The sequence below is a fragment of the Cupressus sempervirens genome, chromosome 5 (genome assembly GCF_028749045.1).
Source record: "Cupressus sempervirens isolate cs-2001-9-10 chromosome 5, ASM2874904v1, whole genome shotgun sequence".
NCBI lineage: Eukaryota > Viridiplantae > Streptophyta > Pinopsida > Cupressales > Cupressaceae > Cupressus > Cupressus sempervirens.
This window is the reverse complement of record NC_143122.1, coordinates 694935788-695007876: the sequence shown is the minus strand read 5'-3', so window position 1 is coordinate 695007876 and position 72089 is coordinate 694935788. Positions and strand designations below refer to the sequence as shown.

Genomic DNA, 72089 nt, shown 5'->3' with positions numbered 1-72089 from the left:
CCTGGGTCTTCTTTCCTGGTTGGGTTCCTGTTCAGGTCCTGTTTGTTGGTTGCTACTTCTGGTTCCTATGTTTGGTCCTATTTTTTGGCTTTTATTTTTTAAACTATATTGATGGTTCCAGGTCCTTGTAAAACTTGGGTACTTTATTTGGACATTGTTAGTGGTTTCAGGTCCCTATAAAACCTAATTTTGGTACTGCTTCTAGTAGGTTTAAGGACTCTTTCCTAATGGATGGCTTGTTCTTTCCTTTTTTGAGGATGTGAAAGGGTTTTGGGGACCCTTCAAAACCTATTTTTACCATAATCTAAAACAAAATAAATGCCACTACTATTTTATTCAAAAGAAACCAATAAATATGATATGCATCGCTAATCAATTTGTAATGTTAAAATATTAAGGTATGTTGGAATTGAATAGAAAATAAACTAAAGTAACATGAAACCACCACAATGTTATTTATTTCATCTATTCAGGGAAGAGTAAAAATAACTTCACAATATCACTCAATATTCTCGGCCTTCTTCCCATAGAAAAGAATAAAATCATACCTCCAATCATTGATTTTGGAGAGAATATACAAACAATGACAAATAATTACAAACTATTTTTGGCAATTGCTAGACCCGTAAAGGTTTTATTTAATCCTTTACTAAAGTGATAAAAAAATATTAAAATATGCCCTAAAATTTAAGAATAACAATACATTAAAACATCCCCCAAAAATAATATGTAAACATTATTCCTATGCCCAGCATCTGTAGGTACTGGATTGTAACATACTCTTGGGGGTAAATTTTGTCTCAAGTCCTCTTGGAGACCAACTATTGTAGATCCCCACCTTGCCTTAGAATTTCCATTTCTAGTAACCAAGTGGCTTAAGAATCTGGAAGGCCCTTCCACTTGACCAAGTGCTCTATGTGAAATTTTTGTCGTGTCCTCATGGCCTCTTTGCTATTGACGGTGTGCTCCATCTGTAGCTTCTCTTTAGAAGGAAATTCTTGAATCCAATCATTTGATTCATGTGTGGATTTAGTGGTACCAATATCATCATTAGACCCTTTATACAATGTGAGATATGAGATAATAAAGATAAGTGAAATAGCTACATCTAGAGGCAATGCCACTTTGTAAGCATTTTATCTGTATTTTTCTAGAATTTCACATAGTCCAATCTTCTTCTTCATCAACTTCATATGGCTACCTTGAGGTAACTGATACTATTTTAGGTGTACCATAACCAAATTCACAACTTGGAACTGGACATTTCTTCTTTTCAAATCTTCTTTAGCCTTCACCTTAAGGCTATTTTGCTATCATGTTTTCTTGACATGTTCATGCACTTCCATCATTGCTTCAGCAAAATCTTCCACATGTCCACTCCTTTTCTCCTAACCATCCATATTCCTAAGTTCAAAAACTCTCCTTGGATGTCTCCCATAAACAACTTCAAAAGGACTCATGCCTATACTATGATTCACTGAGTCATTGTATGCAAACTCTACTTGAGGTATGATGGCATCCCAACTATCTCCATGTTCCCATGTCAAACATCTCAAAAGGTTTCCCAACAATCTATTAACCACCTCACCATTTGAGGATGATAGGCTAAACTAAAAGACAAATTCATGCCCAACTTCTTCCATAGGGTCCTCCAAAAGTGACCCACAAACTTGTTGCCCCTGTCAAATATAATGCTTAATGACAAACCATGAATACAAACTATTTCTTTAAAATAGTCCTACAATATAACTAGCATTATTAGTGGTTTTACATGGAATAAAATGAGCCATTTTACTGAATCTATTGATCAACAACCACAAATATGTTGTCATAACCTATCTTTGTCCTTAGTAATCCCATTACAAAATCCATACTCAAACACTTCCAAGGTCTGTTCGATATGGGTAAAGGTTGATAAAGTCCAGCATTTGTTGACACTCCCTTTGCCCTTTGACATACAAGACAACCTTCCACAAAATTCATGATGTATGTTTGCATCTTGGGCCAATAATAAAATCTTTGCACTAACTCCAATGTCTTTTTGAGTCCAAAATGACCATTGAGACCTTTGCAATGTTTCTCTTTAATGACATTGTCTTGCATAGAGCATTTGGGAATACATAGTTGGCTTCCCTTAAACAATAGTCCACATCTTGTACAATGAATTCAGAAAAATTAGAATGAAAACAATCTTCTAACCATTGAAATCTCCATCTTCTACATATATTCCCTTCAACGTGTCTACACCCATGCTTTGGAGTTATACTTCTTACACTGTTAGCACTCTCCTACTAAGTGCATCAACCACCATATTGGCTTGTCTATTCTTATGCTTTATTGTGAAGGTATAAGCCTACAAACTCTCAACCCATTTCATGTGCCTATGGTTGAGTTTTTCCTATTCATTCAAGAAACTAAGAGCATAGTTGTCAGTATACACAATAAACTCCTTAGGCAACAAATAGTGCTTCCATTTTTTCAATGCCTAGACCATGGCATACAATTATAGACCATAAGAAGAATATTGCTTCTTTGCTTCATTCACCTTCTCACACAAAAATGCAATAGGTCTACCTTCTTGACTAATAACAACCCCTATTGCAAAGCCACTAGCATCACATTTTATTGTAAAAACTTTATTAAAATCTGGTAAAACAAGAATATGATACTTGGCTACCTTTTTCTTGAGTTCCTCAAAACTCATATGTGCTACACTATTCCATTCAAACTTCATTTTACCTCCTCTTTTGATGTTGTTTAAAATGAATGCACAAATGTTGCTGAAGTTCCTTGACGAGGAGTAACTAGAAGAAGAAAGTTTGTAATAGCCTTGCTATGAGATGGAAAGAAGAATATACAGGAGAAATCTATAGCAATGTTATGAGATGAATGACAAAAACTTTAAATGTGAACAATAGCCTACAATTTGAATCCATTCATTCACGACAAGCAAATAGAGATGTTGCCTTACCAAACACATGTTTCTTCAACTTATAGCTTGTTCCTAAAAATAACCGTGGAGAAAATACTATACATTCCTCCTATCCTCTCTCCACCACACTTAGGCCACTTCACATGGTGTTCATGTTAAGAAGCAAGAGGCATTTCTACCCAAATTGACTCCTAGAGGTTTTTTGTGTGAGTCTAGCTTCATGTAACAATGACTTCTACACACAAAATAAATGCCAGTACTATTTTATTCAAAATAAATCAATAAATATGATATGTATCTCTTATCAATTTGTAGTGTTAAAATATTGAGGCACATTGGAACTAAATAGAAAATAAACTAAAGTAATAGAAAACTACCACAATGTTATTTATTTCATCTATTTGGGATAGAGTACAAATAACTTCACAATATCACTCAATATTCTCCACCTTCTTCCCACAGAAAAGAAAAAAATCATACCTCCAGCCATCGATTTTGGAGACAATATATAAACAATGAAAAATAGTTCAAAATTATTTTTGGGAACCACCAGACCTATAAAGGTTTTATTTGATCCTTTACTAAAGTGATAACAAAATATTAAAAATTTTCCCTAAAATTTAATAATAACAAAACATTAAAACATTATTCCTATGCCCAACACCTATAGTTGCTCCTACAACATTTAAACATAGATTGTAAGGGCATCTAATAAAATCTTGACTATGATCCATTAGGAAATCCCTACAAAATACTCTTGTATACAAAAACAAACTTGATCTAAAAAAAGAGAGTAAGAACTAAAGTTTCCCACGATTTTCACTTTGCTAGAATGAAATAGAACTATTGCAAAAATAAATACTTAGGTTTTCACATCATAGTTGAATATGTTGTGCAAGATGTAAAAAATGGTCTAAGGTAGGGTGTTTATTATTTACTCTGAAATCTCAACTTGGTTAATGTAGCCATTCGCTAGTAACCTCTTTTTGATACTGAAGCTTCACTTTCAGACAAAAAGTTTACTTCAGCCACCTCATTTGTAGTGCACCTAATGCTCCCCATGCATAGACATTCTTCCAAAATTTAGTGGCATTATTCTCCAAACATCGCCATGATTCCCTATCTGAAAATAGCAATTGAAGATTTCTCTATAAAATTTTAGGATTTCATCAACATTCTATATGATTTTCAGGCCAAGCAAAGAGGAAACTAGAAAACATTATAGAATTTTGTTTTCACCCATTGAAAATTGTGGCTTCTCATATTAGTTCAAGAGGAAAAATGTTCACAAAGATGAAGTGCTTTTCAATTGTTGCATGCATGTAGCAAATTTCTAGAGAGGCATCTGTCCTACCCTATTACATGTCCAAAAGTTATGAATGTCCTACATGAAAATGACACTCAATAATTTGGACAACACTATGTAAACCTCAACAATAGACAAATGTCTCCATATTACCAAGCCTTATTTTCCACCAAATATGGAAGGGACTAATAAGAATAGAAAGAGATAATAAGAATAGAAAGAGCCAAATGGAGAAAAAATATATATAAGGAAATATAGAATATGAGGGAGAGGAAGAGACATAGATAGACCGAGAGAATGAGATAGAAAGAGATAATAACAATAGAAAGAGCCAAAGGGAGAAAAAATATGTAACGAAATATAGAAGACTAGGAAGAGGGAGAGACACATTGAGAGACATAGAGAATGAGATAGAGCTAATAAAAATAAGAAAGTGATCTATAGAGATATTCTTGAGATGTCTTTTAGAGTAAGGTTAAGATGAGATTAGTAATTCAATGTTGCATTAACAATCCAATAGTTTAGAGTTTAGAGTAAAACACTAATTAGGTAGTGAAAATTTGAATGAAGTGCATCTAGAATTGAATAAATGAGACATTAACTCAAATTTTAGAAATAAAAATAATGTTAAAGAAACATAACTAAACTATTTGATGTGTTAAATTAATAATTACAATGAAATCAAATTATAAATTTAAAATAAAATAAAATCTATTAAAAATATGAAAAAAGTCTTCTTAATTTTCTTAAAATTCAAAATTTAAAAGAAATAAGAATTTTTTTTCTATTTGATTATTAATTATTACATGACCTTCTAAAACTTATTATAGAATTAAATTTAAAACCATTTATAGTAATCCATCTTTTAATTGTATAGAAATAGTTTTTTAATTTTTTATATTGCATAAAAAAATTGATTAAAATAATTATATATTTTATTTTATTTTCATCAAAATATTTAAAATAAAAAATAAATCATATAAAAATTTAATTTTTAAATTTATCTAAATAAAAACTAAAAAATAAATATTATTTGATATTGTTGAAAAATAGAAACATAGAACATACAAATACAAATGTCATTATTAAAGTTATATTAAAATGATTAAAATTTATTATCATTATGCCTTTGGAAAACTATAATTATATATTAATATAAAAAATTAGACAATTTTTTCTCCTATATTGAACTTATATAATTGAGCACATTAGATGTTAGACTATTTTTTTAGTAATTATATGTTAATTAAAAAATTATATGAGTTTTCCTCCTCTATTGAACTTATATAATTAAGCACATAAGATGTTAGACTAGTTTTTTCAGTAATTATATGTTAATAAAAAAAAATGGATGAGTTTCTCTCGTCTATTGAACTTATGTAATTGAGCACATTAGATGTTAACCAAAAGTAATGGTTATCATTTCTTAAAAATAACAAGAGTTGCAATGGTGCAATTGAAGTCCCACCTAATGGAATAAGAGAAAAGGCTATCTTGAATGTAAGAGTAGGGTATTATTGAAATGTTTGTCAAATTTCATGAGATATTATAACAAAGAATTCATAAATGTATCTCCCCAAAGATATTATTAGTGTTGGACATAATATTTTGAAATTCTTATTATAGATTCTAGATGTAGCTTTGTGTTGCCTCTCTAACTCTCTTAAAGATAATTTAACGCATGAAAATATAAATGAAGGGCTACACAAGTATTTTTTGAGGCTATAGGATAAATGCTAAATGATAATGGTTATGATAAATTTTCAGCAAAATATTTTTCTAAAGATAAAAGATAACAACCTTATTATTGTACTTGCCATAGGCAATGCACTATTGCATTCAGTTCAACTCAATTAATCAATAGTTTTGCACTCATCGATCAATCATAGATAAACAAGGGTTTCTTAATTACATATTTCTAAAGTTTCCATAAAAAATTATTAATTAGAAATATTATATAAATGACTTATTTGAATTATGATTGGCTCAATCAATTTGGTCTTATAAGACCCCTTTTTTCGGAGCCATACTCCATAATCATCTTTTCCGGCAAGATTTTAGGATTATAATCTTAAGATCAAATTTAAATATTTTACAAACTATTTATCTAATTTTTTCATCAATGTTTCAATTAATATGTGCTTTATTTTAATTAAGATATTTAATTCTTCTCAATGACACAAATTATATTATATTTTGAAATTTTATTTCTCTATTTCAACTTTGCCATTTAATGAATGTAATCTATTTCTTAAATTCATTTATAAATATTTTCTTATTTTACCAAAAACATCACAACTCAATTCAAATTAAATTTATAATAAAATATTATTTTAAAATTTGTTGTTTTATAATCCATTTTATAATATTAAAATTATATATTATATAATGAAAAAAATATGATTATTTCTCTTTTTTTTAAATCTATGATTAATTATTATAATATTCAATAGTTATTTCTATTACAATTATTTTACGGCAAGTACATGCCACTATGTGGCACTTGTTAATGTCTAGATGATGCTATGTAAATCCAAACTCAATGAGTTGGACTACTAAATAATAGCACAAGGTTAACAACTAGATCTCAATGTACAATTTTACATGGGTCCTAAGTTTATCATATATATAGAAGATGCTATTAAACATAGCCAGGGAAAAATAACTTGCCACACAAACTCTATATAGAACACCAACGTACACTCCAGACCATGTTGATTGTGTGATTTTTTTGTAAGATTTTGAAAATAAAAAAAGCTATCAAAAATCTAGTATACCATGGATCTATTCAATGCCAACTACATAACAACATTCAAGATACTCAAGTTGCCAATCTCTATTTTTTTCATTGTTCAAGTAATGAGTACTTATTATATAACATTATTTAAAAAAAGTAGGGCAAAAGTGACCCCAAAATTATACTATACTATGTTTAAAACAATACATCTACACAAGAAAGCATTCTCTATGTTCAAAAAGATTTCCACAAAAATACAAGGATTAAATATCATCACATAGAACATCATCCATGTTTGGACCTTAGAAAATAGAAGTACTCTAAGAGGTTGAACAATCACCAATAAAAAATACTCTACAAGCCCCAAAAAATAAATTAAACAACTAATTTTGCAATCGTATGATAAGGTTCACATGTTTGACTAGTTGCCTTTACTTCAGATGGAATAATAATTGATACATGATTTCAAGAAAACTTGTGAAAACCTTTTTGGTTCAAGAATGCATCTAACACTCATGTGATACTACCATGACATGTGTTACAAAATGACTTAGATTCACAACTCCACAATACTGAGTAGATTACTGCCACTCCACATCCTCTTCTCATCTCGGAAAAAGATATATTATAACTAAAAAAAATGAGATGTATATAACAGATAGTAGAAAAATTCTCTCAAACATAATTTTGAAACCAAGATGAAGAAAAAAAGATTTCCTCATAATCTGTGTCCTAAAAGGTCTTTCAAAAAAATTAATAAAAATTTATGATAGAAAACTTTCAACTAGTATTAAAAAACAAAATGAATGTTAATAAAGATATTTATTCCGCTAAAGAAATCTGTATTGCAGATTTTAAAAAAAAATTATTTTTTCATATGCGATTTCCCCAAACTAGGATGAATAGTTCATGTGTCTCTCTATGCTTATACATCTCTATTGTAGAAATAATTTGTAAAAATAAAAGATAGATTTGTCATTACAACTTTGTAAGAGCATATTTTATATATTTGAATTCTTATTTTAGTTTGATTGTAAAAAATGCATAGAATACTCAAGGCTTCATTTATTGTGGCCATGAACTTGGAGCTAGATGTGTCTAGAGGGCACAACTATCTGGTTCAGATTCCCTTTCATTATGTTCACACACTTTGGTTTTTCCTTGAGTGAAGATATTTTGATTAAAAGACTCAAAATATGACACATCACAATCTTGCCTCAGTCCTTAAAAAGATGTTAGGTTAAATTTATATATATATATATTTTAAAGTATCATAGAAACTTTGCAATCATGCCTCATCTTGAGTCTTTTTACTATATATTTCTATGATGCCTCCTGCTCTAGCTGACAAAATTTTTCAAATGACATCTTAATGATTCATCATTCCTTGCTGTGAATTTGATATATTAGATTTTTTGACATTTCTTTTATTGTCTTTAAAACATACTTTGATTTGTTGGGTGATTCTAGTGTCATCCATACTAATCCCATTCATAACCACAATGGTTTCTAGGTTAACCATGAATGGAAATTTGATAATAGAAACCTCACTCTCATCTCATGATGCCACAAGTATTTGAGATTTCAGCCAGGATAAATTGTTCACTATTGGGGCACTAAAGGTACCAAATTAATTTTAAACCCAAAATAATAAAGTAAAATTGAAGAAGGATAGACAAAGACACCAGTCTCAACCCAAGACTTTTTTCCTAAAGATGTCTCGATGATTGAACTCTTTCTTTCTCCCGACTGATAATTTCTATCACTTTATTCAGAATCATACTGATAATGAAATAATAACTCCATTTGTAGTATTAATAATGATAGATAGAAATATAGAAATTTAGATAAGAAATCAGAAGAATGAGGAGAGCAAGGGTCTATAGTCAAGCTAGATTGTCCCCACTTTATAAGCAAGGTAAGATCCAAAGAGTTTGATATGGGCATGAGAGTTCTTTAATCACTCAAAGTAAGAGCTTAAAGGGTAGGGTGAAGATTGATTTGTGCACCTAATATTTCTATCATAAGTTTTAAAAATAACAATCCTTCCCTTTCCATCAGCTTCAATGGCTTATTGCACTCTACCATCTCCCCTGTATGAGAAGGAATTATAAGCATTAAAATTAAATATTAGAGGATATACCAAATTTCATGAATATGGTTAATAATCCAATGTTCAAATCAAAGAAATCCATGAAAGAAATGGATACACAAATGTAAAATATTAGGGTTACCATCAAACCACTATGTCCTTGTCTATCACAATAGGTATTAAGAAAAGCACTCCATAAATTTTTCTTGATAATCATTTGAAATAGGTCAACTAATGAAGTAGGAATACTAGATATTAAAAAGTAGTATGGATGCAAAATGTTAGACATGTGAACTATCCTAAGGATCCTAGTTGTCAAATGATGCCACTATGTGTCAAATGGTTCCTACAGTGTGTACTATTCTATAGATCTCCAAATGTTCCTAAATAAAATTTCCTATTTTTATCAACATAAAAATAAAAAGACCACTAGAAAAATCAATATATCAAAAAATAAGAATTAAATAACATTACATAAATAGAAGAAGATGACTATACAGACAGTTTCAAAAAAATGATTTAATAGATAAGAATGCCATGAAAACTTTAGCCTCCACCTATTTATAGGTGTGACAAATAATAATAATAATAATTACTTTTTATAATTGTCACATTATATTAAAATAGAACTTTTAGAGACATTGTTATAATTTAAAATGTGTATGACTGAACATTAACTGAAAACCAAGAAAATAGATCATGATAGTTGGAAAATCATGGAACACCTTGAAGATAGATTTTGTTGCTACTTAGATCAACTTTATTTCCACTCAGTTTGACATGATGGTAGACAAATATATAAACATAAAGATCAACAAGAGCTAGAATCCCCCCTAATGAACAAATAGATTGTGAAGTCTGTAAATGTTTACAATATTTTAATTAAAATTAAGTTTGGAAAAATTAGAAATAATTAATTTTTTAATAAAATTATAGATTACAAGAAGTGCATAAGTTTTTATTTTAGAAAAATAATATATATATACTTGCTTATGCTCACTTTTCAATTAATGTGATCATTTTAGATTTTTAGTATAGAAGAATGAAAAATCCTAATGTAAAAATATTAGTTTCCACCTATATCAAATAATCTTAACAAAATTTTTGTATGCATGAAATTAAGTTCCATCACTATTATTCCCCCACAAAGATCAAATTATAATGTTGATTCTAAAAATGTAAGCTAATTCTTTTTGTATTAATAAAATGAATAATATAAACACACAACTATTAAAATTAAGACGATTAATTCATTACCATTAAATCATTTTTAAAAAAAATGAACAAAGGACTTCTAAAATATCAATCTCACTCAATTGTAAAAACAACAAAAAAAAAATTGAATAAAAAATTGCCAATCATTTTTGTTTCATTCATTTCCATATAAATAGTGCCCTAAAAAGAAAACATTCCAACTGAATATAACAAATGTATTTAATCCTCTACTAAAAAAAAAAGGATGTTGACCATAGGGCCTTCATAAAATCATAAATTATATTAGTGTAATGAGTTCCTAATCCAAAGCTAGTCTTCCACATCCTTGAGTCCCCACAATATTGTAGAAAGCTCAAATGCAACTAACATACATAGATTTACAGAGAAAATGAACTTTTTGAAATAGGGTTTTGATAGAGATTATAGTTACAAATGCTCTAGTAGTAAACATAGACTTAACTCTTGTTCAAGAGTAACTGACATTGATCTTACATTATAATCTCTAGTTAAAAGAGTGATAGTGCATGCAATAATATGTCCTTTCTTATCTCTCTCTTTCTTTTGTCCATCCCTTGTTCTTTCTCTTTATTAGAGACTGCCATGATAACTTCAATTTTAGCCACTTTATAGAGACACATGTGAATTTTTTTGGCATGACATTTAGTTTAAAAATAACTACCTAAAATTGTTGAGTGGTTCCTACACAAAACTTAGTAGGTTCCTTCTAATTTTCAATATCAAAAATAGAAAAATATGCAAGTATAATATATAATAGAATAAATGTTATAAAAGAAATCCTGTTGAAGAGTAAAATTGAAAATTATATTGTTGTATTTGACAAATCTAGCGTTCTTTATTTGAACCTTGCCTTGGATGTCTAGAAGCATTCACAAATTTGACAATCTAGCTGAAACTGTTAATAAAAAACTATGCACACACATTTTCTGAATGACAGAGCCAGATATTTGGAGGCAACATATTTAATTGATTTGAACTATAATTTTTTCTTTTCTTTCAACATTCCATAGTTTTTCATAGAAAAGCAACAATCATTTAATGACACTTTGATCTTTACTTCTTAGTAACATCTTTATTCAAATTTTATAGATTAAATGGAAATTAATTTATCTATTTGTAATCTTACAATTTTCTTAATCTTAATTATCTACTTATCTGTAACCTTTGAAAATTTTGATATATCCTTCATAACAAAAACACTAATCTTGGGTGCAGAATCAATTTGTTTGGAAATTTCAGTGGCATTCTTGGGAAAGTAAATTGCATTGGTTTTTAAAATCTGCCTCTTTTAACCCTGATCTTTTTTTTTTGATAAAAATATATTAACTTAACTCTAACTTGTTCCACTTAATCTACTTCTCATCTCAGAGGCTTTATATAGTAACAAGAAAAAAAATAGCAGACGCAATTTGACCACTTGCCCATTGAACAATTTGAAAAATGGCACTTGCTCAACTTTAAAATCACCTGCTCTCAATTTTCAGTCAATGTTTTGATAGGAAATTAAAAATACTCCCAAGAAAAATAAGTCTATCCAATGAGAAAAATAAAATTAAAAATTAAAAATTTCATTTAATAGAGAAATTAACTTAGACCATAGAATTAACAAATAATTTTTCCATTTGTACACTTTCCCAAGTATGAACTATTGATAGAAAAGAGACTTGAAAACTATAGTCTTCTCCTATAGATAGGTGGGACTAATAAAAGTATGTGCTAAGAATGTATGTTAACTACTAGGTAAACATATACATTGAGTACAAGAAGAAGGGAGGAATACTAACATCTATCTAACTCCTTGCCACAAATGGTGAGTTGCATGAGTTTACATTTTCTAGCCACAAATGGTGGGTTGCACGAGTTTACATTTTCTAGTCACTTTAAAGTAAGCCACTTGTAACATAGAGCAATGGGACATTTGAATGTATGCTATGTGTACTTTACTTTTCTATTATTTTAGCTTTGGGCTATGTACATACATCAGCTATGGGTTGGTTTGTTTCAAAAGATAGTATAGTTGTGGTTTGTTTCAAAAGAAAGTGTCATTCTTACAAGGAAAAGAATATAACTATATCAACATGGGCTACAGTCTGGAAAATAACTCCCTTGTGATCATACTTATTTAATCCACCAATTTCAAATGGAACCAAGAACAAGTCTTGGGTAGTTTTGATGGAATAGAATTGGTTCTGTGTTGAGGTTATTTGAAAGAGAATAGATATATAATCAGTATATTCAAAGAGAAAATGTGCAAGCTAAGCTAATAGGCATTTGAAGCTAAAAGGAAGCATTCACAACTTACTAGTTTTGGCTGTTGATTCAGTCTCTCTCTCTTGCTTGTTAACAATTAGGCATGTTCTCAGAATAAATAATAAATCAATATTTTGAATGAAAATCTGAAGATATTTGAATTGACTGGTTGTAATAAGGAAGAAAAAGAGTAAATAGTGGCAATTGAAAGTGGACTGTATATGTTATCTAACTCAATCTTGCACTGGTTATTTACAGCTTGGCCTCTATTGCACACATCATCTTTTCTGGATTTTTTTTTTTTTTTTCAAAAACATCATTGTGACAACAATGCTAGTACTTGGTGGTTTTTTTGTTGTAAATTCTTTGATTGTTGTAAGTATTTATGTCACTAGCTTTATGATTCATTCTGATGTCATTTTTTGCACCCTTATTGAAGGCTACTTTTTGAACATGCATTCTATGTTCTTGCACCATGCACCACTCACTGCTCATGCATTCAATGTGCATCAGTCTTAATTTAGTTTATTTTATTTATTTCATGCTTAATAAAACTACATATTGTAGTTAGCTTTGTAGTCATCATTTTTAATTAGTTTGCATAGTATGCAAAACTATTATTTTTATGCAATCTCTTTGCATATTTTTGTTTAGGATTTTTTATTGTAGTTTTTACTATCTTGATTGATGAGAAGTCAAGGTTAAGTGTTTTAGTTTTTATTTATATAATGTACTCTTTAATTTCTCATTTTAGTTGTTCATTGTTTATGCAATGTATTTTTATTTCTTTGATTATGAGTATAGCATTAGAGATTTTAGTTTTAGATCTTCAATTGGTATCAGAGCAGGTTGTATAATGTTGTTCTCTTGCAGGCAGAGCAATGGTTTTCTTCAAGATCTTTCAAAATGGAAAATGGTGACAACTTTCCATTCTAGCTTTTGTTATTTTCTGTGGACCACTATGAATATTGGAGTATCAAAATGAAGACCCCACTTTTATCTCAAGATCTTCGGGAATTAGTGTAAGGAGGATACATTGAGCTTGTAGACTGAAATGCTTTAAATTCTTTGAAATGGGCTCAATGGAATCAGTTGAAAGAAGAAAAGAAGAAGGACAATTGATCTCTTTTCCTCATTCAAATTGCATTGGTTATGTCTATTTCCCCCATATAGCTGGTATGACAAAGTCAAAGGATGCATGGGAAGCCCTTCGAACAACATACAAAGGATCTGACAAGATAAGATTGGTGATACTTCAAACCCTTCAAAGAGATTTAAAAAATTTAAGGATGAGAGACACTAAGTTCACTCATGACTTTATTACAAGGGATCAAACTATTATCAATCATCTTAAAACTCAAGGGGAAACTATCATAGAGAAAAATGTTGTAGAGAAGATTCTAAGATCTCTTCCTCCAAAGTTTGGCCCAGTGGTCATAGCTATTGAATAGAGAAAAGATGCATCTAACTTCTAAATTAAAGAGTTGATAGTTTCTTTTTAATCACATGAAGATCACATGCAACATTCAATGGAGAATCTAGTCCAAGCCTTCCATTCTATAGTCAAAATTGAAGAAAAACCTGTCGCCTACTTTTCAATCAAAAAAAACTCAAGGGTAGTCTTCTACATCAAGAGGACATGGTAGAGGAAGAGGAAGAGGAAGAGGAAGGAGTATGGATGATTGAAGCATCCAGTGTAGATATTGTGAAAGGTATGGACACTATGAATTTGAATGCAGAAAGAAAAAATATGATTTGAATAAGTCAAGAGCTGAGTATACTGAAGACTCAAAGATGGAAAGTATTCCATGTTCTTTACATGCAATTTTGAAAAAGAATCTTAGAAGGATGTATGGTTTCTTGATAGTGGGTGCTCAAATCATATGATAGATAGATCTGATCTCTTTGTCAAATTAGATGAATCTGTGAGAAGTTAAGTAAAATTTGGTGATGATAAAAAGGTTGATGTTATGGGAAAAAGGTACCCTTGCAATTAAAATTAAGCAAGGAGAAATTACTTATATTCATGATACCTTGCATGTGCCCAAGTTACAACATAATCTTTTGAGTATTGGGTAACTTGTGGCAAAAAAAATTAAAGTTATTTTTTAGGATAACTGTTGCAAATTTTTTGATAAATCAACTAACCACCATCTTGTATCAAATATTTGTATGATGGAGAATAGATTGTTTCATCTCACTTTGGTTTCCACTAATATGCATGCTCTTAAGGAAACTACATATGATTTGTGGTTATGGCATGAAAGATATGGTCATTTGCATTTTCAAGGCTTAAGTTTGCTTGATAAAAAGGACATGGTGAGAGGACTTCATGCCATTCAAGAAAAAGAAGAAGTCTCTTGAGGGTGTTCTCTTGGTAGGCAACATCAATAAAGTTTTCTGGTGAACAAGTCATGGAAGGCAAAATCTTCTCTAGTTATTATGTATTCTAATATTTGTGTTGTTATGAAAGAGAAATCCTTGGGTATAAATATCTATTTTTTGACCTTTATTGATGATTTCTCATGCCACACATGGGTTTATTTTATTAAGAAGAAATCAAAAGCATTGGGATACTTCAAACATTCTATAGTTGTGGAAGAAAACAAAAGTAGGTATTACATTAAAACATTCACAAAAAATAGAGGGGGAGAAATTCATCTCCAAAAAGTGTGCTGATTTTTATGACATGCATGGCATTCAAAAATATCTTACAATAGCCTTTACCCCCCAAAAAATTGGTATAGTATAAAAAAAGAACCATACCATTATGGAGATGGCACAAAGTATGTTAAAGTCTAAGAACCTTCCAAATTCTTTTTGGGGAGTTGCAGTGGCAACCACATTTTAAATTTTGAATCAAAGCCCAACAAAAGTGCTTTAGGATATCACTCCAAAGGAATCCTGGGGTAGACACAAACCATTAGTAGCTCACTTTCATTTATTTGGTTGCCCTACATATGTTCATGTTCTTGTTCAAAAGACGAAAAAGTTGGATGCCAAATCCCAACTTTGTATCTTTGTAGGATAATATGATTCCACCAAAGGATATAAATTTTATGAACTTGATAGAATGTAATGGATAATTAGTTGATATGTGGTTTTCGATGAAGGGGGAGTATGGAAATGGACAAAAGAAGTTCAACAATCTACACCATTGATCATGGGTAATGAAGAAGTTCAAGTCCCTCCTCTCCCCATAAGCTCAAGTGGAAGCTCAAGCCCAAGTCCACCAAGTTCACCAAGTTCATCTTCAGGTGAAAGTTCATACTCACAATCCATTCAAAGTTCCTCACAAAAGGTATGAAGTTTAAATGAAATATATCAAAGGAGTTCTACTATGGATCCATTTGTTAATTTTATATTGTTAATTTTGTAATAATTTTCCTTAGGGAAAAATAATGCCAAGATCAATAAGCACAAGACAAAGCACAATATGGACCAAATGATGTATGATCAAAATATCGATATGAAAATGAATAATGTTTGATTTTCTCAAATGATTCATTGTACATACACACTAGAAGTGCTTGATTATAAAGGCCTCTAGGATGCTTCTAGAATGTCTAAGAATGAGCTAGGAGATAAGCATGACAACTAAGCACACGTCCACCAGAAGTGGATTATCCTCCATTGTGCATGAATGTATGTGCAACAATGAGAGGATAAGTATGACAAGGTCTATCTTGTGTAGAGATGTTGTAGACAAAATGTGCTTGAATTAGATGCTAAATCTTGTGTTGTAGACACCATGTGCATAAAATAGTTGCTAACTCCTATGTTGTCAACAAGAGAACTCGTATGAGTACATGTACTCCTAGGTGTCTAACTAATAAAATAATATATTAACCTAAGTAAACTTAAGAAAAGTACAATAAAGAAAGATGCATGTATGAATAGATTAATCAAGTCCCCCATTATGACATACATCATGCATATACAATAGAATATCCCTCAATGAAATCCCCCCTTAGTGAAGGATCTTTAGATAATGAATGCTTAAAGACAAAAGAGAATCCAATTCCTACAAACAACATTTCTCCCTTTAGGAAGAAGATACACCAAGTATATTTGCAAGTATATTTTTCACCGTGGGTAGGAAGATGGAAGAGAGATCCATATGTAGTATCCTATGGATGCTGCCTCTAAAATCTGATCATAGGTTGACAAGTCCTTGATGAGTGTAGATGCCAAAATACAATATGGTGAATGTCCAAAAAAAGGTGGCAAATAAGGTAACATGTGCATGTATGAAAGTGAATCAACCTCCAAAGATGATGAAGCATCTTGATAGGAAGATATGGGAAGATAAGCAATGTCGCCTCCCTTCAATGATGAATGCACACCCATGAAAGAAGCTCCTTGATGATTGAAGAAGTTGCACCACAAAATTTGAGTGATGTTCCTCTTTGTTGAAAGAAATGGTGTCATAGGTGTAGTAGAGAATGCTCTCCAACTAGTAGAAGAATCTGTCTGAGGAAACTAAAATACAATCTCTAAAGACTGATATGTCTCCTCTGAAGTAAAGGCGTCCTTCTCCAACTGGTATAAAGAAGCCACAATCAAGTCAGTCTTGAAAGAAAGATCAAGTGGTTGAGGGTCAAAGTGTTCCCTCACAAAAGTGAAGAAGTCTCCTCAACAAAGAGAAGACAGATGTCATCAATGATGTCTCCCACATCTTCAATGTAAGACTCCACAAACAACACTACAATGTCTAGAAGGAAGTCATCCCATGAAGATGAAATTGGAAGACATGGTGTTTCATGTTGCACTGAATCATGAGCATTTGTGGCTGAAACTAGATCAGTAGAAGAAATAGGAGCATTAGGAGGTAGGATCTCAACTAGAGTTGAAGTTACCATAACTAGAGTGACTAGTGGTAGAATGTCCTTTAGAAATGGAGGAACTATTGGATCTCCATATGCTTTCCAAAGTGTCATCCAAATGTCATAAGGATCATTATGCTTGTCAATGACATCAAAACAATAAGCATTGACATTGAAATAAATGACTGACATAATTATTTTGATAGGTATCCAATCATCAAAGGGTAGTTCTTTGGAACATAGAAAAGGAAATACTTCCTTATGCTCTCTTCTTAGATGATCAATTATCAAGGCACTCCATTTTTGATAGTTCCTTTTTGTGAACCTCAGTCTAACACCAAATTGACGTGTGAAACAAAACTCCATGAGATCAATAAATATTTACACCCCCCAAAATGCAAAAATAATCAATGAACAGCCCCTAATGTATGATTTGGCACTTTATACCTAGTGTGATTATGATAGGCCACTTGCCAATTTAGGGCATTAGTGGACTTCTAATTTTTCTGATTAAAATAAAAAATATGAAGTTATATCAAACTCAACAAGATAAGACACAAGACCTCTCAAGGATCTAATTAATTACAAGTGCCAATAGGTGAAAATGAGACCAAAATCTAAAAGTACTATTTCTAATCAAAATTTCTCCAAACTGATACTAGATCTAGAAAGTAGACAAAAAATAATGCACTTTCAAAAAAATGGAACCTAATTATGTGTCCAGATGAGCCCATACTAAGCATTTGACGTAACAAAAATTGGGATTTGTAATTTCCAAAAAATTCAAGAACAAAGATCTCAGACATCTTGTACCAATCTATAGATCACAAAATTCTACCCCAAAACAAAAAAAAGTTGCTCAAAAAAAGGAGTCCATATGAGGGAGATATCGTTGTTTGAAAATCACCTCTATAATTATTTTTCCTGAATTGTCATCATCGCACCTCTAAAAATCAAATGACTCTAGATTTTTCCTCAGATGTTTGATTTGGATGAAACAAAATCTGATTTGGGATTTTTTTGACTTTCTGAATGTGATGCCAATATTTGATTTGCACAAGCAAGCTCCAACCTTCACCTACAAAAAAACTCTCCTACTCGCTGATGGCCAAATTTTTTTTGGAAAATAATGTAAATTGAAAAAAAATTGTAGAGATGCAAATAAAAAATGGTAATTTAAAAATTATTTGCATAGATCTGATGAGATCATACCAATTTCACAAATTGGGCCTTTGGGTGTTAGTTTACAAAAAGATTTTTCCTCAAATTTGACCATGGCCTAGGGTAGGAAAATTTATTGTCAATTTTTACCAAATTGACTCTCTGGATGCAATGGTGAGGTTTATTTTGGCTCTAGATGCTCCCAATAGCTACAAATACTTTAGGTTTGAATCAAGATCCTCCAAGAGGTGAACCAAGAATGGTCTCCAATGGCTATGAAATGACACCTCCTTAGCTCTAATACCATGTAAGAATTTGGTATAGCTTTGATACCATGTAAGAATTTTTCTTAGGGCAAAATAAAGCCAAGATCAAGAAGCACAAGACAAAGCACAATATGGATCAAATGATGTATGATCAAAATATCAATATGAAAATGAATGATGTCTGATTTTCTTAGATGATTCATTGTACATATACACTAGGAGTGACTGAATATAAAGGCCTCTAGGATGCTTCTAGAATGTCTAGGAATGAGCTAGGAGATAAGTATGACAACTAAGCACACATCCACTAGAAGTGGATTATCCTCCATTATGCATGAATGTATGTACAACAAAGAGAGGATAAGTATGACAAGGTGTATCTCATATAGAGATTTTGTAGACAACATGTGCTTAAATTAGATGCTAACTCCTATGTTGTAGACATGATGTGCATAAAAGAGTTGCTAACTCTTGTGTTGTCAACAAGACAACTCATATGAGTACACATACTCCTAGGTACCTAACTAATAAAATAATGCATTAACCTAAGTAAACTTAAGTAAAGTGTAAATAGTAATTAATTATTTACACTAGCAAATTTCCATTCAAGTTGAACCTTCATGCTATTAAGAATAATGATACATGGGAATTAGTTCCACTTCCAAAAGACAAACAAGTGATTGGTGTCAAATGGATTTATAAGGTGAAATATCATGTTGATGTTTATGTGAAAATAAACAAAGCAAGACTAATTGCCAAGGGATTCACACAAACACTAGGAGTAGATTATTCAAAGACTTTTTCTCTAGTTGCTAGGTTTGATATCTAGTTAGAATTATATTATCTATTGCTGCTCAAAATAAGTAGCCTATCTATCAAATGGATGTAAAATCAGATTTCCTAAATGACTATATTGATGAAGAGGTTTATGTGGATCAGCCTATTGGCTATGAAATTTTAGGAAAAAAACACTTGGTTTACAAGCTGAGTAAACACACTCTATGGGTTGAAGCAAGCACCATGTTCTTGGTATGCATGAATTGATAGTTATTTATTGATGAAAAGATTAATTTGAAGTCCTTCACAGCCAACCTTTTATATCCAAAATGTTGGTAACAACATTCTAATTGTTTGCCTTTATGTTGATGATCTCATTTTTATAGGTAATAGCCCATCTCTAATGGAGAGATTCCAAGAAAAAATAAAACAAGTATTTGAGATGTCAAATTTGGGACTTATGCATTTTTTCTTGGGGTAGAGGTGTAGCAACAACCTAATGGTATTTCCTTTTCTCAAATCAAGTATGCTTCTAATTTATTAAAGAAGTTTAGAATGATGGCATGCATGACAGTTTATACCCCTGTAGCCCTTGGTGAAAAGTTAACCAAGGATGATTCAAGTCCTTATGTTGATCCTACATTATACAAAAGTTTGGTTGGGAGTCTTATGTACTTTACTACGATGAGACCTGATATTATGTATGTTGTGAGCCTCATCTCTTGGTTCATGCAAGTTTGAAATGAGTCTCATTGGAAAGCTACAAAAAGAATCTTAAGGTATGTGAGTGGTAGACACAATTTTGGTATTCATTATTCTCCCAATGATAATTTTGAGCTAGTTGGTTACATAGATTCTAATTGGGCCAGTTCAATGGAAGATTAAAAAATGACCTCTAGTTGTGTTTTCTCACTTGGTTTTGGGGTTGTTTCATGGAGTAGTAAGAAGCAGACAACCATGGCTCTCTATTTAGCAGAAGCAAAGTATATTGCAGCAGTAATAGCCAATTTTCAAGCAATATGGATTCAAAGAATTGTGGAAGATTTGCATTTGGTTCAAGAAAACCCTACAACTAGTTTTTGTGATAACAATAGTTGCATTGAAATGGCCAAGAATCTAGTGTTTCATGCTAGATCGAAGTACATTGAAATCTGCCATTGCTTTATTCAAGATTTGGTTTAGAATGGTACGGTGGAGTTATAGTTTTGCCCAACTTCTGAGAAAGTTGCTGATATCTTAACCAAAGCTCTCACTACATCCAGTTTTACTACCTTGATAAATCAACTCGGTTTCATTCCCATTGTTCATGCAGGGGGAGATTGAAGCATGCGTTCTATGTTCTTGTGGCATGCATCACTTACCACTCAAGAATGCAATCAATACATTCATGCACTTACAGCTCACTGCTCATGCATTCACAATGTGAAGCATGTGCATCAGTCTTAGTTTAGTTTATTTTATATATTTCATGCTTAATAAAATTTCATGTTGCAATTAGCTTCATAGGAATCATTTTTAATTAGTTTTCATAGTATGCAAAACTATAATTTTCATGCAATCTCTTTGCATGTTTTTGTTTAGGGGTTTTTATTGTAGTGTTTATTATCTTCCTTGAATAGAAGTCAAGGTTAACTATTTTAGTTTTTCTTTATGTAGTGCACTCTTTAATTTTAGAGTGTTTTAGTTTTTCTTTCTATAGTGCACTCTTTAATTTCAGATTCATACATTCAATAACAATAAAGGTTTTATTCTGATTTTGGTTGTTCATTATTTATGCTCTAATTTTTATTTCTTTGATTATAAGAATAGTATAAGAGCTTTAATTTTTAGATCTTCACTTTTTGGGATAGGCTAATCTGAAAAAAAAATGCACTAAGGACAAAACAAAGTAAAACTTTTTTTTTTTCCAGATTCATGATTTTTTTCCAAATTTTTTGTTGTTTTTTATTACGATCTATGCAAATCATGAAGATCAAAGGCTGAAATTTAGAAAAATCCATGATGTTTTTAATTCTTTGAAATTCATCAACTATATAGTTTGTAGGGAGGATAGTTGCATCCTTTATTAGCTAGCCATACACATTAGTTATTGGAATGCATTCCAACCAGATGTTTTTTTACCATCATTTTACTCTTTTAATAACCATTCAATATCTAAGAAATCAGTCCTTGCTCAAAGAAATTAATTCTTCATAGCTCAATAAAATGGTAGTTGATCATCTTATATAGATTTTTAAAAAGATAGCTAAAAGAGCACAAACCACTACCAATCATGCTCCTTAATTTTAGAAGCATTAGCAAAAATTGGGAATGAAGAGAGATATGAATTTTGGGAAGCTATGGTTGTGGCTTGGGAACTAGAGGATTGCTTGGCGGACTTGAGGGTACAAGTGTGGATTCTTCTTGGTGTTCTTATCCAATTGTGTATATGGACTAGCTAGATTTGGGTTTGTAAGTTGGATCTTGTTGGATCTTGTAGAATTGATTATTTTGTAATGCTATTTTTATTTGGCCCTAAAATAGAAGGCCTTACAGTCGTCCATATTGCATTTAATTAGTTATATCTATGATTAGAATGTTGTGATTTAATACTAGATCTTGCATTATTACTTCTTGTTGCTGTGTTTCTACTATGTGGTTTTATTGTTAGGGGCTAGGACATCTCCTTTGGGGATTCTCCTACCCTACATTGTGTTAGATGGTATCAGAGCCAAGGTCTCTTTTTTCTGAGTGTGTTGATAGACCATTGAAGCTGAGGCAATTTAAACTAGGATTTATAGAGAAGGTTGATCTTGTGGTTGATTGATCTTCTAGATTGGTGGATCTATTGCTAAGGTTTTGCAAAATCTGGGAATATGCCTCCAAGAAGATTAGGCCTATGGCTATTGATGGTCTTAGTGATGTTGTAGAAGAAAGGATCTCTAAGAAGGTTAAAGTAGGTTTTAGATTTGAAATAGAGGAGGTTAAAGCCACTTTCAGATCTGAGATGGCATTAATGAAGAGTGACATGATCACTAAAATTATAAGTGCTTTAGGTGGTGTACCTAGGCATGTGGGTACTGAACATACTTATGAGGAAGTTGTTGAAGACTTTGAAGTTGCTAGATCTAGTGGTGAGGACAAAACTAATCATGTGGAGAGACCTATGGGAAATAGGGTTGGTTAGTTTGCTAGAGTTGGATCTCAATTGAAGTTGAAGCATAAGATGGAGGTTTCTAATGTCTCAGGTACTTTGACTCCTGAAGACCTAATTGATTGGATTAGCAAATTGAAAAACTACTTTGAGCTTGAGGATATTGAGGATCCACTCAGACTAAGGTCGGCACCAACCATGTTGAAAGGACATGCTACTCTCTGGTGGAAAGAACTGCAAAGAGATAGAAAAGAGGAAGGTGAAATGAAGATCTCTAGATGGAGATTGATAGTGACCAAGTTGAAGGCTGAGTTCATTCCTGTTGATTATGAGCTCGAGTTGTTTAAGAGATTGTAGAATCTAAAATAGAAGGATATGAATATAAAGGACTATACCGAGGAGTTCTACAAGTTGACTATTTAGTGGGCATAGAGAATTGTCAAAGGAAAAGGTAGCTTGATACATCAATGGTTTGAGATTTAATATACAGGATGAGGTTGGTATGCTGAATATTTATTCAGTTGAGGATGCTTATCAGTATGCCCTAAAGGTAGAAGATAAGTTGAAAGGGAAAATTCATGGTAATGCTAGAGGGAAGGAGAAGCAGGATAGCTTGGCACAAGCTAAACCAAGTGTAGAAGGTGAACCAAAACTTGTTTAATAGAAAAGGAGAATAGGTGGAAGTAGATTTAGAGGTAATTATTTCAGATGTGGAAAGATGGCATAGATCTTGTCTAATCTATAGGACAGTTTCTATTGTGAATGATGTTGTAGTTCAAGATAGTCAACCTAAGCAAGGAGAAATTTTGTTGGCTCGGTGAGTACTAGTTGGTGAGATGACATCGGATCCTTGTCAGAGAACTAGTTTGTTCAGGACTTGTTGTAAGTCTAGTGGTGAAGTTTGCAAGGTGATTGTGAATGGTGGTAGTAATGATAACCTTGTTGCTGAGGAGATGGTTTAGAAGCTTGGTTTGAAGAGAGTGAGACATCCTTATCCTTATAGGATTATTTGGTTGTAAGGTGAACATGCTTTGGAAGTGAGGGAGCAATGCCTTGTTGATTTCTAGATTGGGCAGTATAGGTATCAAGTGTTGTGTGATATTGTAGACATGAATAGTTGTCATGTGTTGCTTGGTAGATCTTGGTAATATGATTGCAAGGCTGTGCATGATTTTGTCAAGAATGTGTTTATTTGTTGAGAAAGGTGGCTAGAAGTTTTCCCTAATTCCTTTGTAGAATGAAGAGCTTAGTAGGAGGAACTTAAGTATTGGCAACTGAGTTGAGTTGGTAGATTCTGAGAAGGTTGGAGATCAGTATAAAAAGCAGACCTATAGCAAACCTTGGATGGATGTGAAGAAGCAGATGAAGAATAGGGAAAGACTGTACAAGTTTAAGATTTGGAGGATATGTATGTGAAGAACCAATTTGGGATTTATGTGTTGAATCCCTGAAGATGTTCTTCCATTTATTAGAACATTTTTTTGAACCTAGGGTGTTTGATGCAAGAGCATCCTAGGCTTTCTTGCAATCCTACATGTTGGTGTCAAGTGCCAGTAGTTTTCAATCTTATGTTGCTGCGAAGCTATCTAGTAGGTGTCAAGTTATTGTAGCTCTAGTTGGTGCTGAGTTACTATAGTACTTAGTGGGTTTCGAGTTACTATAGCTCTAGTTGGTGTAAAGTTATTGTAGCACTTAGTGGGTGTTGAGTTAGTATAGCTCTAGTTGGTGTTGAGTTACTGTAGCACTTTGTTAGTGCCGAGTTACTATAGCTAGTGGTTGTTGAATTTTCCTATTTATGCTGAGTGTCAACATTTTGGACATGATTTATGCATTTTTGGTGCAAGCTAACTTGTGGGATTTATTTTGATCGTGATGTTTATGATGAGATCTTGCCTTGGGATATGTCATGACCATTCTTAGGTCAGCCTTCCTATTTTGTATGTTCTAGAATGTTTTGTAAGCCATTTTGGCAAGTATAAATAAGGGTCTTGTTGAGTCTTTTGATAGTTCAATTTTGGGAATCAAGAGAGATGTGAATTTTGGAAAGCTAGGGCTGCAACTTGGGAACTAGAGGAAGAAACATATATCACCATTCTAACTAAGAATGGGGAGACGAAACAGATACCTAATGTCTACTTTGTTCTTGGTTTAAAACAAAATTTAATTAGCATTGGAAAACTTGTTCAAAAAGGTTATAGAGTATCTTTTGAAAATGAAGTGTGCACAATCTTAGATAGATTTCCAAGTAATCAACTCATTGCCAAAGTCTAAATGACAAGTAATAGAATATTTCCCTTAAGCATTAAGCCTAACTTGAATGTCAAAAATGCTCAAGCACAACCTACAATGATCACACAAGATGTAGAAGAATAATTTGCAGCAGTTACACAAACAATATTTCAAGCAGAAATAAAAGATGAAAATTGTCTTTGGCATCTAAAATTTAAGCATTTAAACATTGCAACACTAAATTTTTTTCACAAGAAAAGCATGTTCAAAGAATTTCCCCTCATAGAGAAACCAACAAGGGTGTGTGAAGGTTACATCTTAGGAAAGCAATATAGAGAATCATTCCAATGGTTTTGGCAATGATAGCCAAGTAACCTTTAAAGACCATCCATTCATATTTGTGTGGACCAATGAAAACACCCTCCATTGGTGGATGTAAGTACTTCTTGACATTCATTGATGGTTATTCAAGGAAACACATGGGTCTACTTTCTAAAACATAAGGATGAAATGTTTGTTTACTTCCATCAATTTAAGGTTTATGTTGAAAATCAAAGTGGTCATTACATCAAAGCATTGAGAATGGATAGAGGTGGTGAATACATCTTAAATGAATTTCTAAAATTTTGCAAGGAACATGGAATTCAAAAGAAATTCACTACTAGATATGCCCCTAAAAAAAATGGAATTTTTGAAAGGAAAAATAGAACAATAATGGTAATGGATAGAAGCATGATGAAAGAAAAACATTTTTCTAATGAGTATTAGAATGAAGTTGTATCATGTGCAACATATACAATGAATAGATGTCCAACCAAGAGTGTGAAAAAGATGATTCCCAAAGAAGCATGGAGTGGAAGAAAACATAATGTTTCTCATATGAGAGTATTTGGATGTGTGGAATATGCACATGTGCCAAATGAGTTGAGAAGAAACTTGGATAAAAAAAGGAGAAAAGTGTATATTTATTGGTCATAATGATGAATCAAAGGAATATAAGTTATACAATCCAATCAACAAAAAGGTTATAATCAGTAGAGATGTTCTATCTGTAGAATATGAAGCATGGGATGGAGCCTTGGATAAGACAATTAATATAGTAGCCAACATACAATAAGAGGAAGATAAATATTTTGCATCAGCATGTAATTCAAATGTGACTCCTCCTACACTCATTCAAGGTCAACAATAGGGTCAAAGGATACCATCATCAAATATTAAGACAACCCCATGCTCACACCATCAAATGTGTGACAAAAACCATCTTCAATTGGGACTCTTATTACTCATCCATCAAGTCCAAAATTTACAAATTCAAGTGACATGACAAATCCCACAATTTTGAAAGTAGTGTAGAACTTCTCTTTTTCCTTTATATTCATATGTTGATGATCCAATTTACTGTGAAGAAAAAATTAAAGAATTAAAATGGATTCAAGCAATGGATAAAGAAATTGATGCCATAGAAAAGAATCAAACATGGGAACTAGTGAGTCTTTCACAAGGAAAAGAAGTGATTGGAGTAAAGTGGGTTTAAAAGACAAAGTTGAATGCAAATGGTAATGTTGAAAAATATAAAGAAAAGCTTGTAAAAAAGGGCTATTCACAACAACTTGGTATAAATTACAATGAGACATTTGTAACAGTAGCTTGTTTAGACATCATGATGTCTATATTAGCCATAGTAGCTAAAAACAAGTCAGCAGTTTATCAAATGGATGTAAAATCCACATTTTTCAATGACTTCTAAGAAGAAGAGTTTTATGTAGAGCACCCATCTTGACATGAGATTATGGGTCACAAAAATAAGCTTTATAATCTAAAGAAAGCACTCTATTGTCTCAAACAAGCCGCAAGAGCTTGGTATAGTAGAATAGATTCTTATCTTTTACAAAATCTCTTCAATAGGTTAAATAGCGAGTCTACATTATATACAAAGTTGAATAAGCAAGATGAGATTTTAATTGTTTATTTGCATGTTGATGAATTGATTTTTACCAGTGATTTATCAATTGATATATTTAAATTAGCTATGAAAAAAGAATTTGAGATGACTAATTTGGGTTTAATGAAGTACTTTCTTTGCACTAAAGTGAATCAAAATGAAAATGGTATATTCATCTCACAATTTAAGTATGAAAATGATATTTTGAAGAGGTTTAATATGTTGAAATCCAAATAAGGACCAACACCATTTTGTCATAGGTTTGAAGCTAAGTCAAAATGACACTTGGGGATCTAATGTAAATCCAACTCTGTATAAGAAACTTGTTCGAAGTCTTATGTATCTAATAGCCACAAGGTCAGATATAATGTTTTTAGTTATTCTCATTTCAAGATTCATGAATTCTCCAATAGTTTCTCATTGGAAAGTAGGAAAAATAATTTTGAAATATATTAATGGAACAAGAAATTATGGAATATTTTATTCAAAATCAAACAAATCCAAGCTTATAGGATATATTGATAGTGATTATGCAAGATGCATTGATGATAGGCAGAGTACTTTAGGTTATGTCTTCCCTTTTAGATTAGGTGTAGTATCACGAGCTTCAAAGAAACAACTAATTGTCACCCTTTTACCAGCTGAAGTAGAGTATGTAGTAGCCACAAGTGCAGCATGTCAAGCAATTTAGATGAGAAGAGTGCTAAAAGAATTGAAACAAGAACAAGAGGATGCAACAAAGATATATTGTGACAACAATTCAAACATAGCATTATCAAAGAATCCAATTTTTCATAATAGAAGCAAAAAAATTGACATGAGGTATCATTTCATTAGAGAGCTAAACAAAAATGGAAAACTTATGCTAAAACATTGCAGGTCAGAGGATCAATACATTGACATCTTCACCAAACCATTGGGGTGAGAAATTTTTGTGCATCAAAGAGATTGATTGGGAATCATAGCTATAGTTTCGATTAAGGGGGAGTGTTAAGAGTTAATCCCAAATAGCCCAACTATTCATATTTACTTTCCTCACATCTCTTTTACTTGTATCTACCACCTCCTATCTTTTCACATAAATATATCTTCAAACATGCATTTAAATATGACAATTTTTAAATTAAAAAATCTTGTACTATGATTTCTTTTGATTTTGTTACTGATATTTTTAAAATGTATTTGTCCTCACCTATTTTCTAGCAGCTTGTGATTTTGTCTTGTGCTTATGGAAAATGGAAAAGATGTTTTTGTGTGGGGTGAAGTAAAGATTGTAAAAATAGGGGGTTTGTTGTATTAAATCTCAGAAGGAAGATTGAAGAAGAAATTGTTGTAACAATAGTAGTATGCAAGGAAAACAAAGAACTTCAATTTTGAATCTAGTTCTATTTTGAATGCAAATGAGCTAGAATATCTTTGTTAATGGTTATGCTTTGAAATATATGAAATGGAGTTTGAAGAAAAAATCATGTATATGTTTTTGAACTTCTGAACTATTTTATTTAATTGTTTTTTATGTTTCTTTGCCTCTTTCGATCAAAATCAACAACTCTCTATTCTAGTTTGCATATAAATTTGTAATCATATAAAGGGAAAAATATATGTTCATGAATGAACACACTATGTCGAACCCTTATATAGTTTAGTATATGTGTGCTAGTCCAATAAGATTTAAGTACAAGAAAAATTAGATGCATTCCATTGATAAACCTAAGATATTCCAAGGAGAAAGGGAGTCTATGCATATGAAATGAACACAATGTCATTAACATAATTAGACCATTAGTTTAATACTTGGGATATGATAGATAGATCCTTGCACAAATTATGTTCCAAACCTATCCAAATCAAAGGATTTGAGGATTTCTTCTAAACATTATTTCTAATGGGGATTCAAAATTCGTCAGTTACTTTTGGAGAACTTATGGAAAAAGTTTTGAATAAACCTATTCTTTAGTTTTACATGCCATGTCCAAAAAGATTATTAATCTAAGGTTGTTAATAGGTAATTGTGGAGCCTTTTGTGGTGTTTGACTAAATAATATGGGAAATCATGGGATGTATGCTTTCTTCTAGTATAATATGGCTAGAATGATTAGATAAACTAGAGTACAAAGGAAATTCCTTCTAACATGGTGTATGTTATGCACCCAAGGGGGATACTAAAACCTAAAGACCTACAAGTAATGAAAATAAGAATTTCACAAGGTAGATTTTTTTTTAGTAGGCATGAGAGACATCCTTAGTAGGTCACAAAGATTCTTCAAAAGAATGCAAATAAGTAAAAAGTAAAAGAAGATGGGAAAAAGAGGGAAGTGCAACTCCAAATAGGAGATCTAGTACTAGATCACCTCAAGAAGGAAATGTTTCCAAATGGAAAACATAAAAATATGATATTTAGAAATATTAGGCCCTACAAAATAGTGCACATATTTGGAAATCATTCTTATGAAATTAAACTACCTCAAGAATAGAAATTTTGCCTTTTTTAAAAATTTGGTATGGCCATCTATGGAGTGGGAAATGATATAAACATGTGTGCATGTATAGATAAGTGACATATGTTTCATTTCAAATTGGTTTGATTTAAATTCATTAAAATTTTAGGATTTATAATTAGTTTATTACCTACATAACTAAAACCCAAATTGCCAAATTTTCAAATAAAAATGCACCTAACTCTTTATTCCACCACTATAAAAATTTGATTCTTGGTGATCCGATGGATATTTTCAGTGAAAATTGAAGTGTCTTATTTCTCTCTAGAATTTGCACCATCAGAAAGATCTCGGCATCCTGATTCCAACGCAACTTGAACGGAGCGAAAAGGAGTCCATTCGTGCAATTTATGGCCAATCAAAGCTGGGTCAAACTAGGATCAGGGGGTGTCCAAAAGGCAAAAAAATATTTGTCTCAAATATTGATGGAACCAACATCATCGCAAAGAGCTCTTCGAGATGATTCCAATGGCATTCGTTTCATCAAAATCTGATATTGTATGCTCAAGTTATAAACATTTAAAGTTTGGTTGACTTGGGAAAAGTTGATGATGTCAGCATCCATACATGATGACATCAAAAATTTGGAAAAAAATAAACCAATCATGTGCTGACATGTGTCCATTTTGTAGCATCCAAGTTAGCAAGTACGTGGCAGGTGGCTGGTTGGAAGACAGGTCTCTATTGGCAAATCGAAGACAACCACGTGGCACCCTCCTGGTGTGACACGTGGCTTCCTCATCATGCAGGTTAGTTATAACAAAAGCATCAGGGGGATTCGAACCCCTAACTTGTCATGCCAAATTTGGTGGCCTAACCGTTTCACCAATCCCGCGAGCAATTTATTTTATTTTATAACTACCAAGAATTAGTTATAAAATGCCGGTGGTGGGCTTTTAACCTATAACCGTCGGCCCACCAAAATTACATACCATCGGTGCGCTATCGATAGCGTTTGAGATTGGCGCTTGTTAAATTTGAATATTATCTCAACCCACCAACCTTATTCAAAATGAGGTTATTTGTTAAAACTACTTTCCCTTATTAATCCTTTGTAACAACAAAATCCCGTAAATAATAAATAAAAGGGCTAAAATAAAGATTAGGGGAGATTTGAAAATATTATGGAGAGATAAGGAATATTTTGCAAATCATTTGGTTATGAACCAAATTTAGTAAAATTTTATGTATAAAAGGGGGTGTGAGGTGAGAGTGGAGATGGTGGTAATTTTTCTATTCAGGTGGTGAGAACAAGAGAATGTTCAGGAGATTTTTGAAGACTATTCTGCATGTCGAGGGCATGTTATGCTGATGTGTTTAAGGGGATAAGTCTTGGTGCATTTGTAATTTTTTTTTGGAGAATAATTAGATCAGTTGTACTCTATTGGAGCCGACCTGGAGATGTAGTCACGTTTGTGGTGAACTCCGAAATCAAACTTTGTTTGCACTCTCTATCTTTTTCTCTCTCAATTCTCTTTATTTCACCTTAAATTCTTAAGTTTTGATGCATAATTTCATTTATGTGTAAAGGTATTAAGACTTCCGCTAATTTGGTTTTATTTAAACATTCAATACTGCAATTAATCTAGATCCGTTCATCAGATCACTTGGTGAAAAGGAAAATTTTATTGTTTTTTTTAATATTATTATTTTTCGTTATAGAGAAAACAAAAATACTTTCCATGGAGAATTTTCTAAACTAAGTTTTGACATCTCTATGTGGTAGACCAAGAAACAATGAGTTGGGAGATAATTGTGTTACAGGCCTATTTTGAGAGGTTTCGGCATTAAATTTTGATTTATTATGTGGTCTAGAGGCATTTTTGAAGTATTCCAAGTGGATATTTGGTTGGATAAGAAATTTAGAAAAAATATATTGGTAGAAAGATTAGACACAATTAGAACTATATTAGCAAGAACAACAAAATACCATTGGTTAGTCTACTAGTTAGATGTTAAATCAGCCACTTGGATTAGAGATCAAAGGACAAGAACAAAAGGTCTTCAAGATTAAAAATGGCCTTATACAAATTAAAATAGGCACCAAGGGTATGTACAAAAAAATAGATTACCATCTACTTAGAAAATGGTTCAACTACAACAACAATTAGCCAACATTGTATACAAAGAAAAACTTACAAGATGAGAACTTGATTTTACGTATCTACATTGATGATTTACTATATACATGTAACTTTAATCTTGAATAATTGATTCTTGATTAGGAAAGAGAATCTTAAATGACCAAACTTTGTCACATGAAGTGCTTTCTTTGTCTAGAGATTGAACAATTGAAATATGGTATTTTTATTAGCCATAGGAAGTATGCACAAGATGTGTTGACAAAATTAAGAATGAATACTGGCAAGACAATTAGCATGCATATTGTTCTAGATACAAAATTGAGCAAAAATTATGAAGGTTCAATATTCAATTCCACTTTATACAACCAATTGGTAGGTAACCTAATGTACTTGATAGTAAAAAGGCCAAACATTATGTTTTCCATCAACATTCTCTCTCGCTTCAAAGAATCAATGAAGAAATTGCATTGGAAAGTAGGGAAAAAAATACTAAATTATATTGTAGGACCAAACCAATATGTTATTTTGTATACAAGTTATGTGGATAGCCAACTAGGTGGATTTGTAGATAGTAATGTTTTTGGAAGTGTAGATGACAAAAGGAACATGTTAGGTAATGCATTTTTTTGGGTACATGCATAATTTCATGGGCATCTAAGAAGCAACTAATCATCACCATTTTATCTGTAGAGAAAAAATTTGTACTAGACACTTTAGCATCCTATCAAGAATTATGGATGAAGAGATGGATGTGTAATTTAGAACCAGTGGCAAAGAATTGGCCAAATACCATCATTTCTGATAACTCAATGATTGCACCTTCCAAAATCAATTTTTTCATTAGAAGACCACATTAACACTTGTTATCAACTTCATAAGAGAGAAAGTCAGTAATGGAGACATTAGTCTAAAATATTGTAATTCTAAAGATTAATTTGTAGACATATTCGTGATGAATTTAGGAAAATAATATTTACAATTTCAAAAACAACAATTAGGAATTATTATGCTAAAAATATTATAATGTAGATATAGAATCAAAATTAGTGAGCTGCGTATTTTGGTCAAGGTTTTTATACCAAAGAAGTATCTTGGTTTTGAAAGGTTATGTATATTTTATTCAATGTAGTCACTGAGATATGGGGGTGAACCAAAGAAGTGGGAGTTGAACTCTTGTGATGAGTGGAGGGACACTCTACAAGTTTGGGAGTAGCTAGTCAATAGGGGAGTCACCACTTATCTTGAGAGACACAATGGATTTGATCATGTGGTTATGCTAGAGGTTTTAACAAGTGCAAAGGAAACTCTACTATTATATATGCTCTTTCATTCTCTCTCAACATTGAATTTATCTCTAAGGCTCCTAGGTTGTTGTGTGAAGGCTTAAATTTTTTTAAGGAAATAAAGGTCATTGAGGAAGCTCTAGTAAAATTTTCCAAGGATGATAAAGCAGGGGAGGTTTTTTCAAGGTGACTGATTATTTTTTGAAGAAATAGATAAATCTCATCTGGAGACATGTTCTTAACTATGCTAGAGCTTATTTTACATTAAATGGTACAAAATAGAGTCCATTGCTTTAATTTTGTTTTCCTAAATGACTTTTAGTATGAGGATAAAATATCTTAAATTGACCATTCTACATTTTGAATTCTTTGAATTCAAGTGTGATTAAACACAAAAGGAATCCCTCACTTTGCATTCTCCATGAAGGTCTCATTCTTCTATTTGTGGATTATTGTAAACCTTTAAATCACAAATATGCCCTAAAGAACATTAAGAAGGAAGAGCATAGTTGGAAAAAGAGGAAACCCTCTTGGATTAAAAGGTGTTAAAGGAAATAAGAAATTTCTTAGAGAAAGTGGGATGGATATGGAAGATGAGGAGGACCTTGAAGAAAAAGAATTGAAGGATGATAGGGTCTTAGAGGACTATTGGGTCAATGAATTGGATGGTATAGAAAAAAATTGATTATAGGGAGAATCTTTGTCATATGGACCAAAACATTTTCTTTGCTACATGTAACAAGGATTTTGTCTCCCCTTCCCCTACAATAAAATTAGAGGGAGATAAAGTTACAAAAATGTTTAATCAGGTTAATATCAACAAGGAAACTTCTCTAGTTAATATTGTTGATTATCATGCCTCTAACTTTGAGGATGTTCAAATAGGGAAATATTAAAAGGATTATGTGACTCATGACTTTACCATTTTCTCTTCTTCCTTGGAGTTTCTTGCAAAATCCATGGGAAAATCCGACCTTTCTCTTGTCATTAATAGTTGGACTTACAACAAAATCCACTCTCTCATAATCAAGTTTTCTATCTAGAGAAAAGGATTAATGAAGAAAGTGATTTAAGAAGGAAGATGTAAGTAAATTATGAGGACATACCAACCCAACATAAGGATATCAAGGAAAGGATTCATAAAATCCTTAAGAGCAGTAAAGATAAACTCCATGCTTCTATCCTGAAATAAATAAATGGCAAAGGAAGAAAAAAGAAAAAAAGTATTGATCATGAGATTGATCTAAGAGACAAAGGGAAAGAAATGAAGATTGCAAAGAGTTTATGTAATAGGACTAGAGGTAAACTCAACCCAAAGAAAGGAATTACATTTGGTGCTATAAAGAATACTAAAGATTACCTTGACATGTTGTAGATACAAGTTGCAAAATTTTATAAGGAGCTTATCTAGGTTTGTGTCATCATTGCTTTGTTTTTATCCTTTTGTCTTATGAGTTTTCTATTGGGTTTAGTTTTTTGTAGTTTTGGTTTTAGTTTTGATGGTTGTTGGATGGTTTAGTAGGTTCTTTGATGTCTAGTCAACCTATGTACTTTAAAGAATCAATTAAGATGAATGGGTGATAGAAGCCATCAATAATAAAATTGTAGCCATAGAGAAAATTGACATTTGAGAGTTAGTTGACTTACCACAAGATAAAACTAGAATAGTACTTAAGTCGGTCTATATGACAAAGCTTAGTGGCAAAGGTCAAATTTAGAACCATGAGGCAAGGCTGGTGCCAAAGGCTATGTACAACAACCTAATAGACTATGAAGAAACTTTTACACTAGCAGAAAGATTAGACATAATCAAAACTATATTAGCAATAGAGGCAACACACCATTGGTCACTCTAGTAGTTAGATGTTAAATCAAATTTTCTAAATGGAATTCTAAATGATGAAGTTTATGTTGATCAACCACCTAAATTTGAGATCAAAGGAAAAGAACAAAAGATCTATAATCTAAAAAATATCTTATATGAATTGAAACAAGCACCATGGGCATGGTAAAACAATATGTATTCCTATCTACTCAAAAAAGGGTTCAAGTGTAGGAACAATGAGCCAATATTATGCATAAAGAAAAACATACAAGATGAAATCTTGGTTGTTTGTATCTATGTTGATGATTTATTATATACTAGTAACTTTCATTTTAAAGAATTTAGGATTGATATGAAAAGATTAGTTAAAATGATATGAAAAGATTAGTTAAAATGACCTATCTTGGTCACATGAAAATTTTTATTGTTCTAGAGTTGAAAATTTGAAATAGGGTATTTTTATGCACAATATGTTTGACAAATTCAAGAATGAATACTAGAAAGCTAATTATAATGCTTATTATTCCAGATATAAAAGTGAGCAAAAAATGAAGGTAAAATAGTTAGTTCCACTTTATACAAGTAGTTAGTAGACAACCTAATGTACTTGAAAACAAAAAGGGAAAGCATTATAATTGACATCAAAATTCTTTGTATCTTTATGGAATCACCAAATATGTCACATTGGAAAATAGGGAAAAGAATACTAAGGTATGTTGTAGGAATAGTTGATTATGGTATTTTCTATACAAATTATGTAGATAGATAGATAGATAGATTTATATATAGTGATTTATTGGAAATGCAGGTGACAAAAAGAACACATTATGTTATGCATTTTTTTGCTTAAAAGTATAGTTTCATGGACATCCAAGAAGAAATCAATGATCATCATTTCATCTATAGAGGTAGAATATATAGTAGCTAGTTTAGTAGTATGTCAAACATTATAGATGAACAGATTGATAAGGGATCTTCAACTAGTGACAAAGAAGGCACCAAATACCATCTTTTGTGAAAATAACTCAATAATTTCACTCATTAAAAATCTATTCTTTTATCAAAAGAGAAAGCACATTGACATTTGTTATCAAATTCATTGGGGAGGTGGTCAACAATAGAAAAATTAGTCTAGAATATTGTAGTTATATAGATTGATTGGAAAACACTCATTAAGCTATTAGAAAAATAATTTTTTTAATATTAAACATGATAATTAGGAATTGATATTATTGAAAATATTATAGTAGATAGAGTCAAAATTAAGGGGGTGTGGTAAATTTAATTGTTGACTCTATGAGTTATAGTTGTTGTATGTTAGTTAACTGTGTTAGTTTACATTGTGTTAATGATACATTTAACTTTTCCAATAATTAGCTCACACATTTTGGCAAATGACCTTCTTTCCACCCAAATTTGACTTTTAAATCTTGGTGCTCTTTATTGCTCTTTCAGCTCTAGTAGTCATCATGAATAATTTCTCTACCACATGTTTCAAGTTCCACCATATTTTTCCTCTACTCTAAATCAATGGATGCTATGATCATATGCATTATTTGTGAATTCATGTGCGGTTCAGTACATGATTGGAAACTTTTTCATTAATCAAGATAATACATCTTAGTTTTTGGAAACTTTTTCATTACCTAGGGTAATCAATCTCATCAATCTCATCTTTTGGCAAATTTCTCAAGATTATTTTCAACCTGAAGTCTCTCTTTGATTATTTTTTAATTAGTTTCTGAGCATTTGAATGTGTACATTTTCTCGTAGGATTACACTTTGGCTTCTCATTTTTTCTTGGAGGTTTTAGGTTTTTAGGTTTTATTTATATGAGTAACTAAAGGTTTAGATATTCTCAACACACAATTGTCACTCTTGAAAATTGAGAATGCAATACTTATTTTGGTCTTAGGGGTTTTGATCAATATTGAGTAAGATTTAACCTAATCTTACCAAGTAATTTGAGAGGTTTACACATTGAGATAATTTTTATGAGGAAATTAATTTTATTTCACTCTATGCCTCAAATTCTTTGTTCTTCCACACAGATGTTGAAAAGTCTGGTAAACTAGGATGAAAAATAAAGGAAATAATTATTAAATGCATTGGTTGAATGGAAATGATGTAGCTAGTATTAGGCTATCAAAAGTGGGAATATTTATCAACACTGTTTGAATTTGGTTTGTTACCCAAGAACTACCTTAACAAAAGCATGATGAGGTTGAGAGGGATATCGCCACACTTGGAAAAGGTCACACTTTCCTTAGAATGCATTAATTATGATAGAAGATAACTACTATGCAATGAATTTGATGCATGAGATAAATTTTTTTTTGGTGATCTCATTCTTATCATTGGTTTTTTAATTTCTCTTACTACCTCTGGTATAAAGTTTCTACACAATGAAACCATGGTAGGAGATTCTGTTCATAATGATTTGGATAAGTGTGACATTTTTAAGAGTAATAATATCCTTTGGCTCATTCTACAAGTTTGGTATGTAGACAATTATATATAATACATGAGAGGTTTTGAAGTAGATCTCTAGACAAGTTTATCTAGGATTGGGACTAAGGGAAGATTAATATTAGTAGTGTTTCCTTCTTGGTTTTGGTAAAAAAATATTTTGGATTGTATCTATTGGAGTTTTGAAATGTCATGGTTTCAAATTACCTTGATGAGAATAGAATACATAGAATACATGTAGTATTTTGTAATTAAAAAATTCTAGACAAGTATGTATTTTAACACTCGAGAAGATGTAGATTTTGAGAAAGAAAACATATTAAATCAAATCAATAAAAAGTAAAATTTATATGACATTCTAGAGGAGAGAGGCCTCTTTTAGAATCTATGATTTTTTTTTTGGTTGGAATGGAATTATTTTGAAAAATATGGTGGGAGATGAAAACTATTGATTTGAATAAGTTGAAGTCTGAATCATTATAAAGGAGAAAATATAGGTCTAAAACCAATTTTTATTTTTTATTTTTCTAGCTACATATCTAATATATGACATAATATAAGATCAAAGGGAAATAAGTTTATTCCATGTAGTTTTGTGGTGGGAACTAGGCCCCTGATTTCCAGCATTTTTCAGCAACTAAAAAGTTATCATTAAAAATAGGAAAATAAATCATTTCTTATTCCAAATAATTATTAAAAATTATAATTCTAAACTTCATCCATTTCTACACAATTCACTAGTTTACTTCATTTTCAAATTCTAAATAATAATACCAATTTTATGTCATTAATGGTGAACAATTATACTTTTGTTAGCCTTTTCCTTTGTAAAAGGGTGACACAGGTTTGTGCTTTTAGCTAGTGCTCCCAACATTCCCCAACCCACATTTAAATTTGATGAAGGTGGCTTATAATTAGGATATTATGCTACATTTTCAAATTGATAAAATATCTTTCATAAATAATGATATAATGCCATGCACTCTTATTGAAAACTTACACAATGGTTGGTTTCCTAAGGTGTTGGCATCGTAGGAGATAGAGACACCACAGACTTGGCCTTGATAATTCTTTTCATTTGAATTGCTACCTCTTTACAATCTAGATCTCTTCCATATTTGAGACTTCAAAATTTGAGCATTGCCATCTCAAGTATCATTGTCAAACTTAGCACCTCTTGTTGTTTTTAAAATAATAAGAATGATATTAAACCCTTTTGTTCACAACCTTTTCTATAACAAGATAATCTCTGGTCCAAGATGGAATAAAAGGAAACAATATGCCAACTAAGAATCATCACCTTTTATGTCTTTTATTGATACCATTTATCAATCTGATTTTCAATGATAATGCCAAAACATCAAAATGAAAAGAATCATTATAACCTCCTTCAAAAATACCTTAAATCTACAACAACTCACCAATATGATGGAATTGGTTGGGCCCCAAAGTGGGTCTAGCTTTAAAAAATTCATTTTTCAACAACTAATACATCAAACTGATCTAATGAACATTTGACACTAATCAGGATCAAATTCAATCACTTTATAAAACTTTAAAACTCATTTTCTAACTTCTCAGTAACTTATCAATTTTGTGCCAAGAGGTCCTTTGATTGGTCTTAGAAATTGATCAAAACACCTAATTGAGCCTTAAGATCTGACATGCTCACCCTTTGTTCTACATTCTATTACCTTGTCAAATCTTGTCTCATTATGGCGTTTGGGTCAAAAGATATTGATTATCAACGTTTCCTTTTCAAAACTACCCAAAAGAAAAAATTCAAAAATTAATAAATTGTGTTTGGTTTTGTTTTGAAAATAGGTCAAATTGATACTTGGGGGCACAAAAATTGGGCTATTGGTTCACAGTCACGAGGAGAATATAAATCTATGATTTGGACTCATGAAAACTTAAAAAAAGAGTTTGGCAAGTACTCAAAGTGGGCTACTTGGATTTATAGGATTGGAAACACTGGTAGAAAAGTGATTTTTGCAAATGGAATGGACCTGGGAAAGTGTGTAGATGGATTCGTCAAGACTTGCAAACTAACACACTTAAAAAAATTTCATAGTAGAACACAATGATACAATCCATTTGATCTCACATATCATGGATTCAAAGTTATGACATCCCAAATAGCAATGTCGATCAATCTACACTTCTTGACACCTATAAAACTTAAGAAATTGCATTTGGAATCGCATTCAATAAATGATCAAACAGATTCATCATAAGCTCAAAATTGAAATATAACAAGTATCTAACCCCTATAATGTAATGCAAAAGGAATTTTCTTATTATGGTCAACTAGGTCAAAGTTATAACTCGTCAAATAGGGCCTTCTCAAATTCTAAACAATTTACATCTGCATGGCAATAGTAAACAACCAACTTTGAGGGATTCAAAACCTAATAAGAACATGTCAAAATGACTTGAAATCTGAAAAATAGGTTATTTGATATGCATACTAAACACTCCCAAAATTGTGATGTGAAACGTTAGTGGGCACAAGATATCAATTGCAAACTAGGCCTTTTGTCACTATTTGACACTTGGGCAAAAATATAGATTCAGACATTGCTCAAAGCGAAACTTCACAAAATGATTTGGAATGGTAATTTATCTTAATGGAATGCATGGATATGCTGAATGCAAGGTGTTAGAAACATTAAACACCTCTTAGGCCTCAAATGGAAAGCCGGGTGCACATGCATAAAAATGTGCTCATAGGGCTCAAAAGCTTTGAATGGGACCCAAATTGAGAAGGCATTTTTTAGTCCCAAAAGTGGCTTTATCTGGGGATGTATGTCTCTTGTGGGCATGGAAATGATTCAAAATCATTGGAAGAAGAAAACCATACACACTTGATAGAAAAAAACTTCTCTTGAATAGCTTATTGAAAGCAAAAACAACTACTCCTAAACTATACAAACAATGGCCCTAGACCACCGAAATTCAAAAAAACTTCTTACCTCTATTATAGATCTAATTTTCATCTCCACTTTCATGAGGTAGGCTAGAAATATCTATTCTATCAGTTTCACCAATCAAATTAGCATTCGTAATCAACTCACTTGGAAAAACTAAATTTACATCTTCATTCTCATAGTGCATGTACAAATCATCATTAACATCTACATCATGCTTACTATGAAAATACGGATCAACATGCTCATGTAAATTAAAATCAATCTAAAAATCACCATCTACGTATGATGGTTGCATGTTATTAACCAGAAACATGAATGATTCATATTCTACTTTGTTCAAAAAGTTGCATGTGTCAAAATTTTGCAACTCACCTTGTGTAACCGGATGTGAGGAGTACATGAAATCTGATTTCTCTACTTCATTTGTAGTCTTGATACTCATCAAATCAGATTCATCATTCATGAAAAATCCTTCAATTTCTTTGAACAACAGATTAGTTACCAAGTCTAAAAACTTATCATTTAAGTGCTCTCATAAAACTTGTTGATTATTGTTGTTTGTTTCCAAAAACTTGTCAGAATGAACTTCAAATCTTTCAAACTCATCATCACTAGACTCATCAGCAAAAAATGGAAACTCAAACTCAAAATTGCAACTTCTATCATTCTCCTTTTTGTTACATGAATTGTTCATCAAAACTCATTGTAGCATGATCAACATGAAAATAATTTGGATCAGCATTAAATCTTCCCTTAGCGATACTCTCTACATTAGACAAGTCATCATGTGTATTGACATATGAAATATGGTCACATACACCTCCAAGATTTGACACATAATGTTTTGAATTTGTATCAATCTCATCATCAAACTTTGGGGAAAGGACTTCATCTTGAGAAGAAACATAAGGGAAAACTAAAACATTCATAGAAACATTTGCATACCTTTCACAATCACAAGCCAGTAATTCTGAAATTTCATCCACATTCAACAAGACTTCATCACAAGTATGTTCTCCTAGGCTTTGATCATAAGATGGGTGACTAATAATACCTACAAGAATAGTAACATCAATAGAAAAATCTAAAAATCAGAATCCCTATCACAACTTGTTTCCTCTTCATTGCAAGATACCTAATTGCTAAGTGCATTATTATAATAATTTTCATTGCAAGAAAAACCATCACTACTGCTGCTAGAATTTTCTTCACATTCAGACATGTCATCATATGATTCATTTTCAGTTATATATCCACTTTCCTCATGCTAACTGCAATCATCCAATTCACTAACATTTGAATCCTTCTCTTCACAATTAGAAGACAAATTATCTTTCTCCACAGATTCATTACACTCATTTAGATTTTTAGCACATTCACCATCATCATTAGAAGTCTCAAAATGAATTCTATTGTCATACAAAAAACTTTCCGTTTTCTTGATATATTCTTCAATTTGCAAAAGGTTTTGTAACCTCAAATGTGTTGGCCCGTCAACTAAATCAAGAATAAAGACATCCAAGAAAATAATAGGCTATGAAGATTCCTTATGTCTTAAATCAAAATGCAACTCCATGAGTGCTGATTTGAACTTTACATAAGTTTGATAATGTCCTAGACTTTGGACACGTCTTGCCATGTTTCTTATGAATGTAACAATCTAATTTTGGAGTTCTTTTCATATCTCTACAATATCTTCAAGCACATCTTCATGACTTGGTAAACTAATTTCAGATTTGAGATCTAATTCTATCATGAAACAAAACTTCTACCTCCTTTGATAGTGCTAAAAATCACTAAATAGAGGCAACTATTTTTAACACTTGACATCCATGAAAGAGAAATATGAAAATCAAAATATCTCAAGTGATGATGCTAAACTTCGATCTACTAATTCTTGGCATGGGTGCATACCGAAAATCCTTCAAACCATGATAAAACTTTGTAGAGTTACCACCTCCTTGAAGATGATAAAGAAATAACTAATCCGACTTACTTTTTAACACTTCTATTTCTTATAATAGAAGATGCAATAACACATTAAAACATATCAAGAACTTATACTTCTTTTACAAGAGACAATTAAAAGCTTCAAATCTGCCCATACAAATTGAAAATCCTTCAAAATATTACAATGAGATCAACTAGGAATGAACTAGTAGAAATATTTAGAGTCACCACTCATGCATGTGAGAAATAAAACATAACTTATCACTTGACAAATTTGAACTAGACCTTCAAATGTAGGAGAGATACAAATCATCAAACCACTCTTGTAGATTTACAAACTTGAAAAAGAGAACAAAAACCTTTTGTTCATTCTTGACTTTGATTTTACAACAGCACTTTGAAAACAAAATTTGGCTAAATTGATTGAAGTTGAACTCTGTTAATAACCACAATTTACACTCAACCTCAAAGCTACTACTACAAATAGATAAAAAATTACTGGTAGACATGAATCTTCAACAAACAAATGGGAAACACTTTATAACCCTCTATTGTAGAAAATTCTTCCTATAGTATTGAATCTTTTTCAAATTCTCAAGGTTTGTCTATCATACAAACTCTAAAAATGCTATTTATACCAAAGATTTAGTACTTTAAACAATGAATTTCTTCATATTCTCCCTAGCAGAGTCACCATTTTGTTGGAGTTTTGAATCGTCATGGTTTCAAATTACCTTGATGAGAACATAATACATCTAGGGATATATATTTCCCTTCTACAACATATCCTTTCAGACACTAGGCCAACTATAAGGCTAGACACTTCTTCCACTTCAGACTCTACAAAACCTAGGCGGGTCAACCTATTAGATTCTTCATATGGTACCAGTGTTCGAAAATGCATGCAACTAAATCTAAAACAAAGAAGATTAGAACCCTTATATCTTATGTACTTATGCAAAGATCATAAAGATGAAATAGCTAATAATATGGCCTAAGAAATTAATAAGCTAAGTGACGACATCCTTTTAACTCTTAAACAGAAAGGGAGATGGATAGTTATAGTGATGATTTCAACAAATCCCCAAATATGTAATAGTAAGAACAAGTTGATCTTGTAGTTGATTAGGGCCTTATCTATTGGGAAATTCCACAAATCACACCCATACATCTATGCTACTAGTGACATATTCCATACATCAAGATATTAGATATATCCTATCACTTTGTGAATCTGACATTAGTGTTCATCAAGACCTCATTCTCATGAAGTATCCTTCTCAAATAACTAGCAACCCTATCAAATACATCAAGCATTTACTTGGCTCTTTGTTCCAACAATAAAAATTTTTAGACATATAACCATAAAGGGGATGTGAATGGGTCTAAGTTCTTTGTCCCTAAACCACACAATATTGCAAATTACAGAGATAGGAGATGAGAATTAGAATGAAACTAAGGAGATTCTTGCTCATTTTTTTTTCTTGAAACTATACATTCAAGATGCTTGCAAGTAACTCCTAAAACAACTAAATAAATTAGAACTATCTACATTATCTTAACTACTATTGTTCATACAAAAGAAATATAGTAAAGAGAATGGTATCATAGTAGTGAAAATGTCCAAAATTGGAACCAACTAGTCTCACAATAAGAACTAGAACATATCAAAAACTGGAACCTATGGTCTCATAGTAAAAATTGCCAACACTTACAATGGATGAGAAAGACAAAGATATAGGAAAGGAATGTAATTCCAAATCTGATCTGGAAGCAACATGTGTCCACTTGAATCTTCATTCCCTGTTGTTGCAATGCACCTCTTATCTTTCTACAACTGAAATTTGATATGATTCTCATCATTGTCTATAACAAACTAGGAAATATCTCTTCTAAATGATGGGAAACACTATCCTTAACAAAACATCACATATGCATCTGAAATGCTGATAATCCATCCACTAAAATGACTTGGAGGTGACAAAATCTACTCCTAACTACATTCATATTGCCTATGACATTCACCTTGTTTACCATTTCATCTGAAATCAAATCTGAACTACTATACCTAAATGAAATTGAAAAATGGGTATCTAAGACAAAACCTCGCATGACTTGAATCAGTCAATTCATGTGTAGAAACAAACCTCAAAACTTGAAAGTTCATATTCGCTTAGTTCCAATGATATATAATAGTGCTATATTGGTGCATCGTAGATGCCAAGAATCTCAAAATGAAAAATAGGCTCCTAGCATGGCTCTCTAGTCTACTTTTTACAAATATTATGTACCCTTTTACTAAAATTAAAACTTTAAATATAACACTTTTGAATTTAAAATGGCTCTGTACATGACTTTTGAAAGAAATAATAAAATATTGAAATTTTTTCACTTTTAGATTTTTTTCCCTCATTTTCCATTTGGGTCAAATTGGATTTGACCATGTAGTAACACAACTCACATTCTGATTTGCTCATCTCTTGCCTTGTCACACATTTTGTTAGTACTTCTACCACCCAAGTGCCACATGGCACCACCAAATTGGTCCTCATTATGCTACACCTAACTGGTCCCTTTGCTAGATGGCAATCTCTTATTGGGTTTCCATATCGCCATTTTCATCAACATATTTGCTATGTCATCTATACATAGCAATGTTGTGACATGTGGAAACTTTTTCTATGTCACTAATTAGTCATCCACCTTGTAATCCATGTCACATCACCACTGCAACATCACCATCCCCGCCACATGGTAGCTTGTTACTATGTTGCCATAAAATCTCAAGTCTGCCATGTCACTAGTGACATATCGACATCACACCACATGTCCCTCCTCACTAATGAGGCCAACTTGAAATTTGTGCCAAGCCTAGAAGCCTCCACCACATGTCACTTTCTAGATGGTCCTTAGTTGTCATATGTCCAATTGTAATTTTTTGAGCAGATCTATGTCAACATCTCACTACATGTGTGAACGTTCAAAATTTCATTGCATACATCCTCCAACTGGCTGTGGTCCCCACATGAGTTTGAACTTTGCCTCTTCCAAAAGACCACTTGTCTTTTAGACGCTTAATGTTAGAGTGTTTTTTCATATAAACAATATAATCATTCATTTCTTAGTGAATGTGGGACTAAGACTCTGAGTGAATATCAACATAAAATGCTCTTGCATGCCCTCCCATGCCATGGTTCCTTTTAAACTTGTAGCATATCCATCCTTCTGCATTCTGGACTAGAGTATGGCAAGTCTTTCTTGTGATGCTACTTGACACATGTTTTCTCTCCTTCCTACCATGGCCAAGTTTCCCCTTTCGTAGCATAATAGTCCTTCAAACCTTCACTTTGAATTTGTCATAGACCATTTTCCTCCTTATTTTTATTTTTTTCACCTTTAAACATCAAAGATTTACATCGTACTCCCTAGCATACAAGCTTGACTGGGTCCAAGGGTGAATCTGACTACATGGATAAAAGGAAAAACTGAGTTGAAAATACCATTAAAGGCAAGAAAATGAAGAATAAGATCTCTTGTGCAAATTGACATCTCCCTCTTATCAAGCTCCATTCAAGTGTAGCATATACGTAAGGAACTCATTGCATGCTCTATCTTCAAGCAATATTAATGACATAGATCAACCCCATTATTTTTTCCTTACATTGTGGACTGCTCCATAATCAACACCTTGCACGGCTACCACATCTGCAAATTCAATGCTTTCTAACTCCTCTCTACTACAGCTAGGTGGCCTTCAACTGAACATTGAATCCAATCAAATGCAGAAGCTCTAACAATTCAGGAGACCCAATCTACCACTTAGTGTAAAACAAAAAATGGCTCCCAACATATCCCAACCCACATTTAAATTTGATGAAGGTGGCTTATAATTAAAAGATTCTACAACATTTTCAAATTGATAAAATGTCTTTCATAACTAATGATATAATGACATGCACACTTACTCAAATTTAAAACTTTCACAATGGTTGGTCTCATAGGGTGTTGTTGCCACAGGAGATGGGGATGCCACATGGTTGGGCTTGCTAATGCTTTTCATTTGAACTGCTACCTCTTTACAATCTAGCTCTCTTCCATATTGGAGACCTCAAAATTTGAGCATTACCATCTCATGTATCATTTTCAAACTCAGTACCATCTTGTTGTTTTTAAAATAATAAGAATGATATAAAACCCTTTTGCTCACAACCTTATTTATAACAAGATGATCTCTGGTGCATGATGGAGTAAAAGGAAACAATATGCCAAACAAAGAATCGTCACCTTTTATGTCTTTTATTGATAACATATATCAATCTAATTTGCAATGATAATGCTAAAACATCAAAATGAAAATAATCATTATAACCTCATTTAGAAACACCTTCAATCTCCAACAACTCACTAATCTGACATAATTGGTTGTGCCCCAAAGTGGGTCCAGCTAATTTTTTTATTATTTTTGAACAACTGACACCTCAAACTGATCTAATGAACACTTGACACTGATTAAGATTGAATTTAATCACTGAATAAAACTTTAAAACTCATTTTTTAACTTCTCTACAACTTATCAATTTCTTGCCCAAGGGTGATTGTTCTTAAAAACTGACCAAAACACCTGACTAAGCCTTAAGATTTTCCATGCTCACTCTTTGTTTTGCATTTTATCACCCTATCAGATCTCATCTCATGGTGACATCTAGGTCAAAAGATATTGACTATCAAAATTTCCTTCTTAAAACTACCTACAAGCAAACATGTCAAAAAACAATAAATTGCCTATAGTTTGGCTTTGAAAACATGTCAAACTAACACTCGGGGGCATGAAAATTGGGGTGTTGGTTCACTATCACAAGAAGAGTATAAATATGTGATTTGAGCTCATGATAAATAATAGGAAAAATTTGGTGAGCTCTCAAAGTGGGCTACTTAGAATTGCAGGATTGGAAACACTGGCAAAAAGGTGATTTTTGTAAATGGAATGGACATGGAAAAGTATGCAAAAAAATTTGTCAAGACTTGCAAACTGACACACTTAAAGAATTTTTATAGTAGAACACAATGATATAATCTATTTGATCTCACCTATCATGAATTTAGAGTTATGACATCCCAAACAAGGGTACTGATCAATCTACACTTCTTGACACTAGTAAAACTTAAGAAATTACATTTGGAACCGCATTTGAAAACTAATCAAATAGATTTGGCATAAGCTCAAAATTGATACATAAAAAACATCTGACCTCTAGAATGTAATGAAAAAAGAATTTTCTCTTTTTGGTCAACTAGGTCAAATTATAACTAGTCAAATAGGGCCAACCAAAATTTTGAACAATTTACATCAGCATGACAATAGTAAACAATTGACTTTGATGGATTTAAAACCTAGTCAAAAAAATGTTAAAATGACTTGAAATATAAAACATAGGTTCTTTGATATGTGTACTAAACACTCCCAAATAAGTGAGTCATGAAACATTACTGGATGCAAGATATTCAATTGCAAACTAGGCCTCCTATCATTGTTTAACACTTAGGCAAAAATGTTGATTCAGACATTGCTCAAAATCGAACTTCACAAAATGACTCATAATGGAAATTTATCTTCATAGAACACATGGATATGCTGAGTTCAAGGTGCTAGAAACATTAAACACCGCTTAGGCCTCAAATGGATAGCTGGGTACACATGCATAAAAATGCACTCATAGGGCTCAAAAGCATGGAATGGGACTCAAATCAGGAATTTGATTTTGAGTCCCAACTATATCTATCTAATTATGGAAGGAAAGGCCATGAATAGAAGCTCTAACTACAAATAATAACTAAATAAATTGCTTGGTCCTTATAAGGATATTCAACATCAACAAAAAATGTTCAACTGTGCAGAACAACCAAGTGAATGGGAAGATGTGGCAAACTAGTGTTGAACATTTTCATTCATTTACATGCTTAGTTTCCATACTACGAGATATTTTGGACATTTATGTTTGAGAATTATCATCCCTATAAAATACTATATTGACATTCATGTTTTCTTTTTCTTCTTGATACAATCAAACCTAGTCTTCAAATTTAAGTCACCCAAAATTTGAGTAGGTAATATTCTAAAAAAAAATGGTTTAATCTTGTAATAGAAAATAAATAATAATGGTTCTGAAAAAAAAAAATCTTGACACTTGAGAAAGTAGGATATTGTAAGCCTAGTTCATCTTCTTAATTGAATCATGGTAAAGAAGCATGAAATGATTTTAGAAGTATAAAACTTGTGGACCAAGTAAATGATACTCAAACTATTTGAAAATGTGTTATGCTTTCATGTATTATTTCTAAATAGGGTGCAAGAAAAGTGACTTAACCTTGGAGGAAACTTTCCAATTAAGAAAACTTAAGCTAGAGAAATACTAGGTTGTGTCACCTCCAAAGAATTTGCCATCCTTCACCTTTTTGAGCATCATTAAGAAGAAATGAGTGCTAACCCTTCCATTCATTCTCACAAGGATAGGTTCTTGTGAACCACTATTTATGAAGCATGGGTCGATGGTTTGAATTTAAAATATAATACTTAAATCTTTGTAACAATATCATAGTTTGACTTGTAATAAAAAAAATTTATTCTTACTTATCAACTTTTATGCTTTCATTTAGAATTTACCTACTCGAAGTTCATTCAAAATAACACAAGTCAATAGAATTTCCCTATTCAATTTAACTAAAAAAGAAATATTGCACCAACTATAGTTTCTATAAAGTTGATTCATAAGAATGTGAAGCTCATCCAATTGTTGCATTTAGTCTTGATAGGAAAAAATATAATACCTACTCAATTATTTTGAAGTTTATCAAAAACATGTGGAGGAAATAGAATTGTGGCACTTAGTATTGTTTGAAAAATAGCATACCAAAGCTATTAAGTTCCCATAGTCCATATGTTCTCTTGCATCCTAATCATGGATTTAATAATGTGATTTGAAATGTTGATGATAAAAGAATATATATATAGAATCAAATCTAGAAACTTTCATAAGTATCATACCAACCATTTTTTTGATCTAAAAATGTAGATTATTTTAAGAAGAGTGAAGGAACTAACAACTAAAACCCAATTAGGTAAATAATGTAAGGTTTTCTAATGATCATTTTTTGAATAGACATAAATGAAAATATTATTATTATTGTTTATAAATAATAATAAATGATAATGAAATTAAATATGACATGGTATGTTTATACAAGTCTTAAGATATGCATTATCAACAAAGTTTGAAAATTGATGATAAATTCAAAATCTAAATTATACTATTTCAGAAGAAAAAATCTATGTGTCTTATGTAACTTCTCAAATTTTAAGACATTGTACTTTTTCTGTAAAAAGTCTTCTTCAAATGATTATGTATTATAGATATTGAATTACTAAAATAAAAGAAATCACTTAGAATCAAAATATATTTCATCTAATCACAAAATTCAAATTCTAGACACTGAGATAATTGTTAGTTAAGCCCCAACGAATCATTATTTACAAAAGATAAGATTCTAAATATATAGATAAATATAATGCAATATACTTTAACAAATGAGAATATGACATATCCTAGATATGCTCGTCCTCCTCATAACAGGAGCCTCCATGAGAATTGTTGAACTGAAATGATTTCTTACAATGAAAAATGCATCTCCCCAAAAACAAAATAGAAAATGTTTAGGCACAAATATCATGCCTTGTTCCTCAGAGTTCCCACTTCCCCTTTACTAGATTAGAGTTCCTGAATGTACAAGTAAGTGCGATGCTTCTGTCCATTCTTTTCAATAAATATCTTTGTACTTCAACATAACAAGCGAATTTCCCTTCATTACCAGTGCTTGGAAATGACTTCTTCAGTCGTACATCTCCTCCGGCTTCTCCTTGTATTGATCCGTACCTATCTTGACCCGCTCTCATTTTGGCAATGATGGGCCAACTAAGTTTCACGCCAGTTTGCTTCCCCACACCTTTAAACAAAACACTTCCATCATTATTTCTAATCTCCTCGGTTACTTCTTCACCATTCAATAGAACTTCTTCTACTATTAAGGTTTTCTCCACATCAACATCCTTTCCAGCCATACATTGAGTATAATATATCTCTTCCCAAAACTTTTCTAGAACCATCTTGTAGAAAGGACACTCCATCAGTTGGATCTTACGATCCTGCCATTTGGTACCCATTTCATTGATAAAGATAAATGGGCAGTACCACTTCCCAACAATAACAATAGGGGAAGTTCTCTCTAACAAAGAGAAATCAAAAGAGGGAGGTTGTGATCTCAGGTCAGTATTTTCCCCTCTAACATGAGCAAGTTTGCTATGATAACCACGCATGTCTTTGACTTCAGGAGTCCAATCCATCTTACGCAGGACTCTAGGAGGGAAACCATCAGAAGCTATGCACTTTGATTCGAACCCATACTTCTCTGCTGAAATTATTTGGATATGTTGATATGGGTTACTGGGTTGCAATGATCGGGGTTTAATGTCATTCGCGTACAACAACATGTCTGCACGACTTCATCACTAGAGCATGTTTCCACTAATCTGTCAAAACCATATATATAAAAGTAGCTAGTCACCCATATGAATATTATGATTAAATATAGATTCAGTGCATTGTGAGAAAGTAAAATATAATCTGTAAACATTGCATGAGGAGATAGCTTTCAATATGATAGCCTTTGATTGTGGCAATCTATAAACATGGTCATTCCAATGGCATAGTATGTTGTTTAAAAACCTATACAAGCAAATTTTACCCACATATCTACATAGAAGTGCCTATTGATGAATTAACTACAACAAAGGTCTTCGTCAATACATTGACACCGCTATCCTCCATCCAAACTGTATAGTTGACCAATTTTCACAAAATCAAAAACATCGTGGATTTTTCTGAAATTTCAGCATTTGATCTTCATGATATGCATAGTTTGTAGTAAAAAATAACAAAAAAATTGGAAAAAAACCACTACATTTTTGTGAATCTGGAAAAAAAAAGTTTTACTTTGTTTTGTCTTTAGTACATTTTGGATGAAGATTAGTTTGTCCTAGGGAAATGTGCACTAGTGCAGATGGCAAATGGGAGATGTTAATCAAAATGCCTCAGTTCGATGTGATCACATTGGATACAGTGATAGATCAATTTGCACAAAATGGATTTCTTTACAAAGTTTTGGAGATTCTCAAGAAAATTCAATTGCCCCACTTAAAGTGACCAAAACCTTTGGCAACGTCCTACAAGGATGTTGAAAAATTAGAAATGCTAGTTAATAATTTTACCTTCTACTATAGAATATCTAGTTTATGTGATAGACAATTTGGTAATGATAAATTTGAAGTATCAAATTCAAGATTTTAGCTTACATTTTTTTTATAAACATAATAATATTCAAAATTTAAATATTATTTATAATTTTTATAACAATTTTTTCTTATTTCAAATTATTTTCTAAATATGAAAATGGTCTCATTATTAATTCATGTTTTCTTGGTGCTTTTGGAAATTTTGTTCTTTATCTCAATAACTAACACAAATGATTATTAGAACCTTTGCCCCTACTTTGTGATTCATATGGTATTAGGCCTTCTAGAGATATATTATGTCAATTAGGTCAAATAGTAACTTTTGAACATTCCCTACTAATTGATCACTCAAATTACTACATATAAAATAAGAAAGTTATTTGATGTTCCAAGATAACAATTTTTTTCTGAGGTAGAAAGTACCAAGCACAACTTTAATTCTCATGGCTTAACTACATATGATATAGATAGTCATGTTGATTTGCTCTTGCTAGGAGTAGATGATGATAAGCTTGGAGGGACAATTGTGGAAGAAGGGGTAATCATAAAGGACTTATTTGAGTTTGATGATATCCATAATCATAAGAAAAATGAGGATTTAGGGGAGGACATGCTCTTCTTTCTATCAATCTCTTAATCAGCTACAAAGCTTTCTAAAATATGAGTGTGTACAGTCCCAAAGAAGCCATGGGGAAGACCTCAAAAATCTAAGAAAACTACTAAGGAAATTGTTGTAGGGATACAATTGACACTCAACTTTGAAAAAACCTCAAGGAAAAGTTAAAAAAAGAATTGGCTTTGATTTCTAGCATTAGAAACATTGGAAGGAGGGAAAATGGCCCTCTAATGGAGTAATGAGATTGATGGCATGGAATGTTAGAGTCTTAGATTCCCCTAACAAATCCAGGGTCATCAAGGATTAGATCTTGATGAGTAAGGATGATATAGTTATGCTTTAGGAAATTAAATTCTCCTCTGAAGTTGGGGAGAAGTTTTTTAAGTCGTGGAAAAATTGGTCTTTCTTTCTTGTTCCTTCTATTGGTACATTTAGAGGACTAGCTACCCTATGGTTAAAAAAATACTGTCATTTATGACATATTAGTTCCAATGTGAATTGGCTGGTGGTGGAAGTCACAAATTTTGATCTCACCTTTGTTCTTGTGAATTTCTATAGGCCTACATCTATGGTTAGTAAGAAAATACTTTGGGGATTTTTGTTATATTTATTACGTAGCTTGGATCGTTGGAAGGCCATCCTAGGTGGGGATTTTAATGCTACATTGGGGCCACAAGATAAGGTTGATGGTGGGGTTCCCTCCACAATAGTCACATGAGCTTTCTCTGAATTCATGGAAGGAAATACTCTGTTGGATTGCATTCCACCCAATGAAATCACTACGTGGTCAAAGGAAGGCCACCAATCACATAGGTGTGAGATTCAAAAAATTTCTCCTTAATTCATAGTAGCTACTACAACAAGGTTGTTGTTGTTCTTTAATTATACCTTTCTCAGGGCCAGATCACTTCCCAGTGGACCTTAAAATAAATAGGGTAGTCCTAGGTTTCAAGGCGAAGTCATACTTCATATTGGAGAAAAATGTGGTTCATAGATAAGAACTTTGTTACTCTATTGCTACAATGGTGGAGAGTGAGGCCATTTGTGAGAGCATGAATGTTCTAGTTGGCAAAGGGGTTAGATTACTTAAAATTCAAAATCAAAGAATGGAACAATAATTTCTTTAGTAACATCAATGTAGATAAAAGAGACTCAGAACAACAAGTACATCAAAAGAATGATCAGATTATAAAGATTGGTTTGACATCAGAAGACTATGCTTCTTAGAAGTTCTACAGGAAAGGCTTGAGGAGATTCTCTTTAAAGAAGAAACTTTTTGGAGACAAAGATGTCATGAGACATGGCTGAATGAAGGAGACATGGACACTAATTTCTTCTATTTATCCACTAAAATTAGAAGGCACAAAAATGTCATATTTGAAATCAAAGATGGTGCAGGCAACATCATCAAGGACAAAAATTTAATCCAATAGGAGGCTATTGACTTCTTCCAGAATCTTCTAAATGATGTCTATCATGATCAAGATAGCTCTTTAGTTCTAGATTACATATCCCATTTGGTATAGATGCTCAAGTTAACTCCATGCTATTGTCCCTTCTCATTTGATGAGATTAGGGAAATTTCGTTCACTATGGCTACTGATAAGGCACCTAGTCCAGATGTTTTCATACCCTTTTTCTTTCAAAAGTGTTGGTTCTTAATGGGGTAGGACATTTGGAGAGGAGTTGAGGAATCAAGGATACATGGCAATATGTTGAAATAGTTTAACCCAACCTTCATTACTCTTATTCCCAAATGCCCTCATCCAAGCTCATTCATAGACTTTAGACCCATCTCACTCTGTAAGACAATAGAAAAAATCTTCACCAAGGCCATGTTAGCTAGACTAGCAAAAAACATCCCCTCCATCATTTTAGAACAAAAAGGGGGTTTCATCCCTAGTAGGGAGACAACAGAAGGGGCTTTGGTGGCACACAAGGCTCTACACTCTATTAATTTGTAGTTTTCTCCAACAATGATCCTCAAATAAGATATGTTGAAAGCCTATGATGGGGTTACTTGGACCTTCCTTAGGAAAATTATCGGAAGGATGGGTTTCAATACGAAATGGTTAAAGTGGGTGATGTCTTGTATTACAGGGGACAAGTTCTTGGTCCTAGTAAATGGAACCCCCTTGGCTTTTTCTCCTCTTCTCAAGGTATATGGCAAGGAGATTCTATGTCCCCTTCTTATGCATCATTCTAGTGGAAGGTCTTAGTAGATTGATTCTACATAAGCATCAGATTTACTTTTGGAAAGGGATCAAAATTCATAATTCCAAATTGTCTCTAACACATAATTTATTTAAAATGAATATTTAAAATGAAGAGGATGGTGAGCATTGGAAAGGGAGGGAAAATAGAATTTCAAAATTTGAATTTTGATTAGGGTAGGATTTCTCTAGAATGTTTGAATCGAGCCCCCAGCTTAGGGCATGAGTTATAGGAGGAGGACGATTAGGGATCTTCTAGTACAGAGGACCAGGCGGAGAAAGATGATGGGGACCCAACTGCTCCCCCCACAGTATTGCACACGATTTCACCTATTCCCAAGGTAGGCCTCCCAAGTTCTACTAAATGGTCATTGCTTTTTGGTGCCAATCCTACAAGTAAGTCCTCATTCCCAGCTATTAAGATTCTCCCTAAGGTAGAGAAAGGATCTTGTGCTATTGTCATTCCAGATGAGCTAGTGGATCATAGTATAGCATCAATGGCTTCAACTTTGGTGGGCAAGTTTATAGGGCCAAGGCCAAATATAGATATTGTTAGATCTTTTATTACGAAGAAATGGGCTCTCAAAAGACAAGTCTTTGTTATGGCTATGGCAAAGGGATTCCTATCCTTTGAATTTTCTTGTCTTCAAGATCTCACAAACATCTTGTGCGAGGGACTATGGACTATTGGTTGTTCCACTTTGGTTCTCTAGAAGTGGACTTCAAAGATGAATATGAATGATTCATTCTTTGTGCAAACACCTATATGGGTAAGGCTTCTAGAGCTTGCGCTAGAATTTCGGAATGAGGATGTTTTTGTGGGGGTAGCCAGCTCCTTTGGGGAGCTCCTATCAATTGATCTGACTATAGCCTCTAAAAGACACCTCATCTATGCTCATATTTGCATAGGGTAAGGGAAGGAGTAGACATGCCTAAAGTTGTAACATTCCATTCAAAGCTGGGAGTGTATGATCAAAAACTAATTTATGAGACGGTGACTTTTGTATGCTTTCTCTTTTTTAAATCTGGGCATAAGGCCAACCAATATCCTAAAGCCAATGCAGAGAGGAATAAGAGTAAGCCTACTACTACCTCAGGGAATGATAAGAAAATGGTCTAGAAACAAAAGAAGACCAAAACCTAGAGAACTAGGTAGAGGCTATGGGGAAAACAAAGGCCTTCAAGTAGGAAGGAGATCCGAGCTATGTAGGTAGTAAAGAGGCAAAGGAGTTAGAAAATGGGGATCAGGAGAATGATTCCCTGACCAAACAAGTGATAGATAAAGATTCATCGACTGTGCAAGAGCAGGGAGCTAGTATGTTGGGGGATTCTTAGATGGTGAACAAGTCCAAACTAGAAACTTTGGACTCATCTAGTGGAATATGAGGACAATCTAAGGATAGTGTCCCCCCTCTTAGTGCAGGAAGTAAAGGAGAAGAGGTGAGCTAGTTAGGAGAGGGGCAAGAGACTATGGATGAGGTGTAGGACCAAGGGCTCTCCTTCGATCTCCCTTTGGTTCCACCAGTTTCCACTGACTTGGGGATGAAGTTTTTGGAACCAATCAATAACTCTTCCTTAGAACAAATTTCAAAATTGGAAGAATGGATAGACATCTATTCTCAAGAAAATGAAGGAAATTGGATTATGGTTAAAAGGAAGAAAAATTAAGACCATCCCCTAGTGTCACCAGCAATGACTAGTAGTAGGGTCAAAACTGATGTTGGGGTAAAACTTAAGACAATAGGTAGAAAAAGCTTGAGCTAGCCAATGCAAGAGGAGGCCAGAAGGAACTTGGAAGATGGGATCCAAAGAACCATTATGGAATGCTTAGTTAAAAAGAAATGAAGATCTTATCTTGGAACATAAGGGGCCTAAATGGCACCCATAAATAGGAGATAGTTAGGAATATGATTAGAGGCCAAAGACCTATTTTTTTTACTGATCCAAGAAACAAAAATGAGAAAAGAAACGGCAGGGAAGTTATCTTTCAGTAGCGATATGAGTAGTGAGGCCACAAACTCAGAGGGAGATGTAGGGGGGTGCTTATGCTCTTCAAAAAAAAGGTTTTCCATATCTCCATAGTATTCAATCAAGGTAATGCTCTCCTTTGCAAAGTTTTCCATATCCATAGTAGTCACACTTGGTTTCTCTTAAATGTGTATGCTCCCAACTCCAAGAGGGAGAGAATGGTTTATTGGACAAAGATTTTTGATGTAATTCAAAGTAGTAACATTAATTAAGGTATTATTATGGGGGATTTCAATAATCCTCTCTTAGATGATGAAAAATTAGGGGTGCTGGCCCCAGATCAGGATACTAAACTAGATCTTTCAAATTTTATTAATAGACTAGCTTTTATGGATGTTGATCTCTCAGGGGGGTGATTCACTTGGTCAAACAGGCAAGATGGAGAGGATTATATCCAGATTCATCTTGATAGAGCCCTTATTTCTCTAAATTGGATATAAACTTACATGTGCAAACTCTCCCTTCTCCCTAGAGCTAGATCAGATGAGGCAATGCAATTCTTTTCATTGCTTCTATCTAGGGACTCTTCACTATCGATGAAAGACTAGGATGAAATTTTGGCTTCAATCACCAACTTGTTATAAGGCCATCATAATTCCATGTTGAAGGCAATTCACACTATGCATGAAATTAATCAAACCCTATTTTCACTTCTAGCTGATAAAGCTCTATGGCCAGATGGATTCCCAACCTTCTTTTTTTAGATATATTGGGAGGTCGTCAAAGGAGATGTGGTGAAGGTGATGCAAGAATTTTTTGGGGCCAAGAGCTTATTGAAGGAACTCAATGCTACCTTCATGGTGCTTATTCTGAAAACCCTAGGGGCTGATTCAATGGAAAAGTTTAGACCCATTCGCCTATACAATTCTTTTTATAAAATCATTTTGAAAGTGCTAACCACCAAGATTCTCAATGTGCTCCCTTTGATTATATCTCCACAATAAACGAGCTTTGTCCCATGAAGATAGATCCTAGACTCAATAATGATGGTTCATGAGGTGATCCATTTTTTGGAAGTACAAAAAAGGGAGGGCTTCCTCCTCAAGTTTGACCTCTCCAATGCCTATGATAGGGTGGACTAGGAATTTCTGAAGGCTATTCTCCTAGCTTTCGAATTTGATGCCAAGGTATGCAAACTTATCCTTCAACTTGTCTCCACCCCCTCTCTTTCTATTATAGTCAATGGTGCTCCCTCAAATTTCTTTTACCCCTTGAGAGGGCTTAGATAGGGTAATCCTCTATCCCCTATTCTATTCATTATTATGGCAGAGTGTATTGGGAGGCTAATTCAGAGGAAAAGACAAGAAAGGATCCTACATGGTCTTAAGCCATCCTCTAGATAGGTTTCTTTCACCCATTAGTAATTTGTGGATGACACAACTCTAGGCGAGGAAGCTACGATTCAAGAGGCTAAAGTGTTGAAGAACTTGTTGGACACCTACACAAGGGGTACACGCTAGTCTATCAATTGGGAGAAAAGTTTGATTTTCTTTGTTAACACCCCAAACAACTAAAAAAGAAAGATTGCTTGAATTCTTAGATGTGGAGTGGGATCTCTCCCAACTAGTTATCTTGGAATGCCCCTGGGGTCAAAACCTTCAAAATCTTTCTAGAATAGAATTATTGATAGATTCAATAAGAAGTTGGCAGGTTGGAAAGGAGCCACCCTTAGTTAGGCAGAAAAAATGTACCCTAGTGAAATCTACTCTTCGAAACCTTCCAACTTATGCTCTTAGCCTTTTTGGGATACTAGTTAAATATGCTAATAGAATGGAGAAAATATAGAGGGAATTTTTGTGAATAGGACTAGAAGAAAACAAAAGATATCATTTGGTGGCCTGGGATAATGTCTACCTCCTCAAATGCTATGGTGGTATGGGTATAAGAAAAATTAGACACCTCAATAATGCTCTGTTAGCAAAGTAGATATGGTGCATTTTTCAGAGCACTAGAGAATGTTAGGATATCATGGTGGAGAAGTATTTGAGAAGGAAATTGCTTAGATTTCTACTCAGTGAAGTTGATATTCTGCATGGATCTTTTACTTGGAATGGAATTCTTAAGGCAAGATTTTTGGCCAAATCAAAGACAAAATGGAAAGTGGGGAATTGTGAAAGCATCCTTTTTTGAAAAGATAATTGGTTAAGTTAGGGGCCTCTCATAGATTGCCCTAATTATGAGAGATGGGTTGACTCATGTATAAGAAGATTTGGATTGAAAGTTAGTGACTATAGAATAGACCAAGGGTGGAAAGACCTATCCTTAGTATCTTAGGACCTCAAACCACTAATGATTATACTAAATGTTATGATTTTAAATAACAAGAAGGATGAACTTATATGGGGGGACAATACCAATGGATTATACTTAGTTTTTTCTGGCTACTTCTCGCTTTGGAACAGGATGAAAATACCCATTTAGACTAAGGCTTGGATGACTAGTCTTACCCCTAAAATCAACATTTTCCTTTGGCTAATGTTACAAGATAAAATTCTCGCCCTGGATAACCTAGTTAAGAAAGGTTAGTATATTCCAAATAGGTGTAGTCTTTGTAAGCATGATCTAGATATAGTTAACCACATGTTTATTCATTATCCCTATTTCTCAAAGGTTTTGGAACTTATGACCAAGAGCTATGGGGTGAGCTAGTGTAAACCAGCCAATATCCAGGATTTCTTTGGATAATGGAATTGTTTGCATAAACGTATGAAGATGTAGATGATTTTCTCCTCAACTATTCCACATTTCTACTGGGGAATATTGAAAGAGAGAAATAATCATATCTTTAGATAAAGGGAAGCTCATGCCTTTGTTCTTGCAGATAAAATAGATAGTACTATGAGAGAAAACTATGCTATTAAAAAAGGGGGAAATATTGAAGAAGGAGGAAATAGTATGGAAAGGAAAAAGGATAGGGAGGTGAAAAGATAGGAGGCTAAGTGGTTTTTTCCCTTAGAAGAATGGCATAAAGACAACTTTGATGGTGCAGCCAAAGGGAATCTTGGCCTAGCTGGGTGTGGGGGAATAATTAGAAATTGTCAAGGGATTGGTATAGCGGCCTTTTCCTATCCTTTAGGGACTCAAAAAAACCACTACGTGGAGCCTAGTGCAGATTTTCATGTTGTTAAGCTGGCTTTTGCTATTGGGATTGAGAACCTTTAGTTGGAGGGAGATTCTTTAAATATAATAAAATATTTAAAAGGATGCTATCATCCTTCTTGGACTATTGCTAATGTGGTAGAGGAGATCTGATCTGACTTGGAAAAATTCAAAAGGGTCTACATTAGCCATGTGTATAGAGAGGAAAATTCTATTATGGACTGGTTTGTGAATGAGGCGATGACCAAAAATATGGCGACAATGTCACATAGTGAAGACAACATTTTAGTGGATGTGAAAGATATTTTAATTTTAGAATGAATCCAAGGGAGTACAAAGGTAATCTTGAGTTAATTATGGAAAGATATGCAAGACAACATGAAAGACAAGGTTTTAATGAGAATCAGGGGAAGGTAATGAGATACCATCATTTCATGTACTTCTGGCATGTTTTATGTGTCTCATTTTTATCTTCCATTAAAATTGCTAGAGGTGAAAAAGACTTTGTGAATCAAAAAGCTTAGAAAGTAGACAATTGTGAAGGGTTGGAGAATTAGTGTAGGGTATTTTCATAGGAGATCAAGATGGTTGGGGAGAGGAGCAGGAAGGAGTTGGCCGGGGAGGTGGAAAAATGGAGAAAGAGAACAAAGGTCTCGAACAGACTAGAGAAGGGTGTAATAGTGAGGTAATTGAAAAACTCCATGGTTTTGAAAAGGAGATTACTAAGCTCATGGTGAACACTTGGAAGGATGCACAAGTCAAAATTGATGGGGTCTCACACTAGGTGAGCATGGTAACAATTGCTCTTATCATGGAGATTCCTTAGGAGGAGATACATTTTTATAGGGACAAGAAAATATCGGCAAATGCAGTGAAATATTTTGCAAAGGATATGAAAGAGAGGAAGAAGTTAGTGAAGGTCAAGACTTATTACAAAATGGATTCAATAAAAAGCTATGAAAGTATGTTTTAAGGGTTGTCATCAAATTCATTTCCCTGGATACTAGATTTGACAGAGTCAAAACACACCACTTTGTTCTGCTAAACCATTTTAGACATGGAATTAAAATTTATTTTCCTTTCTATCTATTTACCTCTTTGAGCAAGAACATTGTGGGTTACATGAAGAAACCTAGCACAAGCCCTACTCTTCATGAGGATTTTCTCCTTCTAGTCTACAAATATCTCAAGACCCAAACTAGGGGAAAATCCTTAGGCCACTCTAAGGATGCTTTGGAGGATATCGGGAGCTTGAATTTTTATAACTCTAAGGAAATTCAAAGTCTTAGCTTAAAGGTAGAGGATAATACCCCCTCAATGGGTAAGAAGCCAAAGGGGGGGAGGTGCAGGGGGAATTTCTCCCTCCACTAGTAATGTTCCAAGTAGGAAGAGTCCTAGAGGATTAACATCCAAACCTGTGGAATAGGGGGAGGATGAGTATAATGATGACAAGGAAAAAATGGAGTCAGAGGATGAGAAGAAGGGGGAGGACATTACCATTCTACCTGGGAATCCCAAGAAGAGGAAGGCTAAGGAAGATATGCCTTTGGAAAGGAGAAGCGATGAGACACCTAAGATTCTTGGCCCCTCCCCTTCCCTCTCTTCACCCCAAGGGAAGACAAAGTAGATATTTGTGGAAGATAGTGGGGAGGAGGTAATGAAATAAAGGAGGAGGTCATGGAGAAACTTCAATACTAAAATGATGAAGATGGGGATTGTCAAAGAGATAATGAATTCTCAAGTTCTCAAAGACAAGGAGGGAAAACTTTATTTTGAGGAACTCATAGACTTGGGTTTGGTAGTAATTTCAGATAATGCAAGGGAGATTGGGCTCAACCTACTCAATAATGCCAAAAATAGTATGATAGACAACTTCTGCTCAATTAAGTGGTTGTTCCATGAGATTGAAGAGCTTAAGGAGAAAAAGTGCCAAGAGGAAGGCCAAAGGAAGAGCAATGACTAAGGTATTTTAGCCGACTAGGAGGATCTTCTTTCTAAGGTTGAGAAAAAGGTGCAAAGGATGGAGATATCAAACCAAAGTCTTTCCAGTCAGGTGATCGCCACTATAAACACTCTAAATGAGAACATCAATAGTCTAGGTGAATCGTTGAAAAATGTGGGCATTGGCAGGGAAAAGGATAAAAGGGTCAACGAGGAATCCAAGTAGACTGAGGAGGAAATGAATGAGACCAAGGGCTTGTTGGAACATTCTAATGATCTAAACTAGGAGCGCATGAATGTGGAGATCCAAAGTGCTAATGAAGTAGCTGAAACCTTGTAGGAACTTGATAGGAAGATTGAATAGTAAGGGTTTTATTTCTTGTCCTGTCCTTTTTTCAATTGGGTCTATTGGCTTTTCCTTTCTGGTTGTTGGCATGTCTTTTGTTATGGCCTTATGTAGGTAGAAGTAATGGTTCCAGACTTTATTTAATACCATGTTGCCATTTTTTATGTAAAAACTTTTGGGTTTCAGGATCCTTGTAAAACCTATTTTTCTTAATCAAAAACACATAATTTATTTATAGATGAATCCTTGATGTTTGGTTTTGGGAGTGTCAAGGAAGCTAAGACTATAATAGTCACATTATATGAATATTTTTTAGCTTTAGGTCAGCAATTAAACCCTACCAAATGTAAGCGTTTTCTCTTTAACTTATAAATGGATGTAAGAGGGGCAATCCAAATAATTTTTAATTTTCTTTCGGCTGATAATTCTCATGAGTATTTTAGCATTCCATTTTTCCAAGGAAAAAATATAGCAATGCACTTGGAAGATATTTTGCAAGTAGTGAATTATATGTTTTAAGCCTGCAGGACAAGATGGTTGTCTTTGGCAAGTAGGCTCTTTCTAGTCAAATTTGTGTTAAGCACCATCCCAAATTATGTTATGTCAGTGCTGATGGCACCTAAAGGGGTCATGAACTCCCTCAAAAAACATATGAGGGACTTCATTTGGCATGGAAACTTCGACGATAGAAAGAAGATAACATTAGTGTCATGGGATAATTTATGTATGCAAAAGGATGGGGGAGGAGTGGGGATCCACAAGATTCAGGAAAGGAATACCACCCTAGTGAAAAATTAGCTTGGAAATTCTATGAAAAACCCAACATTTTTGTGGGCTAAGTTGGTCAAGGCTAAATATTTGGACATGACCTAAACTAAGTAGATTTTCAAAATGAGTAATCCACCGGCTGGCTCTTCAATTAGGAGTTGTGAGGTAATCATCCCACACTTGTCCTAGTTGATAAACTCCAGTGATAAGGCACTCTTTTGGTTAGACTCATGGAATAGTCTTCCCTCAATTATCTAAGTTTGTAACATCCCACATGCCAAAGTTATTTTGGAAGAGGCATGTAGTTCAAGGGTTAGAGACTACTTCATTATGTCACTCTATGACAAGTTCCTAGAGAATTTTGGAAGGATTTTTCACTAACCTCTATCTCATCTTTGGATAAGAGCATTTTAGAGGATGAGTTGCAAAAATAATTTTGTATATTAACAATGGGGAGGATAGACTAATTTGGGTAGGGAGCCCAAGTGAAAAATACTCTGTTAAGGCTAGTTACAAATCTCTGTTACCAAGTAGAGCCCTTGGGGGGAATCCAAAATTTTCCTTTTGCTAGCATGACATAGTGATACCAAAGGTAGGCTCTTTCCTTTGGTTAGCCCTTCAAAATAGAATCTCAACCAATGATAGATGTCATAAACATGGTATAGCAGATCCCTTCGTGTGTGTGTTGTTCATTATAAAGGAGTAGGACACAAACCATCTTCTGTTGAACTTTGATTTCACTCAAGTGTGTTGGAAATGGGTGATTGACAAGCTTGGTTAGGAAGGTCCATTTCCAACTACATTGAATCATCTTCTCATAGGCTGGCCCATTCTTAACCAAGAATCTTCTTTTGCTGAAATATGGAGAATGATCCCTTTTGCAATTGTTTGGGGCATATGGTGGGAGAGGAACAAAAGAATATTCAAGCAAGAGTGCTCAAAGATGAGTATGGCATGTGAGCTGATAGAAGGCTCTATCACAGAGTCCATCCACACATATTGTATGAGGTCAAAAACACTTTCCTCAAGTTATTCTTCAACTAACAACAACATTGTAAACAAGAGGAAGGGGGTGAAGATTCCCCTTAAGGGTGTTTTGGTTGGGAGGTTCCCCAAACAAGAAACTAGAAGAAACATCAAATGGGCCAAGCTAGTTCCTTCTTTCATCAAAATGAATTTTGATGGGGCTTCTAAGGGAAAAATAGGTAGATCGAGGTTTGGTACAGTGCTTCGAGATCACAGGGGGTTAGTTTTATCAAGTGTGTATGCTAGAATTCTTGATGGAACAAATAATATGGAAGAAGTTAGAGCTCTTCAAGAAGGTCTCAAGCTAGCATTATCAATTGGAATTAACAAAATATCCATAGAAGGTAACTCTTAGATTATAATATTTGCTATAGTGTCTAAAAAAAAGAGTAAATTGGGAACTTCAATATGTGTTGGGGGGAGTTTGGAAAATTTTACCGATGTTTGAGGAATATTTAATTTCTCATTGTTATAGGGAAGGAAACATCCTTGCATATTGGCTTCCAAATTTGGGAGCTAACTCGGGTAATTTGGGTTTTTTTGGTTGGGGGGTGGGGGTTGGAGGGTCAGTTTGGGCTCACTTTTGCCTTAAATTTTTTTTTAATATGATAGATTATAGATATCATTTTTATTCATCTAATTCATTTTAATTTAGAAAAATATTTTGAATTGTAATTATCAATTTTACTGATTTACAAGGCATGAAGAAAGGATAGTGATGGATCTTTGCTATTTACTCATTCTATTTAAAGTCTATCAAATATTGTTCAAATGATTTACAAAAAATCTATTGTCCAATCTTATTATTTTTTTCTTGTGAAAATATACAAGTTTTGTCAAAATTATAATGATCAATATCTATAAGGTGGACTATATATAGTCCTTAATTTTGTTGATCAATTTTACCAAACTATATTTTCATCACAATATAATCTTATCACAAGAATTTTAAATAGAAAATCAGACTGAATTTTAAATAGAAAATCATGCTAATTTTGAAATTAGACACATTGTACAACAAAGATCATAAATATGTCGAATGGAAAACTAACACTACTTCTCATCCAAACTCTACATAATAATCTATAAACCACAGAGAAATCATACCATTCATATAATCTTCTAAAAATTTAAGCGATTCTTTTAACAAAAACTTGAATATAACCATCAAATTTAAGTCAGGGTCAATATAGAAAGACATGCTACAATCACTTACCTCTTGTGCTTTCCATTAGCTGGCACAACATAGTAGCAATGGGAGGAGATGGGTTTGCCCAAAATAGGAACAAAATAATATTTGAAGATTTCTTGGTCATACTCGAATTGTAGGCATTTGTCTTGGGGAAATGGTAGTCCTCGCTGAGTGGAAATACCAAAGCAAGAGACAGATGTAGTCTCATCATCATCAAGCAAGCAAGCGATAAGCAGAGTGTTCATCAGGCGGTGGAAATCGAACTGCAGATGTTGCATCTCTACAAGCCTGCCTGTATGCCTCCATAGATACTTTGGAATACATGATTCATCAGATAACAAAAATGATTGTCTTTTTCTTATAGTTTCGACTTATATGGCCACTGGAGGTTTACGGAGATAATATGTAATTTGCAGCCATTCTTTAAACAGAAGACCAATTAGCATAGAGATCTTCATGCTAGACACGCATAACCCTAACCCTAATTTTCGCTGTGCATATAAATCAAAAACTATTTGTTGTTTTTATTGAATAATATCTGTAAATTGACTAGGGTGTTGGAATATTTAATACAACATTGACATTTTCCCCTAGAGCCAAATGTTCACCTACCCCCCTGATGTCCAGAACAGATAGAAAATTAATACGGGTAGGTGAAGTTTTTTCAAATTTTAAAAAGAGGGGGAAAATGGTATGTGACAAAAAGGAATGTTTATTCATTCATTCATTCAGTCAGATTATTCAGAGTTTCAGTTTAGCAAAGCAGAGAAAAGGAAGAAGAAGAAAGTGGTCAGCAAATCCACTTGTTGCAGAGATAGAAGGAAGTATGTTCAATGTCTCCAGTTGCACGTGACTCCTCTGTTCATTTTGTGAGTTTGTTGTTGTTTGTTTTTTGTCCTATTGAAGCAGTGATTGCTCCAGACATGTTTGTATGCAACCATTAGAGTTGTAGGTTTAAAGGTTTTTTGAAGTAATAAAGTTGTTTGAAGTTTTACCAATTTAGGGTTATTTTAGGGCTTTCTAGTTGAAGCCAAATGCTCCTAGATTTTGTAATAGTTTAAATCTTAGTTGAATAGAAAAGAAAGTAGGCATACTTGAATCTATTGTTCTTCCTCTTCTATTCATTGTATTTGAGAAAATTGGTTGAAAGGTTAAAGCTCAGCTCTCTGGTTTTAATCATGAAAGTATTCACGTTAGATTCTTCTAAGTTATAATTTTTATTAGTTGGAGCCAACCTTACTCGGCATCCATTGTCTTCTTTGAGTACTGAGCTAACTCGGCACCTATCCTTTGTGTGTCGAGCTCACTCGAAACCTCTTCCTTGTTAGTCGGCACCTTCAAGCACTGAGCAAATGTTGAGCATAACTAGCACTCGATACCTTCATGTGCTGAGTAAAACTGGCACTCGACACCTTCATGTGCCGAGCAATTTTTAAGTGCCAAGTAAAATTTTAGGTTTAAGGTTGTGAGTATTAAATTAAATTTTAATATATTTGTCACATGGTATCAGAGCTTTGAGGCTCCACACCCACAGTGAGTTAGGGCATTTATTTTCTTGGAATATTTGACATGGCAGGAGATGCAAGAAAGATATGGCAACAACCACCATCCTTTAATGGACAAAATTATGATACATGGGCAAAGAAAATGAAAACTATTATGGTTGCAAATGATTTGTGGGATTTGTAGTTAATGGGTTCAATGATGTAATAGACCCAACTCAGTATGCTACTCTCACAAATGTATAGAAGACTCATTTGAAAGAGTCAAGGAGGAAAGATGCAAAGGCATTAAGTCATATTGAAGTAGCAATGACAGAGATGGTATTCCCAAAGATTGTAACTAAAAATTATCAAAGGAAGAATGAGATATCCTTGAGACAAACTTCAAGGGGACTAATAAAGTCTGTAAAGTAAAGCTACAGAACATAAGGAGGGAGTTTGAGAACCTTCAGATGAAGGAAAATGACTCAGTTGTAGACTTTAGTTCAAGGACCTCCAATGTGATTAACCAAGTGAAGTCAAATGGAAAAGACTATTAAGAGAAAATGATAGTGGAGAAGATATTGAGGAGTTTACCTCATAAATATGAGAATTTGGTCATGACCATAGAAGAGGCAAAAGACCTCACTATTTTGACAATGGATGAGTTGATGGGTACACTTCAAACCCATGAGCATAGGATCAATAGATCTACATATTCTTCTTCCTAAGAGCAAGCATTCAAGGCTCAGTCAAATCCACGAGGAAGGGGGAGAGGAAGAAATGGCTTAGGCAGAAACTCCAAAGGTAGAGGCCAAGGAAATGGAGGACAAAGAAATGTTGTAGCAGAAAGTTGAGGAAGAGCAGATGGAGCAAGTAGCTCACAAAATACCTTAAGAGGAGGTAAGAAAAACTACAACTCAAATAAGAGTAATGTAGAATGCTACTACTGTCATAAATATGGGCATTATGCAAATGAATGTTGGAAGAAGCAGAAAGATCAGTCAGGACAAGAAAATGTGGCTGACGTGAATATGGGAAGTGAAAACACTGCCTTCATCATGTGTAATGTTGGTGAAGAAGGAATCCCTGAGGTTTGGTACCTCGACAGTGGATGTAGCAACCACATAAATGGTAATGAAATCTTGTTTTCATTCATTAACAAGAGTTTCAAATAAAAAATCAAGATGGATAACAATGGAACCCTACCAGTTGTGGACAAACGATCAATTATGGTCCGCACCAAGAAAGGTGAGAAGAAGGAAATACAAAATGTGTATTTTTCCCCTGGTATGAAGCACAATTTGATGAGTATTGGTCAGCTCATTCAAAATGGATACAAGGTGCTAATTGAGGATGACAAGTGTGTCATCCATGAAAAGGATGGGAGAAAGAACTTACTTGTAGCAGTTCAAATGACAAAGAAAAAAATGTTTCCTTTGAGGATAGAAACATGTTTCTTATCTCAAGTTGGTGCTGCACCTCCCACACAATTAGCTCTAAGGAGTGTGATTGAAGACCCGTCACGGCTATGGAACCTTAGCTATGGTCATCTTGGCTATTCTAGTTTAAATTTTTTGTCAAATAAAATAATGGTAGAAGGTTTGCCACATATAGGAAATTTATATGACAAGTGTGAGGCTTGTATTTTGGGTAAGCAACATTGGTTTCCCTTTAATTCTGAAAATTCTACGAGGGCTAGATATCCATTAGAGTTAGTGCATATCGACCTAGTCGGTCCTATGCAAGTTACTTCCATTGGGGGAAGTACTTATTTCATGACATTCATTGATGATTTCAGTCGTAGGACATGGGTGTATTTCTTAAAGAGTAAATCTGAAGCATTTGATAAATTTGTAAAATTTAAAGCCCAGGTTGAAAGAGAATGTGGACACTATATCAAAGTCCTAAGATCAGATAGAGAAGGGAAGTATATCTCCAATTCTTTTGTAAATTTTTGCAGGAAACATGGCATAAAGAAAGAGCTCACAACTAGCTATACACCACAGCAGAATGGAGTGGCTAAAAGAAATAATGGGACCATTGTTGAAATGGCAAGGATCATGATGAAAGAGAAAGGTCTCCCAACTGAATTTTGGGGAGAAGTTGTGGCAACAACAGTTTACCTAATTAATAGGTGTCCTACAAAGGCAGTCCGTGACAAAATTCCAATGGAAGCATGGTCACAAGGAAGATGGATAGTTGAACACCTAAGGGTGTTTGAATCTATTGCATATGCACATGTACCTAAAGAAAAAAGGTAGAAATTGGATGAAAAAGGTGTGAAGTACATCTTCATAGGGTACAGTTCAGAATCAAAGGCATACATATTGTATGACCCATTGAACAACAAGATGACTCTTTCAAGAGATGTAGAATTTCTTGAAAATCAGTCTTGGTATGGTTCAATTAATGAGTCACCAAGCACTTCTAGTAAAGTGCCAATTATGAGTGAAGAAGATGCTGATGAACAACAACAAGAAGGAGCAAATAGAAGAAAAGGAAAGTAGATTCAGACATTGCTGAGCTCCTCTAGGCATGACCGAGTGTCAATGCCAAGTACCAGTGAAGGTCGAGTTAGTCGACAAAACAACAGCACTGAAGATTCTAATCCCACACTCTCTTCCCTGTTACTAAGAAAGACCAAGAGTCTTAGGGAGATATAACAAGATGAAAGGTATGAAGATTATGATGAGAGTGTTAATTTTGCATTATTTTCTCATAGTGATCCAATATATTTTGAAGAAGCTATTAAGGAGAAGAAATGGTGTAAAGCCATGGATGAGAAAATAGATGCCATAAAAAGAAATGAGACATGGGAGCTAACTGAATTGCCTCCCAAGAAGCATGTGATTGGAGTGAAATGGGTCTACAAGACCAAATGCAATGCTGAAGGCAAGATTGATAGGCATAAGGCAAGGCTAGTAGTCAAGGGCTACAAATAGCAATATGGAAGAGACTATGATGAGACTTATTCCTCGGTTGCAAGAATGAAAATCGTGCATGCTATCATAGCAATTGCAGCCCGGTACAAGAGGAAGGTATTTCAAATGGATGTGAAGTCCACCTTCCTAAATGGTGTATTGAAAGAAGAAGTGTATGTGGAGCAACCACCTGGTTATGAAGTTGCAGGTGAAGAGAATAAAGTATATAGATTTAAGAGAGCTCTTTATGGGCTCAAGCAAGCTCCAAGGGCATGGTACAACAGGATTGACTCATATTTGATGAGCAATGGCTTTAGCAAAAGCAATGGTGAGCCCACTCTTTACATCAAGGTAGCAGATGGTAATGTATTGCTTATTGTCTTGTATGTAGATGATTTGATTTTTACAAGTAATGATAAGGCTTTAATTGGTGAGTTCAAAGAGGCCATAAAAAGTGAATTTGAAATGACCGACCTAGGTCTCTTGAGATACTTTCTAGGCATAGAAGTAAAACAAATGCATAATGGCATTTTCATCTCTCAAGAAAAATATTCAGGGTAGATCTTGGAGAGATTTAAAATGCAGAATAGTAAGGCAACCCCCACAGCAACAGCAGTAGGTCTGAAATTGAGCAAGGAAGACTCTAGCAAGAGAGTGGATCCAACACTATACAAAAAGTATGGTTGGAAGTTTAATGTGTTTGACTACAACTCAGCCAGACCTAATGCATACAGTAAGTCTGAATTGTAGATTTATGGAAACACCAAAGGATTCCCATTGGCAAGAGGGAAAGAGGATCCTAAGGTATGTGAAAGGTACCAAGGGATTTGAAATTTTGTATACTGCAAATGATGATTTCAAGTTGGTTGGTTACACGGATAGTGATTGGACTTGAAGTATAGATGATAGGAAGAGCACTTTCGGATACATATTTCATATGGGATCAAGTGCAATTTCATGGGCATCCAAGAAGCAACCTATTGTTGCTCAATCTATAGCAGAGGCTGAATACATTGCAGCAAATGCAGCAGCATGTCAAGCAATTTGGCTAAGGAGGATCTTGATAGATTTGAATGAAAGGCAAGAGGATGGAACCACAATTTATTGTGACAACATCTCATCAATCGCATTGTCCAAGAATCAAGTCTTTCATGGGAGAAGTAAACATATAGAGATCAGATATCACTTCATCAGAGAGTTGGTGGAGAATGGGGATATCAAAATGAATTTTTGTAAGTCTAAGTAGCAGCTAGTAGACATTTTCACAAAGCCATTAGGAATTGTATCTTTTGTACACCTAAGAGAGTGTCTTGGTATAGTTGATTTGGATCAGCTATGATCCTTGTTTGTTTGGCTCGGGACAAAGGGGGAGTGTTGGAATATTTAATACATTGTTGACATTTGCCCCTAGAGCCAAATGCTCACCTACCCCTCCGATGTCCAGAATAGACAAAAAATTAATACAGGTAGGTGAAGTTTTTTCAAATTCTGAAAAGAGGGGGGAAATGGCATGTGACAAAAAGGAATGTTTATTTATTCATTTAGTCAGTCAAATTATTCAGAGTTTCAGTTCAGCAAAGCAGAGAAAAGGAAGAAGAAGAAAGTGGTCAGCAGATCCACTTGTTGCAGAGACAAAACGAAGTATGTTTAGTGTCTCCATTTGCACGTGACTCCTCTGTTCATTTTGTGAGTTTGTTGTTGTTTATTTTTTGTCCTGTTGAAGTAGTGATTGCTCCAGGCATGTTTTTATGTAGCCATTAGAGTTGCAAGTTTAAAGGTTTTTTGAAGTATTAAAGTTTGAAGTTTTACCAATTTAGGGTTATTTTAGGGTTTTCTTGTTGAAGCTAAATGCTCTCAGATTTTGTAATAGTTTAAATCTTAGTTGAATAGAAAAGAAAGTAGGCATACTTGAATCTATTTTTCTTCCTCTTGTATTCATTGTATTTGAGAAACTTGGTTGAAAGGTTAAAGCTCGGCTCTCTTGTTTTAATCGTGAAAGCATTCACATTAGATTCTTCTAAGTTATAATTTTTATTAGTTGGAGCTGACCTTACTCGGCATCCATTGTCTTCTTAGAGTGCCAAGCTAACTTGGCACCTATCCTTTATGTGCTGAGCTCACTTGAAACCTATTACTTGTCACTCGACACCTTCAAGTGCCAAGCAAGTGTCAAGCATAACTGGCACTTGGCACCTTCATGTGCTGAGTAAAACTGGCACTCGACACCTTCATGTGCCAAGCAATTTTTAAGTGCCAAGTAAAATTTTAGGTTTAAGGTTGTGAGTATTAAATTAAATTTTAATATATTTCTCACATAGGGGAGCCTTAGTCACATGCCATGTGCTAACATTGGCAATACTACATGACACCTTGTATAGCCAAATGCTAATTGCCATAGGCAAATTCCAAAAATGTCTATCTAGTGCAAGACGTCAACATCGATGCAAGGGTCAGAACCTATCAGAATCTATTATTGATGGGGACATCAAATTATTTAAAGTCCAAAAAAATTTGATGTTTATTTGTTTCTAATTTTAAATTGGTTAATAATTCAGATCAATGGTAAATTCTGACCCCTTCATAGACAAAACTAGACCATATGGACACCAACTAGTCAACTTGTCTAATCACTACCACATTATCATATATTTCACAAGAATGCTTGATATGATCAACGTAGTCAAGATGCCTTCTTAGCACTCTACACCATGCCAATTTATAACATAAAATATAGTTGGCACTCATTCAACATGATGGCATTGTCAACTTGAAAACACTAGGTGGTCGGCAGGGTTTGGATTAAGATATCATGTTCCAAATTTCAAAGGGCTCTTATCTAGAATTAAATCAAAAATTATTTTAGAATAAATTTTGGTTTTCTTATTCATGACTATATAGTTATCATAGATTTGAGTTCTCTTCCAAAAAAAAAAAAAAAATTGTAGATTCATATTTTTATTAAGTTTTTCTTTTTCTTTTCTATTGATTATAAGATATTGATAAATAGATTTGAGAGAGTCTTAGTCATTAGAATATAACTATTGATTATAATATATTGACATATAGATTTGAGAGAGTCTTAGTCATCAGAATATAATTATGATAGGTACAAAATAAAAAGTATAGTTCATATCGAGGTACATCACAAAATTATTATTATTAGTTGCATAAAAATTAAAGTAC

General features: G+C 33.3%; 1 protein-coding gene across 1 annotated transcript; it reads right to left on the bottom strand.

The window, feature by feature from the left end:
- Positions 1 to 49664: 49664 nt before the first annotated feature.
- LOC149557889 (uncharacterized) lies at positions 49665 to 50471 on the bottom strand. Its single transcript, XM_089830497.1, has one exon. The coding sequence runs from the start codon at positions 50469 to 50471 to the stop codon at positions 49665 to 49667; it is 807 nt and encodes a 268-aa protein (XP_089686623.1).
- Between the last annotated feature and the right edge of the window lie 21618 nt (positions 50472 to 72089).

Bases quoted from the DNA above. Each gene is read 5' to 3' on its own strand.
- LOC149557889 (XM_089830497.1), bottom strand. From the start codon at position 50,471: ATGTTGTTGTACGCGAATGACATTAAACCCCGATCATTGCAACCCAGT.